General features: G+C 43.1%; 3 protein-coding genes and 1 long non-coding RNA gene across 6 annotated transcripts in view; 2 read left to right on the top strand and 2 right to left on the bottom strand.

Annotated features, from left to right (window-relative positions):
• dlgap1a (discs, large (Drosophila) homolog-associated protein 1a) overlaps positions 1-33,916 on the bottom strand; it is a 102,919-nt gene extending 69,003 nt beyond the window's left edge. The window contains 2 exon segments of the mRNA XM_076981722.1: positions 2,534-2,602; positions 33,596-33,916. The gene's annotated coding sequence lies outside the window, so the exon portion shown is untranslated.
• A 2,750-nt stretch (positions 33,917-36,666) lies between these two features.
• LOC143482574 (uncharacterized) lies at positions 36,667-57,437 on the bottom strand. Of its 2 annotated transcripts, none has more exons than XM_076980948.1 (4): positions 57,122-57,437; positions 54,182-54,243; positions 37,792-40,753; positions 36,667-36,780 (listed from the first exon to the last, which is right to left on the bottom strand). In XM_076980948.1, exons 1-3 carry the CDS (start codon positions 57,188-57,190, stop codon positions 37,948-37,950), a joined length of 2,937 nt encoding a protein of 978 aa, XP_076837063.1. In that variant the 5' UTR covers positions 57,191-57,437; the 3' UTR covers positions 36,667-36,780; positions 37,792-37,947. The 2 variants fall into 2 exon arrangements, with proteins under 2 accessions (XP_076837063.1, XP_076837064.1); XM_076980949.1 differs by having other exon boundaries at positions 57,151-57,437.
• On the top strand, positions 48,173-54,180 carry cahz (carbonic anhydrase). The gene is made up of 7 exons (XM_076980950.1): positions 48,173-48,331; positions 48,934-49,131; positions 50,729-50,847; positions 51,394-51,486; positions 51,586-51,648; positions 51,760-51,915; positions 53,241-54,180. The coding sequence occupies exons 1-7, from the start codon at positions 48,298-48,300 to the stop codon at positions 53,358-53,360; spliced, it is 783 nt and encodes a 260-aa protein (XP_076837065.1). The 5' UTR covers positions 48,173-48,297; the 3' UTR covers positions 53,361-54,180.
• Positions 57,438-57,588: 151 nt separating the features above from the next.
• LOC143482576 (uncharacterized) lies at positions 57,589-69,059 on the top strand. 2 transcript variants are annotated; one of them, XR_013122267.1, is made up of 3 exons: positions 57,589-57,727; positions 65,966-66,012; positions 66,139-69,059. It is a non-coding gene; the product is annotated as an uncharacterized LOC143482576 (long non-coding RNA). The 2 variants fall into 2 exon arrangements; XR_013122266.1 differs by lacking the exon at positions 57,589-57,727 and having other exon boundaries at positions 65,624-66,012.
• Positions 69,060-72,089: the final 3,030 nt, after the last annotated feature.

The following is a 72,089-nucleotide window of genomic DNA, read 5'->3' as shown; positions in this document are numbered from 1 at the left end:
TCTGGCCAAGCAAGAAACGTCAGGCGCACAGAAGCTGAGCACTCCTGCCACGGGGCGCGTACCGACAAGATTTACCATGTAGTTATAAAAACCCTCGATCAATTCATGATCCTTCATACTCAACCATTTCTTTACCTTATGAGGACCGGTCACTACAGGCAGTGAAACATTGCTAGCTTTCACAACGTTGCCACCAGAGGCAACATGGCAGGAAATAGCCCCGTTGTCGAAATGGAAAGGTTAACTAGAACTCTTGGAGAAAGTCGATAGAAGTCCTTTGATCATCGCTGGAAGAGACTACTGTGGTCTTCAAACTGAATACAGAATGCTGCCTAGACTTCGGCTGTATCACACAAGGCACTGCATTTCTTACTTTTACTCCCTGCCCTGTAATTTGGGCCCAAAAAGACCCCAAAAAAGACCCAAGGTCTACTGCTTATCTTAATACAAATTAAGATAACTTCTTTGGTTATTTGTTCCATGCAACAATGACATTTATAAAAGCAATCACAAACACTTCTGACAAACTGCCAGAGTCGATGGTTACATTATAAAGAGATGGATTTACAAATGGCATAAGCTACAGAAATGTGTTGGTAATGGTTTTATGACTTTGGTTTCAGATCTTGAAACCCATTTTGGAAAGTCAAATAACCATAATCAAGTGTACAAATGTAAAAATCCTGTAGAACGTCTAAGCACCAACAAACCCTCAATTTTATTTTATCACTTTCTGCACAGTTATGCAGTCCCATTACACTGAGTCATCTCAGAACGATCAGGATATTAAAAGTTAGCCAATGAAATGTTATTTCCAACATCAGTAATTGTTGTTTCATATTAGTGAGATGGCTAATGGTGTGTCAGGCTTCTCCTCTAGACCCGACCTTTACAGAGTGTCACAACAAGTATGTGGTGCTCTGGGTATCTCAGCTCCTGGGAAGGCAGCTGACTCTTGTCAACCTAAGATGCTCTTACTACGTTACAGCTGTGGAAACTCACCGTAAAAGAACCTCTCGGAAAAGCAGTTTAATGAAAAACATGACAAAGCCCCTTTAGCATTTCAAAACTGAGGTAAAAAATGATCAGATAGAGGCTGTCAAACCAAAGACGTGGTGAAACAGCTATAAGCAAACGCTAGGCTTCTTAAACATGTCATAACTGCCTGGTAACTTAAGATAAAGATGGAGTTATTAATGATTCATGATTTGGTATTACCTTTTCAGTAATGGTTAAGGGAGTGAGCCTTTTAGCTGTGTAGTACAATTTCAATTAGTTCCACATCAGTATTATTTGCTTTGATTATCCTATTGTATGGAAGGGAAGTCCAGCTAAAATGATTTTGTAATTAAATCAATAAAATGAATATGCAAACCCACACTCAACACAGCATGTCATTGCTTGGAGACCTTTCAAGGCAAGCTGTGTGCTAACGCTGGACAGAGCTAAAACGACAGAAGTCATTTGATTGTGGATTTCAGAGCTATCGTAGCAGTGCTGATGCTACATAGCATTTGCTACGCTCACTGCTAATTAACACAATTTACATGCAGCTGGGCTTAAAAAACGTGAGAGGAAAAGCAAAGCCATTGGCTCCGGTGCTCAGCTTCCTTCGCTCTGTCTGTCTTTCTGACTCATAAACTATCACCTTTCTTTATTTATTCACATTTTTTTGTCATGGACAGGAAAAGGCAAAGTAAACATTATGTTTTGATCTTAGTTACTGCCACTTAGTCACATTTACTGTGCAATTAATGAAGAAATAGTGCATTAAAGATTTGATTTGAATTTGTGATGAAAATAAAATCACAAAAAGCTCTTTTGTTTTGTATATTTGTTACCAATACATAATTGGTAATACTGAACATCAGGAGTCTGTATGAGCTGAGCCTTGGTAACATCTTCACACAGAGGCACTTTACTGTGAGTTCATACCAGGAGATCTAGGAGAGTTGGACTCAGACAAAACCAGAATGAATGTGCGGGCCAGCCCTCAAATCTACAGGACTGAGCAAGGTCCCAAGGGGGCGGGTCATCCTTGAACACAGGTGTCCATCATACTCAATTCTCGACTCTGTCTGCTATTGCACCAGTAGGTGATGCTGTACTCAAGACTGAAGGAGCAGGTGACGGAGGTAAATCTGACCCCTGGGGGTGAAGTCAGTAAATCATTTGTTTAGCATTTCCAACTGCAGGAGATAAATGCCCGATGCCACAACGGATATGTGGTTCTACTGCTGTGAGCTTGCCAGTGGTTGAGTGTCAACTTCACCCGGGGGAGTTTTCCTTAACACTGTTGCCCCTGGAATATATCGGTAAAAACTATTCTTAAAGGTAGACTGAACATCCAAGCACAGTCCTGCAGACATATTACAAGCAGGATCACACAGATGGTTATTCCCAAATGTATGGAGCAGCAGCTCCGATCCAGACTGGACCGACACCTGGACTGACACCTGGACCAACACCTGGACCGACACCTGGACCGGTTGCATTGCACTGCATGAATGGAGGGGAATGCGATCATACTGACTCTCAGCAGGTCCTCATTATAGGTGTGTGTGGACTGGTCACTGGATTCCCTCTGACCTCCTCCTTGATCCTTACGAGAGAGAGAGAGAGAGAGAGAGAGAGAGAGAGAGAGAGAGAGAGAGAGAGAGAGAGAGAGAGAGAGAGAGAGAGAGAGATATGAGTGGGGGGGAAGCGCAAACTGAAATAAAGCGAATACATTTTTCTACCAAAAAGGATATGTTCTGCAACCCAAACATACTGCTTCTTAATTTGATGAAGAGCAGTAATCATGACAGAGGTGGTTTATAACCCTCATTAAAAGGAGCAGTGGGTTCATCACACAGAAAACACAGTGAAGACAGGCAAAGATCTCAGTGTACAGACACACCAAAACAGGGAGCAGAGAAATTATTCATGCTGACTATATTCTTCAAATGAAAGCTACAACACACACACACACACACACACACACACACACACACACACACACACACACACACACACACACACACACCTCACCTTATTAGAAACACAGTGACACTATGTCTTCTGGGGGGTGGAAATTGTACAAAGCAGTCTGTAATTGTATTTTCCACAAAATGTTTGTTCTACAGCAGGTGAGCGTGTAGAGAAGTGACCTTGGATGGGCATAACCAGAACTACTGTGAGGGGCGCTTACACGACACGCAATGCCCCCAGCTGTCCAACCATGTTCACTATTAAATGATACATTCAAGAATAACACCCGAGAGTACAGTTTTCAGATGTGTGGGTACAGATTATAGATTTTTTCTCCAAGAAAAAGAATCAAAGTAGTGATCTCTGGGGGATTCCATACAAGAAAAGCAGGCGAACTTTCAAACAACAGCACAAGGCCATCTGTATGATGTCAGTTTCCCTTTGTGCCAAGCAGGGCAGATCGAGAACTATTGTGACTTCTGGATATAACGATAAAAAGCATTATGGGCTGAGAAATGCAATAAGAAAGTAGCTAAATAACGCTACGCGCCCTTGGTCAAAGTCTGGGTGTGGTAAATGAGGTTTTGGTACCACTCTGGTTAGCTCAATATTGCTGACGAATAGGCAGGAATCTGCACCAGCACAACTCTGACTTTATAAAACCATCCCCAAGGGAAATGGGAACGCATTCATACAGCAGGTAAATGTGGCTCAAATCCAGTTTTCCCACCACTTTTGTTGTTGTGTAGTGATTTAAGCACTTTAATAATTCTATCTGATTTACTAGGGCATCACCCTGACTAACAGGAATTTTATTAATTTGTTATTAATTGGTGAATAACTGTTAATTCAGTCTCAACTCATGAAAGTTCGATAACTACGTATTCATCTAGTTAGTATTTCTATTAAAATTTGAATATTACTCTTCATGCACAAGCACTTGATGCACTAAGACCCTACTAATGACCAGACCTTTTATATATTTTAATAATAAGTAAATAGCGTAGCATAATGGGACCAAACTATGTGAACATTTTTCTGTGTACTGAGAAGATGTCTTGGTAAGTTTTAAGTCTGGTGGAATGTAGGGTTATGGTTCTTGAACGTATGAGGAGGATGGTAAGAGGTTCTTGCATTACAGCCTGTAGGATGTATGAGACCTAGAGGTTTTGCACGAGAAGGCAGGAAGTCAGGCCAGTGTGGTGTCATTGGCTAGGCCGTTGATGGTCTTGTTGTTAGGTGTTATGCTGACAGATGGGTCCTGGTTCCTGTCATGGTTTGGGGGTTGAACCAAAGCCCACTGGGACCAAAGTGTCCTGTACCTGTAATGTGTCCTGTACCTGACAAATTTAGAACATGGAGTCATGTTAATCTGACTTGACATTCGTCATAATTTCAAGCTGCTGGTTTGACAACGAACTTCGTAGTTGCCATGGAGACCCTCCGTTAAAAGCTGGTCTTTCGCTCGCTAGCTCTCAGGAGTTTTGTTTTTCTGGATTTTGCAGGCAGCCTTCTCTGCAGATTTGCGTGAGCATGAACTGTATGCTGGTGGCTGTTTGTGTTGACTCCAAGTATTCTGTTTACGTCTGGATGAGTGTGACACGTGAAGCAATAAATATATCGGATTTGTGCCGACAATTGGGTTTGGACTTATCCCAGGGAATACTATACGTCTCCCAGCTAAGGGTTCCTTCCATTTCCAAGGATGGATGCTTGGATGTTTCAAACGCTTTATGCACATGTGCAAGGATTAATTTCAGTAACTAATTCTGGTTTGTACAGTACAGGTACAGTGTGGTTTTTATTCTGAAGCTCAGATAGCAGCTCTGTTTCCTGGCTATGCTTTGTGAGACAGCATCCAGGATTTCCTGGATTAGTTAGCTGGATAATTTAAGCCTAAATGAGCACTGTCCAATAGAGTGAACCTTTCCCTGTCCTCCGGTATTGACGCCTGACTCAAGTTATCTTGGTAACTGGCAAAAATCTTGCTTTGTTAAGTACTTCATTGGATAACTGCCGATATTAGGAACATTGTCTCATGTAGAAGTTGAGGTTTGTGAAGGTCTAACGTGCATGTACTGCTCTGAGTGGTTATTTCATATTAATTGATTTGATAGAATAAGCTTTGAGCCTTGTCTTTTACCTAATTATCCAGCACAATCTTGGAGTTGCTCCTCCAAGACCCCATCAGAGGACAATAAGGGTTGGACTTGACCAGGACTGTTGTGCAGGCAGGCATCCCAGCTCCCGAGCTGGCTGTGTTTTTTTGCAGGAACACTGCAAACAGGGAGACTCCATCTCCGGCTCCATCTCACCTCTGTTCTGACTGCCTGCCACAAATGTTCCCTCAGTGTGTGTAGGACATCAAGCATGCAGCAGAGAGGAAGACCAGCTCTGTTGTTCTGGATGCGACAACAGATGCTTGTGGCTGCTGTGTCCTTGCAATTATTCTGCAACTTGTTGAGAAGCCATCACTGGCAGCAGAGGACGTTTGCCTTGAAAAAGTTCTCTTCACCGCAGTGTCTTAGGAGGTTATACCACACCTTAACAATTACAACATCGACTTTAGTGATGTGTGGGATTTAGTCACAGGCTCGGTTAGCTTTATGAAAAAAAAAAAGTTCAATACCATTCTTCATGGACTATTTCCCAAATCCAAGCACATCACATTGACTTATTCCTGGAGACCTTCCCAGACACCCATGAGGACCTCAACAGGGATGGTGACCTCAAGATGTTTGCAGTCCTGACCAGATGATGTTCATGACTTGAGGCTGTGCAGTAGAGTTCAGAGTGCGTGGCTATTTTATACGACTCGTACCAGAGCCACTGTCCACCAAGAACGGTTCGGGAACTGAGAGAGCTGAGAAACATGATAAAGTGTACAAGATGTGCTTCACACTTAGGTCAGAGATGCTGACCACCCTCACCAAACTGGAAGACATCCGACCCACCTGAGTGAACCAGTCGATCTCCACATGTTGGACCACACTGCAGATGCTGCAGAGATGCATCCCAGGACCAGAGAACAGCCGAGGGCGGTGATCGAGGGGAAGAGCTTTGTCTGCTCTCAGCTCTACCAGCTGGTCATGGCCCACAGCTCTTAAAGGTCGCAGGACGGCTGCCCTGCTCGGAGATCTTCAAAACTCTTTTGGTTATTGATCCATCCAAGGTGGCAGGTGTAAGAAAGAACGTTCTGGACTAATTTCAAGCCAAGCCTGCCCTTAGCCCAGCGTGAGCTGAGGAACAACACCGCTGCATTCACACAAGCCAGAGCAATGGCACCGAGTTGGGCTTGTGGAGTTGTGGAGTCCACCGAGGTGGATTCTTTATGCATCGCTAGCTTGGTACCACCAACCTCCTTCTGTCACACTATGCTGCTTAGACATTAGAGAGGGAGCCTGACTGAAAACAACATTAAAATGTTATTTTACTGTTTACTTCCTACCAAATTTAACTCCAGTCAGCAGGAGTAAATCCCCCCTACCTAACTCAAAACACGTAAAAAAAGGTTCTTTCACAGTCAAAAAGGTTTAAGAAATCTTCAGGCCCAAACATTAAATACTCTATGTTCTTTATAACACAGAAAACTGCAAAGAATAAATATAAATATAGAAAGACACATTCCTCCCTCTCACTTAGCTCAGTGGCCCTTGTTATCATCTTGCCACGCCCCTTGTTATCATCTTGCCCCGCCCCTTGTTGTGTACGCACCTGTGTTGTGTGCGTTTAAATTAACACTGTCTGTATGTGTACCTCGCATCACAGTACATTTGTGTTGAGTAGTCTTCTAAATATTTACTATCAGATTTTATTTTGTGTTGACATTATGTATATATATATATATATATATATATTATATATATATATATATATATATATATATATATATATATATATATATATATATATATATATATATATATATATCATCCTATTAAATCATCCTTCACGGTATATAAAATCATATCCTCCCTCCAGTTGATCACTGTCTATTGTAATTCAAGGGAGACCTCCACCGGGCTTTTACAGTCTTCGCAGAGACGGATGTCACATCAACATTCAGACTTGCCCAACATTTGCATATCAAGCTCCGCATCAGCGACGCCGCGCGAGCGCATATCCACTGCTAGCGCGAGACAAAACTTTTGCTAGGCTCGCGGAATCAAAATGAAAGCGTTTGATTGGGCGGCCTCTTCGCGAGCCTCAGGGCGCGGGCCGGGGACGAGCATTTTTTCCGCGGCATCGTTATTCAAACAGACAAGCATCATTGCCTTTGATCATTAGATCTTATCTTTGATGAGGCTCTATAACCCAAATGGCCAAACTGCCGGCAGCGAGGGTGATGTAATGACTTGAGCTGATTTCCCAGAAGGCCTGAACTGATGGGCTGTTCTGTCTTTATACTCACTATAGTCCCTTAGGACATGGCAAACTGTCATTGTACTCTCTGTAAGAGGAGTCTCTCCCCCAAACCCATTGGAAAGGCCTACCACACTATGCACTGGGAGATAGAAGCTATATAAAAATTCCTAAATGTCTTTCAGTAGCAATTGTCATGGTGTGCCTGGGAGATCTCAATAGCAGGCACTTTGAGTTCTCGCAGTGTTCATGCAGTGTTTAAATGAGAACAGGATCATCTAGCTCTGTGCAGGTAAACACACTCCTCCAGTCACAGGCTTGCACTCCGCTGATATGTTAAGCTGTGAATGTGTGCGTGTAAATGTGTGTGTGGGCTTTGCCGACATTAGATGAGTACATAGATATATTCGGATAAACCACAATTCAGTGAATCACATAGTGTTCATGTACCTGCAAGCAATCCAAAACAAGTATAAATCATAAACAGTATTCCACACACAAAAAACGATAAACACACCCAGCCAACCGTGTGTGTGTGTGTGTGTGTGTGTGTGTGTGGTGTGTGTGTGTGTGTGTGTGTGTGTGTGTGTGTGTGTGTGTGTGTGTGTGTGTGTGTGTGTGTGTGTGTGTACATCCACACACACAAATATTCAGTTATGTAAAGATGAAGCAGGTCAAAATGCACAATCTCAGCTTTGGGTCTGAGATCCTCTAAATGCACATGAATCTTGTCTTGTCATTTTAAAATTCTTTCACATGCACATTTTTTTATCTTGCTAGAAAAAGGAACCTCCCCTTCCTAGCTGTCAATCATTTTCTTGACAGGGTGATAGGAAGCTTAGGCTAATTCAGCAGTTAGATATGCATAGTTCTACCTAGAGATATAGCTTACCTAGAGAGAGAGAGAGAGAGAGAGAGAGAGAGAGAGAGAGAGAGAGAGAGAGAGAGAGAGAGAGAGAGAGAGAGAGTAATTCAAGTTTTAATGTATGCTTGCACATCTGTTATCAGATTGGTGCTGGGTTGCGTATCATGGAGCACAGTAATAAATCAGGTAACAGTGCCTGAAGAGATACAGGAAGTCGTACCATAGTTTCAGTGATGTACGCCACCACCTCAGGCAACCCTGGAAACAATCACAACACAATATGTTCCCTGCCACAGCACAGATCGGCCTCTTCCACAACACGCAGAGGCTTTGTGGGGTTCGACCAGTGTCGTTTCATTACTGAGTAAGAAAATTACTCAGAGGTGTTTTCCACCATTGTCAAACTCAGCCTTATGAAGTGCCAAATCAGAGCCTTGGCATCATTAAGGACGTCGTAAGCCATGAATGTTGCAATACCAGTTTCAATCTCAGGTTTGTTAAGGCAGTATGGTGTACCTCTATCTCCCAGTTACGCTGCAGGAAGCACCCAGCCCATGACCCCAGCCTCATTAAGCAGTAGACTGAAGATAGATGCTATGGATACGCATACTTATTTCCCCATAAAAGTGAGCATGTGTGGAGATTTGACACATTTTACATGATTGAGGGACAAGCAAATCATCTCAATTATAGACATAAAAACACATGAAAACCGTTATAATGTCTTCATGCTTGCAAATGTATCAACCACTCCTCTCTGTGACACAAACCTGGTCCTTTTCTTTATGTTATTATTCTCATTTTTAAGCCAGTGGTGTTTGAATAACTTGGAAAAAATGTTAACCCTTGGCCGTCATTATGGCAAACTATGCTGTTCTAGAGGAAACTAGTTCATGGCCAGGCTCAAACCATTTGGACTCGAGCCCCAAATAAAAGAAGCCTACACCCCTAACACCCTACAAATTCCTAACACCCTACAAATTCCTAACACCCTACACCCCTAACACTCTACACCCCTAACACCCTACACCCCTAACACCCTACACCCATAACACCCTACACCCCTAACACCCTACAAATCCCTAACACCCTACACCCCTAAAACCCTACACCCCTAACACTCTACACCCCTAACACCCTACACCCCTAACACCCTACACCCTTAACACCCTACACCCCTAACACCCTACAAATCCCTAACACCCTACACCCCTAACACTCTACACCCCTAACACCCTACACCCTTAACACCCTACACCCCTAACACCCTACAAATCCCTAACACCCTACACCCCTAACACTCTACACCCCTAACACCCTAAACACATAACACCCTACACCCCTAACATCCTACACCCATAACACCCTACACCCCTAACACCCTACACCCCAACACCCTACACCCCTAACACCCTACAAATCCCTAACACCCTACACCCCTAACACCCTACAAATCCCTAACACCCTCCACCCATAACACTCTACACCCCTAACACACTATACCCATAACACTCTACACCCCTAATACCCTACACCCATAACACCCTACACCCCTAACACCCTACACCCTAAGACTCTACACCCCTAACACTCTACACCCCAACACCCTATAAATCCCTAACACCCTACACCCCTAACACCCTACACCCCTAACACCCTACATCCATAACACCCTACACCCATAACACCTTAACACCCATAACACCCTACACCCCTAACACTCTATACCCCTAACACCCTACACCCCTAACACCCTACACCCTAAGACTCTACACCCCTAACACTCTACACCCCTAACACCCTACAAATCCCTAACACCCTACACCCCTAACACCCTACAAATCCCTAACACCCTACACCCCTAACACCCTACACACCAACACCCATAACACTCTACACCCATAACACCCTACACCCCAACACCCTACACCCATAAAACCCTACACCCCTAACACCCTACACCCCTAACACTCTACATCCATAACACACTACACCCCTAACACTCTACACCTCTAAACCCTATACTCCTAACAACTACTGACGAGGTCACTTATCATAATGAATTTGTCATTTTAAAATAGTCTCATCTTAACATTACATTTAATATAGATCCTCATTTTTAATAGTAGTATTTCTGTAATACCTATGAATATATTTACAATTTATAGCATTTGGCAGACACTTTTTTCCAGAGTGTCATAACACATGTATCAGTGTGACAGTGTGTGTGCTCCCTGTGAGCTGAACCCCATGACCTGTACAGTGCTACCGTGCTGGAGGTACGGGTCCACCCTTATTCAAGTCTGTGATGCAAAGAAACCCGCTCAGAGAGCTCCTCGGGTCAGAGATATTATCGCATGACCAGAGGTGGGCATTCCAGGTTCAGAAAGTAAAAGTCCTTCCCAGGATTTTATTCAAGCTTGGTGGATTTTCTAATTAGTGGCAGGTAAAATTAGTGGAATCAACACAATCCAGGAAGCCTGAGCAAAATCCTGGTGAGGACTTTTACTTTCTGAACCTGGAATGCCCACCTCTGTACATGACAATGAACCAGACCCACCCAGGTCAAAACCCACATTCCCCACACAATATTGCACAGGATACGTTTACATTTAGGCTGCTGAATTTATTCATTAGGCTGTACAGTGTGCTTAAAGGCAAAGCACAGATCTAGCATAAGCTTAATACACTTGCAGTGTGCTTGTAATTTGGCTACAGAGCAGAAGATGTGATGGAACAGACTTGTGAGTGGGGGGCGTCCCCTGCGCTGCACTGGGTACAGGGCACACACAACACCCTATGTGCTGCTGTGCATATACACCCACACACACACCAAGACACACACACACACGCACGCATGCACACACGCACACCCAGACACACACACATGCACGCATGCACACACGCACACACACACACGCATGCACACACGGGTAAGAGAGACGGGTGAGGGGTAAGAGAGAGACAAGAGAGATAAGAGCGCTTACACATCTTGAGAGAAATAGAACGAGACAGAGAATTGACACGAAAAACCAAGAAACTGACACGTTTAAAGGAGCAATGAGAGTCTGAGGCGTTCATTATACTGACCCCTACTGGCCTGGAGGTTTCACAGATCTATTTTAAACATGTCTGCGCCATGTGTGACCTGCTGTATGGAGGATGAACTGGTTCACAAGGGGACTACAAAGCAATTTGATTATTCATCTCATGTGAGCTGCAAAAATAATAATCACTTGTAAATATTGTTTAAATACTATTTTAATAAATACTGCTGAATACTGTGGTTTGAGCAAAAAGTTGCTTGTTGCTCCTTTAAGCTCATTTGTTGCTGATTTTATTAATGAAATAAGGCTATGTTCATATTACCAACCTGACTTAAATCTGATTTTATTAAAGAAATAAGGCTATGTTCATATTACCAACCTGACTTAAATCTGATTTTATTAATGAAATAAGGCTATGTTCATATTACCAACCTGACTTAAATCTGATTTTATTAATGAAATAAGGCTATGTTCATATTACCAACCTGACTTAAATCTGATTTTATTAATGAAATAAGGCTATGTTCATATTACCAACCTGACTTAAATCTGATTTTATTAATGAAATAAGGCTATGTTCATATTACCACCCTGACTTAAATCTGATTTTATTAATGAAATAAGGCTATGTTCATATTACCAACCTGACTTAAATCTGATTTTTATTAATGAAATAAGGCTATGTTCATATTACCAACCTGACTTAAATCTGATTTTATTAATGAAATAAGGCTATGTTCATATTACCAACCTGACTTAAATCTGATTTTATTAATGAAATAAGGCTATGTTCATATTACCAACCTGACTTAAATCTGATTTTATTAATGAAATAAGGCTATGTTCATATTACCAACCTGACTTAAATCTGATTTTATTAATGAAATAAGGCTATGTTCATATTACCAACCTGACTTAAATCTGATTTTATTAATGAAATAAGGCTATGTTCATATTACCAACCTGACTTAAATCTGATTTTATTAATGAAATAAGGCTATGTTCATATTACCAACCTGACTTAAATCTGATTTTATTAATGAAATAAGGCTATGTTCATATTACCAACCTGACTTAAATCTGATTTTATTAATGAAATAAGGCTATGTTCATATTACCACCCTGACTTAAATCTGATTTTATTAATGAAATAAGGCTATGTTCATATTACCAACCTGACTTAAATCTGATTTTATTAATGAAATAAGGCTATGTTCATATTACCAACCTGACTTAAATCTGATTTTATTAATGAAATAAGGCTATGTTCATATTACCAACCTGACTTAAATCTGATTTTATTAATGAAATAAGGCTATGTTCATATTACCAACCTGACTTAAATCTGATTTTATTAATGAAATAAGGCTATGTTCATATTACCAACCTGACTTAAATCTGATTTTATTAATGAAATAAGGCTATGTTCATATTACCAACCTGACTTAAATCTGATTTTATTAATGAAATAAGGCTATGTTCATATTACCAACCTGACTTAAATCTGATTTTTTTCAGAACTGTGTGGACAAAAAAATCCATCCTTTTTGGTTCAAATTGTCACGTAGGGCTACGCCCTCTCTCTAGCTGTCACTCTCGTTCCCTGCTTGTCTGTTACCATGGTTTCCCTCAGTCTGCCACGCCCATGTCGTCAGTGTCTCCACCTGTGTCTTGTTAGTTCTGTGTATTTATAGTCCCAGTATTTCCCTAGTCTGTTATCGGTTGTTTTGTTATTCATGCTCTGTGGTCACTTGTTTGTTTCGCTCATTCATGCTCTTTGTGGATTTTGTGTTTTGTCACCGTCGTGAGTATTGTGCTCGTCGTGAGTATTGTGCTCGTCGTGAGTATTGTGCTCGTCGTGAGTATTGTGCTCGTCGTGAGTATTGTGCTTTCCCGTTCCTAGTTACTCGGTTCTGTTGTTTTTGTGTCTCCATTAGTCCATGCCTGTTTATCTGTCTTGTTCGGACCGCCTGCCTGATACGACCCCTGCCTGTTATCACGACCTCGTATATGGAATTCCCTTTAATAAATCTCGCTCTCCTCTGCGTTTGTGTCCGCCTCCTCGCTCCGCACAGCGCGACGCGTTAAACAAATTTGAGTCACTTTTGCAAATGGTCTGAATTTGGATTCTTATCTGATTTTGTGGAGGTCTCCCTTCAATTAGGATAGTGAGCAAAGAACTGAAGGCAGCTTTGACACCAGTGAACGCAGGAGCAAGACACAAGCGTGGGAGGCGATGGCAGGATTTATCAACAAGCAAAACACATATGGAAGAATGAAAGCAGTTTAGTAAACGAGGGATCTAGCCGGTTTGGGTTTTTGCTTTAGCGCTGTCGCTGTCAAAACAACAGAGGACAGCAACCGCGATGGCAACAGTTACTAGGGAAACAGGCGAAGCTAGCCGTCTGGATGTTCCTCACCTACTCAACTTGATCATGTACAGCTGAAGAACGGTCTGATGTTCTCCACAGCAACATGCCATGAGATTCTCAGGCTACCGCCGCGTCCATGTTGCCTGTTTGAATACCATGAGTCATCTCACAAATATGCCGTTTTTTTTACTGCTGGTGAAGCTGGTGATTTGTGCAAAAACGTATCAGCGTGGGCACGCATACCATTCCGCAGGACAGATACAGGTCACTTGAAATTATTAATGTGAACCATCAAGATCCGGACTGAGGAAATAATGGAAACTGGAAAATGTGGCTTGTAATTTCAACGCAGCCTAAGAGATGTTGATATCTTGCTATTTTAGGAAACTACTTATATGCTACAGTTTGAGCAAACACAACACTGAGACACCGCGTACACAATCATGTTTAGGTATTCTCAGGGTATAGAAAAAAATAACACCAAATGATATATGCAGAGCTGAATTAGGACAGAATCCTCTAATATTAAAGATTCAGTAAAGAGCACAGCATTTTTGGAAACATTATATTTATCAACCCCAAGTGTCCATAATGAAACGCTGGCCTACCACTAGCTGAATATAGAAATACTGAATATAGAAAATAACATCCTTATTTCAGCTGGCCTTGAGGCAGAAACCCGGGCAATACTACAAATACCTGCATTCATCTGCATAAACCTGCATACTCTACCAAAATATCAGACTCAGCCAAACTACAACAAGTGAACAGCAAAAAATATGTTACATATTGGCATGAACCCGCAAAGGCAAGACACATTTATGTGACCCTAAATCAATTAAATTGTCAACATAAACTGACCACAAAGACGAAAAACGAATTAAACTATTAACAATGTTAGCAACTCAATTCTAAACGTACTAATATCGAAACTGGTTGTCCTAAGCTTGCCCAGAGAGGACAGGAAGTGTTGTAGCTACCACCTAAGAGTGGTAGAGAGAGCACAGACTAACTTCCAGGGGGTCCCACGTATGAATCAATTATTGCCATTCTATAAGAACATTTGCAGCAACTAGAGTTTCTAGATTCCATAATAAAGACAAACTGCCCAGTATACTGGGAGAGAAGAGTGGACTGATTATGCAAGCAATAGAATTGCAGTTATATCCTAAGGGGAGAGCAAGTCATTCTTTTTTTCACTTGGTCAGTAATGTTGATGATTAAAGACTGTAAATTATTTATTTTGTTGATATTGTTGTTTTTTTTGTCTTGTTTTTTTCCCCCTACCTGTTTTCCCTTTCTTGTTTATGTTAATTTGCTTTGGCAATAATGCAGTTTGGAACATTCATGCCAAAAAAAGCTTTGTTGGACTGAATTGAGAGGGATGAGAGAGAGAGGGAGCGATAGAGAGACTGAAGGAGAGAGAGAGGGACAGGAAGTGGGCCACTGGGAGGTGTGAAGGCAGCACGCCCAGCAGTTCTCCCGGGGGAAGCGCTCCGATCGATCGCGGGGCACACAGGTCCTCTCAGCCTCTTGACTCCGACCATGAGGACGTGAAAATGGGCCTCTCCCTGCGGAGAGGGGCCCGTGGAGCAGAGAGTGTCCTCTCCTCCAGATGGGCAGGGCAGAGGGGAGGAGAGCTCCGGGTCTCTTTCAGCAGAGACATCAACCTCTGGCCACAGGGTCAAAGGTCAGCTAAAGCGGCTAAAGGCGAGGAAGGGGCGGGATAAGGTCATTGTCTCTTGTGCCTTATCATAGACGGCACTTGGATAATTCAGTCACAGGGCTGCTGAAATCTTCCTGCTGGGTATCAATTGGGGCCAGAAGAGTGCGGCCTGTTCACAAATAGCCGCCATATCGGACACGTCAAGCTAAGCGATGACCACTAGAGTGGAGTGATGTTTAGGTTGTCGTAATGGCCAGACAAAAAAGGGTCCCATGAATAGCTAGTGCCTCTGAATGAGCTTCCTCCTCCCAGTAGTTTGAGATGAGTAAGAGCGAGCGCACACACACACACACACACACACACACACACACACACACACACACACACACACACACACATAGCTGCCCTAACGCTGAGAGATGGCACAGAGTAGGCGGAAAGACTGACACCTTGCTGACGCCAGTCTCCCAGAACATCCTTATCCTCAGAACACACACCACACAAACACACACACACACACACACACACACACACACACACGGCTGGATCATCACCAGAGTGGCCTCTCAGACTGCACAACTGTAACAGACATGAAGCCCAGGGCTGGTGAATTTTGAGACACCGTGACAATCACTGAGAATCAAATGTAATATACAGCGACATCTGTATATGTTGGGACAGTGTGTAAGTATTTGGACAGTTTTGACTTTCACACTGGAATTGAAATGAAGCAATGACAATGAAGTGCTGGGCTGTCAGATTTAATTCAAGGGGACGTGCTCTCATATTGCATGTGTGTAAAAGTGCCAAAAGTAATTGGACACAATAATCTTAATATAATGAAAATGATCGTGTTGATAATTTGGCTGTACATCCTCTGGACTTCATGAATTTGCTGCTCCCTGCGTGTCTGCGTACGTAAACTTTTGAGTCTGCTCCCTGTGTGTATCTGCGTACGTAAACTTTTGAGTCTGCTCCCTGTGTGTATCTGCGTATGTAAACTTTTGAGTCTGCGTACGTAAACTTTTGAGTCTGCTCCCTGTGTGTGTCTGTGTACGTAAACTTTGAGTCTGTTCCATGCGTGTCTGCATACATAAACATTTGAGTCTGCTCCCTGTATGTCTGCGTACGTAAAGTTAAGCGCTATCTTGCTTTCTAAATAAGTGTTGTATTTTTTTGAGTCAACGAATCCCTCTGAATCCCCTCATTACACCATGTGACCTTGAGGATCAAGCACTAGTTTAAGCTAAAAAATAGGAATTTCTGTTTTATTCTCCTGCGACAAACTTGAGATGGGCATTTCCTTTAAAGACATAAATCTAAATGTAGGTGTGAAGACTGGTGTTGTCAACCAATCCAAAATGATATAGAAAACTATATGATATAACTAGATGCAGTACACTGTACGGTATAGAACACTGAATTAATTAAAGACATTATCTGCCTGGAGCCTTAGTAATGTGACGTGGGTGCATTAACCCTAAAGCCAGGGCCTTGCCCCCCCCCCCCCCCCCCCCCCCCCACCCCCCCCACACCCCACCCCCAAACCCAACCCTGGTGCTGTTCGTCCTGCCTGACTGCTGTTGGTATGAGTCAGCTGGGCTTGTTCTGCCTGTATCCCAGATCATTGTAATTACAGCCCCTCATCAAACATAGAAGGGGAAGCCGGAAGAGGTGGGGGGGGGGGGGGGGGGGGGGGTACGTGGGTGGGGGTACGGGTGGTGTAGTGGGGGGACGGGCTTTCTTTAGGTACGCTGTGTGCTGGAAGTCCTGCACGGTGACTCACAGTAGCTGAACAGGATGCTGATATTGGTACGCTCCCAGGACGGGAGGAGGTGAGGGGGGGGGGGGGGGGGGGGGGGGGAGTGCTGGGCCACACCGCTGCTGGGTGTTGGGTACACACTCATTACCACCACACACTGCTGGGTGTTGGGTACACACTCATTACCACCACACACTGCTGGGTGTTGGGTACACACTCATTACCACCACACACTGCTGGGTGTTGGGTACACACTCATTACCACCACACCACTGCTGGGTGTTGGGTACACACTCATTACCACCACACACTGCTGGGTGTTGGGTACACACTCATTACCACCACACGCTGCTGGGTGTTGGGTACACACTCATTACCACCACACGCTGCTGGGTGTTGGGTACACACTCATTACCACCACACGCTGCTGGGTGTTGGGTACACACTCATTACCACCACACGCAGCTGGGTGTTGGGTACACACTCATTACCACCCAACACTGCTGGGTGTTGGGTACACACTCATTACCACCACACACTGCTGGTGTTGGGTACACACTCATTACCACCACACGCTGCTGGGTGTTGGGTACACACTCATTACCACCACACGCTGCTGGGTGTTGGGTACACACTCATTACTCCACACGCTGCTGGGTGTTGGGTACACACTCATTACCACCACACGCTGCTGGGTGTTGGGTACACACTCATTACCACCACACACTGCTGGGTGTTGGGTACACACTCATTACCACCACACACTGCTGGGTGTTGGGTACACACTCATTACCACCACACACTGCTGGGTGTTGGGTACACACTCATTACCACCACACACTGCTGGGTGTTGGGTACACACTCATTACCACCACACACTGCTGGTTCTGCACACACATGCGTATGCACATGCAGGACAAGGTTGGTGCCAAAGCATGAATTTTGGAAAGGAATGTGCCATCCATCCATCCATTCATTCATCCATCCGTCCATCCATCCATCCATCCATCCATTCATCCATCTGTCCATCCATTCGTCCATCCATCCATCCATCCATCCATTCATCCATCTGTCCATCCATCCATCCATTCATTCATCGATCTGATCCATCTGATCCATCTGTCCATCCATCTACCCATCCATCTGTCCATCCATCCATCCAACCATCCAACCATCCATTCATCTGCCCATCCATTCATTCATCCATCCATCCATCCATCCATTCATTCATCCATCCATCCATCCATCCATCCATCCATCCATCCATTCATCCATACATTCATTCATCCATCTGTCCATCCATCCATCCATCTGATCCATCTGTCCATCCATCCATCCATCCATCCATCCATCCATCCATCCATCCATCCATTCATCCTCCGCTTATCCAGGTCTGGGTAACAGGACCAGTAGGTGTTCCTCTCCCCAGCCACCTCTTCCAGCTCTTCTGGGGGGATATTGAGGCGTTCCCAGGAAAGCTGAGATATATAATCTCTCCAGTGTGTCCTGATCTCTCCAGTGTGTCCTGATCTCTCCAGCGTGTCCTGATCTCTCCAGTGTGTCCTGATCTCTCCAGCGTGTCCTGATCTCTCCAGTGTGTTCTGATCTCTCCAGTGTGCCCTGACCTCTCCAGTGTGTCCTGATCTCTCCAGCGTGTCCTGATCTCTCCAGTGTGTCCTGATCTCTCCAGTGTGTCCTGATCTCTCCAGTGTGCCCTGACCTCTCCAGCGTGTCCAGCGTGTCCTGATCTCTCCAGTGTGTCCTGATCTCTCCAGCGTGCCCTGATCTCTCCAGCGTGTCCTGATCTCTCCAGTGTGTCCTGATCTCTCCAGTGTGCCCTGACCTCTCCAGTGTGTCCTGATCTCTCCAGCGTGTCCTGATCTCTCCAGTGTGTCCTGATCTCTCCAGTGTGTCCTGATCTCTCCAGTGTGCCCTGACCTCTCCAGCGTGTCCAGCGTGTCCTGATCTCTCCAGCGTGTCCTGATCTCTCCAGTGTGTCCTGATCTCTCCAGTGTGTCCTGATCTCTCCAGTGTGCCCTGACCTCTCCAGCGTGTCCAGCGTGTCCTGATCTCTCCAGCGTGTCCTGATCTCTCCAGCGTGCCCTGATCTCTCCAGCGTGTCCAGCGTGCCCTGATCTCTCCAGCGTGTCCTGATCTCTCCAGCGTGTCCTGGGCCTTCTCTGGGATCTCCGCCCAGTTGGACACAAACAGAACGCCTCACCCAGCTGGGCATCCGGAACAGACGCCTGAACCACCTCAACTGGCTCCTCTATATATAACGGAAAGTGCTATTAACTCCAGTGTTGTGTAATTAGATAAACATCAGTGCCAATATCTCTCTCTCTCTCTCTCTCTCTCTCTCTCTCTCTCTCTCTCTCTCTCTCTCTCTCTCTCTCTCTCTCTCTCTCTCTCTCTCTCTTTGTGGTCATCATGTGAGACTTGACAAAGTTTCTTTAGTTCCTCTATAACGCCACATCAAGGTCAATATGAGCCTAAGGTCACTCCGCCTTTGATAATCCACGCCGATGTCGCCTGCTGTTGTCGCCGCCGCTGTCTGTCAGCACCTCCGACCTGTCGCTTTATTTAGACGAGCTGAATTTAATGTGAACAATCTGCTGATTTGGCTCCCCTCACAAAAACGCTGTTAGTAAACAGAAAGGCAAACATGCCCCAAAGAACAACGTAAACAGCCTGAGCGGCTAAACGCTTTTTCTGCTCCACAAACGTCCGAGAAGTAGACAATCAATAATCTTCTAAAACTGCATCAACCTCTTTTGAATTTATGCCACTGTGTGCCAGAATACTTAATCCTAAAGCAACCTAGATTTTAGTTAAAAGATATTAGATAAAAATTCTCAAAGCTTTGCTGTCTTAAAACACAGGCAGTTAGGCCAGCATATATATATACACACACACATATATATATATGACTCATTGACTTTTTTAAGCCACTCCCTTCAAAACCCTGTTGGGCTAACAGGTGTCACCGTAGGGTAACGCAGGAAGCAAATTGAAAAAAACAAACCCACTTCATTGCTGAGACGATGAAAAGAGCCCACTTTTCTCAACTTGCAACACATTAGGCAGCCGTGTTGACAACGCACTCCCCCAATGTCCCTAATGTGATGAGAAGCTCACGGCTTCAACTCCTCCTCCATGTCTGACTCCGCCTTCCCTGTGTGCACAAGACAGGGACCTCCCCCCTCTCAGCTCTTCCCGCCTCCTCAAACGCATCACCCCGACTAAAACTGGCCAAATAAATATATAAATAAATCCAGTAGAAGCATTTCCAGGCAGAACGGGCAGAGGAACTAACTGTGCTGCCAGCGTGTGGAAGACTGCGTGTACGAACCGGATGTCACAGCTCCCTGTTACGTAAGTGTGTGTATAATGGTGGTACACAGCAACACCTCCTCTCTCCCCTCCTCACGTCTTTGTGACTGCGTGCGGCTGAAGCCCATGCCAGCCCCCCAACGCCAGCTGCCCTCAACACTCTGAGAGCGTCTACTCCATCTCCAGACATCTGTGGGACGGTGCCCTCCATCTCCACCTGCGTTTGCTACGGCTGAAAGCGCCGTGGACCCGGGAGGCTCAGGGGACGACCCGGTGTTAGAGCTGAGACAGGGAGACCTCATTGATGCGGTGGTGGAGGGTGACTGACCTCTCAGGTGGGACGACCGCCCCAACTACTTCAACACGTCCCAGAGGGCCGCGTGGACCTCCAGTGTGGATATTTGAGAAGGCTTATAATGGTCTGAAAAAATGAAAAACTTCTGCCCTTTATTGATTTTTAGCTCTGTGCCAAATGCCACACTGTAAGTCAAAGAAACAGATCTGACACAGGCAGAAAACACGTCTCTTTTATGCCATGTTAAAATTGCTGAGGGCTTCAGCTGGAATGCGTTGTGGAGAGAGCTCTCACAAGAAAAGAAAAGAAAAAATACATCCAATCCATAAATGGAACATCCTCAAGGCTTTCAACACACACACACACACACACACACACACACACACACACACACACACACACACACACACACACACACACACACACACACACACACACCTATTTCAGCTATAATAACACATAACCCAAAGGTGGTGGCTCAGGATTAGAGGAATCCCTGCAGGTACTGTCTGCACTCTAGATCCTGAGCACCAATAAAAGATGGCTCATAAACATACAGTCAGAATCAGTAAAATGCTAGTTTAGTCTTCTCTGTGCAACCCTTTACCCTGCAGTCGACTCTGACTCCTACCACTGAAGACTTTTTACCAGTAAAGAAAAATAGCAGAACTTCTAATGGATCTTCTAGAGTTGACTTCAAACCTCTAAACCACCTTCGTGGTTATAAAGTCGTCACTTGTAATTTTAGCATTTTGGGGGTGGAATGCCCCAATGATGCTAGTGATTAGTGATGCTTGTGTGAGAACATATTGATTCCAAAACATGCTTCCAATGCTTGAATGCTACGAATCAGTCACAACAAATAACCTGCACTGAGGACAATGTTGTGATGCATCCATTAGATCCAGACCTCATGTTAGGAAAGAGCAATGTTCCCTTTCAACAATGACATGCTGCCGAATCATTAATGACATTACATTAACAACGTGTGTCATTGTGCAACAAGTGTCTCTAATTCCAAAGTGGTGCCACAGTTGCAGCACTTGTGTGGGTGCAAGACTTTTAAAATGTTCTGTGGGGCAGCGAATTGCTCAGTTGGTTTCATTACCATTCTGCAATGAACGGGGGGAGGGGGGGGTCTGTCGTTTCTAATATTGCCGCCCACAACTGAGCTGCATGAGGCAAAGCGTCAAGGCGAAATGGCATGAGGAGTCTTCTTGAGTCCAAGCATAGCGGCCCACGGCTGGCACGGGCGCAAGAATCTGCTCTGTGATTTTTAAAGGGTCTGGGTGGGGTGTCTCTATATGTTTTCTCCAATTTATCTCATGAAGGAATCATTGATGCAGTGTATAGAGGAAAGTGCATTTGACATCGGGATTTAATTCCAGTGAAATCGGTCTTTGCATTGTATTGTGTTGTATGAGAAGACAGGGTTTTGATTAAAGATTTTATATGTCTTAAGAGACAAAAGCTCACTCATACTGACACCGACCTTAAAACATTCCCCCCCATTGTCCTTTAACACAGACGAAATCCGCAGCTATAGCAGAAATAAAAATGTCTCTCACAAGTCCAATTAATGTTTGCAGTTGTATTTAGTATACTTTGTTGTAAATGTTGACGTGATGCGTGTAAATGGAGATCTTATGAATAGCAGTCAGTTCACCAACTATTTACACCATCTTACACTATCCACGTCAGTTAGACACAGAAATGTCCCATGTGTGTTGAAGCTGCCACACAATGCAGTAATTCAGTATTTTAAATTGATCTCTGATGTGTACACAGAAGATATGTGATACTGGATGAGGCAAAGTGCCCAGTTTCATACACCCATGTAAACCATATAATTTCTTCCTAGAATGAAACGCTCTTTTGTCTTTTTTTGGTGAGCTCATGAATAATCGGATGAGTTCTGCTCCCATTGGTTGGTTCACAGTGAGGCAACACAACTACAGCCTGCTACAGCTGTGAGAGGTGAACCATTGAGCGATTCGATTGGCTGTGCTACCTGGGTTGCTCCACTAGGTGCATTAGTTTGGCTAGCTACATGAAACGTTCAATTCAAAATGACTGGGCTCCAACAGGCAGGAAGTGGATAAAATTACATAGCTAGTTTCTTACAGGTTGTGGTTGTGATGCTACTACATTTAGAAATTACCCTTCTGTGTCAAATTCCTACTCAAGCCTGCTTGAAATTCTCCAAGGGTTGAGAAACTGTCTGAAGTGAATTGTGCGGAGCAGATTTACGTATGAACATCAAGCTCCTCGAGAATTCAGCACTGGCTCCTCAGGAATGTTCCGGGCAGTGCGGACGCCCCCTACACAGCCTGGAACGCTACATTCCTGTACACACACACTGCCATGTTCCTTGATGTTCCACAGTAGTTGTTTTGTTCTTCGTGATATCTGCAGAACTGTTGATGCTTTAAGCTTTAGGTGTTAATGTGTTAATTAAGTCCATGTTAATATTGCTTGGTCTAGAATGGCGGCTGGAGTATGCAAATCTTGGGTGCGTACATATTAATGAGTAAAGACTGTTACAAAACAGCTTAGGATGTCTCAATTGGCCCATTTCACTGCTCTCGTTTCCTTATTCATTGCCATTAGCACTTGAAATAGGATACAAGATGTATGTCAGTTCCATGTACTAAGCTTTCCTTATTCAACTATGCCAAGGTAAATACAGGTGCTCTGTCCATGGTGCTGAAACTGCAGGTTCCATCCTGGTGGTGTAATTCTGTGTAATTCTATGGAGTACCATGGTGTGTAGAGATCATGGTGTATCTGACCTAGTCTTATGCGCATGTTTTGCACTTGATATCACTGAATCTATTTTTCAGTCTGCTTGTATGTTTCATATGCTTCTCTGCTACCTGCTGTTTGTTTATTTACAGTTGTTGTTAATCCAGTTTATTATTGCGAGCAGGTTTGTGAACACAGGTGAGCTGAGCTAGGGAGCGGTGTTGCTGTTTTAGGATCAAAGCCGAAGTCTTTATGGAATACTAAAGGGTGTTTAACACTAGTGTTGCTCAGGGGACCCGAGGACAAATGAATAAAAGATGTAGCACCCATTTTTCCAACACATGGCAACCCAGATCCAGAAAGACACCCACGCTCTGGCCAGCGCTTGGGAGGAGCAGACAAAGTAGGTCACTGTAGCGGGTCATTCATCTCACCACGTCTCAGGAGGAACCATGAGGAACGCTGTGGGTGACATCTTTAAGGGATATCGGTACAGGCCCACAACATTAACAACATGGGGTTTAAAAACCATAACAGGTATTGGAGACACGATGGGGAAAGAGCGACAAAAATAGGTCTGGTCTCAATCGCTAACATGGTAAACAGTTATTTTATTCCATGTGGGAAAATGACATTGCCTTGAAATAGTTCATTCCAAGAACTTAGAGTATGAAGACAATTTCTGGTTTGGAGTTATCCTGTCTAGACTGAGGATGCCATATTCAGTTTCTGACAGGTTCACTCAGTAGCGATCACTCAAAACCATAAGCTCTATTAAATAGAATATTTCTTCAGTCCTGCTCGCTTCCTAAATGTCTATATAAGTTTCATTTTAGTGATGTGGCCCACTGACCAGTAATGTTAATTAAAATCATTTCAATTTTCGCATGATAAAAGGATAAAAAGGATAAAAAGGATAAAAAATACATTAAAGCAATAACCCTCCCATGAATGTTTAACACATGCAGTCAGTCTCTGCATATGTCGAACAGAAAACCATTTAATATTCCAGTTACAATTAAATCAAATATGAACATTTTGTGACTCCACTGCAGTTCTGGCCTGAGTGATCATTAACATATAGCCTATCACTAATGTCTTCAAATTAAAATCTTTAAATTAAAATCTAATGTCTTCAAATTGTTAACAATCAAGCTATAGCAAAATGCTATAAAACATACAGATCAAATTTTGTATGGATGAAGTATGAAAACAAAAGTCTGGATGTTTTGATAGGCCTTTGGGTACCACGATTATAGTACAGAATGAAGACAGCTCGCATCAACCAAGTTTCAGATTGTGTACCATTATGGTTTCTATGTCAGTTTGGTATGTGGTCATACTGTACTTTTACTTTACAGTGTACAAAGTGTGGCAAGGATTAGTGACATCACTAGTTGAGATGATGTCACTAATTACATCCCAACGAGAAGCTCGCTGGGATGTCAACTCACTGTTTACAACCATTGTTTTGAAAGGCATGACTTATCGGGAGGAAAAACTGAATAAATAAAAAGAACACAAACTAGTTCTTAAACTTGGTGTAAAACCTTGGAGCTTCATACTGTAATGCTGATACACTCAGGAATAATTAAAGTACTCAAATCAAAGGAGTCTGCAGATCTCTGTGTCCTTCTTCTTATATTGTGCTGTGCGCACTAATTACTGTGAGCCGGGCAGCCCTACGTAAACCCGCTCCGAACCGGAGTGAGCGAACAGCCCAGATCACGACTGACACGCCCAGTTCACCGGCGGCCGGTCGCTGGTGAAGTGTGAAGGGCTGTCTGATCTTCAGGCTGATGGATAGACACGTCATGCTCTTTGTCTTACTGACATCACCAGGAACAACACTGCTGCTTGCCAGTTAAATAATTAAGCCCAGATGCTGCGGTGAAGAAACGGGGTGACTTTGGATTTGACAAGCTGCAACACAATTAATGAAAGTGTGTGTACTAGTGGTTTAATGAGATCCTTACCCTTTAAAAGAGTGGGCCTTGTTATAATAAAGTGTGGGATTTTCTTTTTAATTATTGTTAGTTTCTCGACTTCTGCACGGCGTTCTTTTAAGGACACGGGAGGGAAGGCCCAGGGAGCTGGAGAAAATGTTAATCTGACATTATTGTGCATCTGAAAATAGCCTGAACGCTCAGGCCACTCTGGAAGCGAATGCTAACCATCTCGTGGAGTGGAGAAACAGCAGCGCTCAAAACCCGGAGGACTGACTTCCTCTACAGGACAAAGCAGTCTGTTTTGCTTTTCTATATGCATGTGAAATTGCACTGATCCTTCAAGATACTGAGAGGCAGGAAGTCGCTCTGAGGAAATCTGTTTATGCAGAGAGCGCACGCTCTCTCCTGGTGAAACCGTCGCCCTCGGGCCAGCGTGTTGCCGGGCCTCGCGGTACCATATAGACACGGCAGCTTCGCAAATAAAAGAGTGTGCAAGCTCCGCTCGACCAACAGATCCTGTCAGGCCAGAGAGGACAGACTCTTCCAGAGGGACATAACTTCCAGTGTGCTTTGACACAGATGTCCAACAGCAGAAGTCCATTTCGTATGGGCCAGGATCACTGTCTAACGTCCTGTTCCAAACAAGATGAAAAAGTGACCCAGAGTAACCAAAGATGTGTCTCGAAAAAACGCTCAGAGGCAAAGAAAAATGCCAAAGCACAATCACACATATTTGTAATTCTGTACAAAATACCCCTACCACTGCCACTGAGGACTGGCATGTGTTATTTCATTTGCATATCCTATTATCGACCGTGTTCTGTACACACACAAACGCACCTCGTGTGCAAAAACTTGATGAAGGACTGTCTGAAATGTTCTGTTTCTTTGGAAACCTTGGGTAGAAAACTGAAATTCTTACTACCTGTACATTTTTAACTATAGTACCGAGTTTCCTCCTTAACAAGGCTACAGCTGGCTAACAGCTAACCTCTATCTAGGAAAAAAATGTCCTTTTCAAAATAACAAAAATTGGTTTGATCCAGATTTAACCCATTAATTCAAATACCATTAGCCAGACTGTGAGGAAAAGTGAAAAAAAAACTGAACAGCATTGTAAGAAGATTAAAGCTGCATACATGCCCAAGATACAGAAAGCAACAAAATAATATCCAGGCGTGTTGATATCCCAGTGAGCATTTCTCAGTCAGCTGTGGGGAAATGTAACATACATCACGCCACCCAGGCACAACCTCAACAAGGCAATCCCTCGAAATTCAGAGTGAGAAGAAGTCTTGTGAGAACTGCCACAGAGAGACCAACGTGTCTGAAGCGCCTCTAGAGATCAGTAGCTCAGATTGGAGTTAAGGTGCACTAAACAATATCAAGAGTTCTGCATAACAGTGGTCTGAACGGGAGGGTAGCTAGAAAGAAGCAGTTAATGAAGAAAACACACACCAAAGCTGGAGTTGTCCAGACAGCATGACAGCTCCTGCAGTCAAATAAAAATTAAGTCAAAATTAAGTAAGAATCTGTGTTGATATTGGAAATGAACCTGAAAACCTTGAGCAAATTCCTTCTCAAACCTTGTGCAAAGCTGGTACAAGCATACATACAGACCTAGAGCAAAAGCTCCAGCAAGGACCAGTCTAAAAGGGTGGAATTGTATTGCAAGCAGCATTTTTTCAGCTGCTTTTCATTTTTTCATTAATTTTATAGACTCTGATGGCAAATATTCAATTTTTTGATTTTGAAAATGTACTTTAAGAGCATAATGTTTTTCAATAAAAATAATGTCTGGAACAAACTGTGTGAAAGCATAATGATAATGCTAGCTAACGTTAGCCACACTGAACACTTAATGTTCAATATCAAGCCAGTTGCCATAAATGCATTTATAACACCATATGACGTCAAACCCATTTGTTTGATTAAAATGATTTCAAACAAGAATACTCAATTATCTGAAAATGATACAGATGATGGTTAATTCGTGAACAAATGTAGCATGTGTCTAAAAGACCTGGATCTACGTTGGCCTGTTCACACCTTCTGTTAACATGTGTTTCATGTCTAGATCAAATCTGGCTATATTTGGACTGGATTCCATTTACACTTGCTAAAATGTGTCCTCTGTTTGTCCAGATGAGATTTGACTCTATTCTCCGGAGTAAAAAATGCGTCACCACTTAAAATATTTCCATTTTACTTCCTGCTACACAAGGTGCATTCCAATTGCCCTACCAATGAAGTTTATTATTATATTTACTTATTTATTTATTCTGAAATGTCAGAACTGCTCTAAGACCCATCCAACAGAACAACAAGGTAGTCCTATAGGTCAGGATCCTCACCCCTGCTCTCAGTGAAAAGATAGACAATAAAACACAAGCTTCTTACAAACAGCATCTTTCTGTTACAAAATAACATCCATCCCCATGGAACACTGTCTCTGTGCCACAGCCAATTAAATTAAAGTCACGAGAACAGGGTTCCATCTCCTGAAATAGTCAAAGGTCAAAGGTGGTGGGGTTAAAAGGCCAAAGGTAAAAGGTGGTGGGGCCACGGCTTGACCACAAACACTAATGGCCATTGAAAACTCCCGGTCATTACTACCCTGCTAGTATAATGGTATCAGGTGTCTAGGTTGTAATACTTAAATAATAGTTATCAGCCCTTAGCATTTTTGGTTGTACACAGCATTACGAAATGCATTTTTTCATTTACAACATGTGGTAAGCGTTCTCATTAAGAGCAAAAATATTTACGTACGTAGCATGTGGTAAGTATGAGAAATGAATCTCCCGCCCTGATATTACGGCTACACCACGCTAACAACTGAACTACAGCAGCTCTGTTGCACGGTGCTGTCTGGGCTTTTGTAGAGCTGGTTACTGAGGTTGGTTCAGTATGTGAAGGTATCATGTAGGATTAACTACAGTTTCAGTTACGTTTGTTGGATTTCAAATGTTACATTTACTGCCTGTGACACGTCGGGTGTCATGGAGCCATGAGGCGGGCGCAAACCCAGAGAGGAGGGAGATTTAATGAAGGGCGATCCATACACAGGGTCACATAAGCAGTCCAGGGTCAGATCAGATGAAACGTTAAACAAAGGCATTACCCAACACTTTGAACCACTCACAAACATGGACAAAATGGCTGTGGCACAAATAACAACGAACAGCCCAGACATAACTGAACAAGGTGTTTAAATACACCAAACAAAACAAGGAACACCTGAACATGATAACGAGGGGCGGGGTTACAAAACACAAGGCGGGACCAAGACTGATAGTTAGCACATGGCTACATAAACAGACCTGACAGGTGGGGGTGGGGCTTGACGTGACACTGCCCCAGTTTTGTTTTATTTAGCATCTTTGTGAGTTAGCCCAAATATCACAAAAACAAATTCTTATGTTTAATAAAACTTTTCCAATTATTAATTGTTCTCAATGAAGCACACATGATGATTAGCACACATGACTCCGTAGAGCGGAGGGTGGCGGCCATTAGTTCCGTAACAGGTTGTTTCCAGGCAACAAGCCACTTCCATGACGATGGCCTGACTATGCTGCCACCACACAGCTAAATATGAATAAAATCTATATCGAACAATTTTACAAAAAAAAAAAAAACATGGTGTGCATAAACTTTACAGTATTTAACTATTTATCTTTACAGTATTTAACTATTTATCTTTACAGTGTTTAATCACTCAAAAGATCTTTTGTCATGGACATACACTGCGAGTTATACCTCTTTTGAGTTAGTTTGTCTGAAAGATATTGATATTGATGGCTGCCAGTCAGATAGTGTGTGTGTGTGTGTGTGTGTGTGTGTGTGTGTGTGTGTGTGTGTGTGTGTGTGTGTGTGTGTGTAATTGTGTAATTGAAAAAGATGGCTAAGTTTGGTTCTGTGTACAAGATCCATTACAGAACGCCGGTCTCTTTGGCAAAACATCCTTCCAGTTTGGCACCGAGATGCGTCTGCTTTCAAAGACAGGTTCCCTCGTAAAATAGCGAACCGTAGTATAACGGCAATATTTAGCTAATCTCTGCAGCGTTCAGGCCGGCCTTCAGTTTTCCACAGGGAGAGAAACTGAGAGAGTTGTACTGTTGGTGCCACCCACTGTCGTATCTGCGGTAAGCGTGTGGGCCCGTAGCCGTGGCAACAGGACACCCCCCCCCCCCCCCCCCCCTCTGTCAGTAATAAAAGTGTGGGGTTGTCAAATAAGCCAAGTGCCTCGGTGCGTCGTGCGACGCGGAGCAGACCCAGCGGGGAGAGGATCGCAGCGTCTCACTGCGTGACTTCGCTCGTCCGCAAGAGAGCGGCGCGGGAGACGCGTGCGGAACTCCCGTCGTCTCGGAGGTGTTCCCGCGAGCAGGAACGTCGTCTCCGAGGTGTCCGCCGGTGTGGTTCGGAGTGTGGATGGACGGCAACCCCCTCCCCGGTCGCCCTGCACCGGAGCAGGACGGGGCGTGTGCAGGCGTGTTAGCGGCTACCCACGCACCCGCCTCTGCTCGCAGCGCCGGAGACCTACAGGGGGAGGGGCTCAAACGTGGTGGATGAACACCTCTCTGAATCAAATCAAGCGTAACGCACAGCACTACCAGATACAACCAACCACGCCGAGTTAGAATGTCACCTTTCCCTAAGAACAAACATCTAGTGCAAGTTCTATTTTTGAGACATTTATTTGTCAGATGAAAGAAACACTTTTGTTGAAGCGCTCTGTGGCATCCTTAGACTACATCACTGGCAGCCTTGAGAGGAGAAAACAACCGGGGAGCTGTATAACACAGCAAATACACTTACATCATTCTCACAAGTCTGTGGCTAGAGCCTCGGGAGGTGCATACCTGCTGCTGTCTGCGTGGCACTAGGGTTACAGGTGCACAACTCTCGCTATCATGGGGCCTGGTGGACTACTGCTGATTTGGGAAGCTTAGAGAGCAGATCAATGAACTGTGTGAGCTTGTGTGTGTTTAAGAGAGTGAAAGAGAGACCAGAGAACACCCTGCGGGGGGGCCCTGCTGGAAGCTTCCGCAGTAGAGTGGATATCACTCAGTTGGGGGTCCCCTGTACTGACAGGCCAGACTATTAGCTCAGTTTCATTTTGTCCAGTGTCATTTTGCAACATCCCACTCACTTAGTCCCAGTACCAAATAGACAAAAGCCTCTCAAAACATGTTACTCACTACTCTAAGATCAATACTATATATATATATATATATGTGTATATGGACTTTATAATTCCATCCTTTTCCGTGTATAGTCAGCTCTGACACACAGATCAGTTGAGTTAGCTGGGGTGAATCATGGGTGTTTTCATGACGCAACCACTGCTATACCGAGCTGCATTTTTTTTTTTTTTTTCGTGAATCATCCTCCCACCTTGAATAGCATAAATACCACCTGTTCCCCAGAGACTAGCAGACAGGGCTTCTGCAAAGGCCTGCAAAGATGCGCATACACAGAGACCTTCATTAGCATGCAAGCCCCGCCCCCTCCACCATCCCCCGCTCCAGGTGCGTCTGCCGGAAATACTGGCCCCGACCTTTCGAAGGAAGTTTTTAATGAAACATTTCGGATTATCAGCCAACACGAACTGTGAGAGCATGGCTATTAATGCAATCTTGGCCTTTGACATAACTTGATATTCATTCCGTCACATATTGCTGTGAAGTAGAACTCTTAATTGACGCGTATAATAATCAAGTACAAGGACTGGGCCATTTTGACACTCTTACTGCAAGATGGCCCCCACAGAAATCTGTACTCTTTAAAAACACACCAGTAATGGTGAACGGGGCATTTCAACTGCTCTGAAGCAGTCACAAGTTAGAACACAGAGCGGTCTCTGCAGTCCATGTGACAGTAATGTGCTATGAAATTGTGTCATCTCCGGTGAGTCATGGGAACGGAGCTGACCAAATCGACAGTCAGACGGCATTAAAGTGACTGGCTTAGAGCACCGTGCTGTCACACACACGCTGGCCTCGGTCAGCCCGCCTCTCAAGCCCATCCGTGTATGACCAAATAGCTTTAATAGATTTTTAGCTCAAACTATGAACTTGAAAATAGCTTCATAAAAAGCAGGTCGGACTTTGCGATAGCAAGTGAGGTCAGGATCAGGGGATCCTAGCTGCCCCAAAGGTGTATTTTACTGAACCGGTTATTGTCTTTAATTGAGCTTTACAGAACACTAGTGGCCCCATTTCATTGCTAATGGGATCATTTCATTCCCAGCTCCCCAAAGCAGCGGGTGTGGGACTGCGAGTAGATACAGACCAGCTCGCTAGTTCCTCTACTGGTTTCTCCAGGTTTGCTGTGCCAGAATGGAACAAACATCTATCTGTATCCTGCACAGCTGGTTTGATCCGATACATCACTTTACGTATACACCGCGACCGATATTAGTCTTGGGCTGTGGAATCACGTTACACAGTGTTTAAGTTTATCCATTTTGACAAGGTCCCGTTTGCACAGTTTACACCTGTCCACATTTTAATGGCTCTTATTTAAAACCACAGATTGAGTGGTTTGTGATGCCTTAAGGTCACAGGACACTAGACGGTTCCCTTTGCTCTCTTCCCCTCTCTCTCCTCTCTCCCTCTCTTCTTATTTCTCTTCATTTTGTCTCTCGCTCTTGCCCATTGACTAAGTTCCTTCCCAAAGTAAGTCACTACTAGTTCTTACCCACTAGGTCTTCTGATCGCTACCATCGGTAGAAGGTGTAGCTAAAGCTTCGCCATGACGTGTATATCCAGTACTTCTTTTGACATTGTCCTCTGCACTATACTGCAGGACATCTGAATGTGTCTGGAGGGAAGCATCTCCTGCTGTGTTTCGTATACATGATGTAGCACGTGGTGCGGACCGGCTGGTATTACTGTAGCCGAGAGGAAGTGACCCACCTTTCCCCACTCACAGGACGAGCGCAGTTGTGCTCTACAACGAACACACCGTCTGGTTATTTCCATTATCATAACGTGAGAGCGTTATTCAGACCCACGTCCACCTTCATCAGGACGATGGTTTGTGCTCCTTATGAATCGAACCCATGACTTCAGTGTGACTGCCACCCTGGTGTGATTGCTGCAGGTGCTCAGCTAACATCACTTCTTCTTCATGTTCATCTGAACTGTGATTTGCATATATATCTCAGAATGGCAGCACGAACGGAAACAGAACCATGGATCTCGCTGTTGCGAGCACGTCGCCGTACGTGAGTCCCCAGATGCGTGGTCTCACATCTGGCATGAAGTCGAGAGTGAACACAAAGACGACTTTATACGAAGGAAAATGAATAGAACCCGCAGAACAGAAAGAGAGACCCCGTCAGATCTGATGGGCGGGAGTTTCTCATCCCGTTGTGGGGAGTCCCCAGAGGACATAAATGTCACCAGTTTGCGACCATGGAAACAGGCTGTGATGAGTGATGAAGAGAGATTAAAGTGCGCTGTTGTCACATTCCACCGTGTCTCATCTCAGGATGGACTTGGAGCGCTTTCTTGTTCAACCGGTTCTGACAGATGTAGCAACTCGCGCAATAATACAGACGCGTTTCACGGTAGAAAACGGTACGAGCACGTGTGCGTCTTGCGAGGACGCACGGGAACTTGTAAGGTGTTCTCACTAGGATACACTAATTCAGTCATCGAAGTGAGATGTAGGCTACTGGTTGTCAGCAAAGGCAAATACCTACTTGTAAGCCACATAATTCACTTGAAAATAACCCAATAAATAGGTGGCCAACGCGCTGGGGTAAGGGGCTCCGAGTTTTGAGTCATTGGACTGATTTCTGCCTATTATCACCTGCCTATTCCCATTTCACAGTGTGGCGTACACGGTATGACTCTATTGATTTTGATAAGCTCAATAAGATAAATTTGATTATCGTTTAATGCGCAGGTCTACAGCCCTGGCAGCAGGAAAGTCGATACAAATTGCTAGCAAGCCGGTCTTTGTTATACATCGCGCGTAATGTACTAGTGAGGATGAGGAACGCAATGCCTTAACATTTAAGTCTGGACCAATTCAAGACATCGATCGCTAGACAGTACGGATGCATGTTCTAGTCAATGTGGTCTTCCAGCATCTACAAGAATTCAATGCAATATGAATGACGTGGTTTTGCCTCAACAAATAAAGGTAATTTGCTAGATAGACACAAACGTTCAGTGTTATCGTGGATAAACTACAAAATAATAAAAGACTTACCTCGGGTTCTTTATTAATCACAGTTCATAATCCCCAAATAGTGACCAGTACCGACCAGAGCACGAAAAGGCTGTGGGTAGATGAGGCTGGAGACACCACACCTGACAGCGCGCTCTGTTGCTGCAGCGGACACGCCGATATGGTCTTGGGCTCACGATGGAGTCTTTAAGAAGCGGAGCGGATCGGAGCGGGTCGGAGCGGATCGGAACGGATCGGATCGGAGAGGATCGGAGCGGATCGGGCGTCAAAGTGAATCTATTGGCCGTTTTAAGTACGGCTGCAAAATGCATCGAGACCTCAAAAACCTGAATTTGACCACATATGGTCAAATCTCACGTAGCACCACGGTACTGTTCGTCAGAGCGAACCACACACATGATTAAAAAGGAAATGGACCAGACCGGTATAAACAGTGTGTGAACGTGTGTTCATCTATTTATTACGGTGCAATCACAGAGATACTTGGATCTATGTCGCCCCTCGCGGTCCAACACGGTCCGTTTGTTGAGCGAAGTTTCAGAGATGAACGAAGAGATTCATCTCGTAGTTTCAAAGTGACTAAAGACATCAGGGTCAAATCTCCGTCCCCTCTTCCGTCCACTAATAGAGGATGTGACACACTGATGGTGTGATTCCCTAGTGCAGTGGTTCTCAAACTTTTTACACAAAGTACCACCAACTGTCAAACGAAAAACCTCCACGTACCACCCCCCCCCCCCCCCAAAAAAAAAAGAAAAAGCTGTTTGGCGAGTTTAAGTTGTTGACGGGGGGTTAGCGAACGTAAATTGTTACCGGGAGGATGTAAAATGGACACAAGATAAGTATTATATCGCGGTGGTTGGTGCCAGAGCGAACTAGTAACTCATTGAATCATAGATGTGGATCAGAGGTAAATAAACTAGATTTTTTTTGTCGGCGTGAGAAATCGGATGTGTGGCGTGTGAAGACGGTCAAATGCGTGTGTCTCACGCTCAATGCGTGAAAGTTGGCAACCCTGCTCATTACACACATATGTTATAATGTAGTTCTCCTGTAGTTCGTGTTGGTAGGGGTTTACAGCACAAAAAGTCTTCGTGCGACATGCCCTCATACTCATATCGCACGGAAACGAGCAAGTTGGCTAAATCTGCGACATCTATGGATTCATCTACCTGCAGTGAGAAGCATTTACTCATTTTAATTCTCTCGGTCAATGTTTGTCTGACGTTGTTCGCCATTTCATCAATTCTGCGAGTGACTGTGTCGTTTGAAAGATGCACCAGATCGAGCTGTTTAGCGACTTTTTCTCCGCAAATAATACGAGTCATCCCTTTTAGTTTCTGAATTTCAGGACTTGTCATAATTCTGTTTTAATTAAAAAAATGTGTTGTGTAAAAAAAAAAAAAAAAAAAAAAAAAAAAAACTCAAAGCATCTTTTATTTTCCGAGCTCATCTGGCGTACCACCGCGGGGTGCTCTGCGTACCACCAGTGGTACGCGTACCACAGTTTGAGAACCACTGCCCTAGTGTAATGTGTCTGGATTATATTATTATCTGAATATGTAGATACTAAGTCATACCTCATATTTCCAAGAGACATCTGACTACTTTGAATTTCCCAGAGTGCACAGAATAATCTAGACCATATTTATGGGAAAATATCACCGTGCCAGAAAACACGTGAGTCCAGGAGATAAATGTATTATTAAAGAGGGCTTGTTTGATCCGCGCCAGGTTTTGGACGATGCCATATAGATTAACGTTACACGCTGTACAGAACACAGTAAAATGGTTATGAATGAATTATTTTCATCTATCTATTGATGGCAAATGCACGGGCAGGACAATTTTCACTGTTGCTTTGACAACCGACACCTGTTTTGTGTTATTCCACAGTGAGGACATTATTTGATGTGTCTAGAGGTTTTAGAGTTAGTTTAGGTCTATTCAGGTTCTCTTATCTGGATCAATGCAACCCTCAGTTTTGTATGAAAATCACACCATTCACACCTTTATTAATAAAATTGGAGAATGAAAAGGACAAGATTCCCTTTATTTTTCAGGAGATACATTAGTTACATCATTCTTAAACGTATTTTTCCATAATAAAATGTGTAATGTTTGTTTTTAAAATGAAGAATTAAAAATTGTTAGAAGGATTTTAGAAGAATTTTCATGAATGTGCTTAGAAAATTAATATATTTTCCTATAAGTGTCTTGAACATATCACAGTATTCACTGCAGGCCAAGTTCCACTTTGAAAGCAGTCTGTTTGGAGCTCCGTGCTCTTCAAGGGCATCTGTGGAGTACCAGAGTGTGTGTGAACTCCTTCACTGAGGGCGTTAGTGACACACACCTGGATGGCACTGGACTAGTGTGGGAGGGAAACTGGACTAACTCCTAACCTTATGTGGCGTTATAACTACAGACTCGCCAAGAGAACTTCACCGCAATCGACGGGTGCGCCGGAGCGTTCACCGTGGGACGTCTGCGCTAACGCCACAGTGCAGTGGGGACGCCGCTTTACTTTAGGGACTCTGAGTTCTCCAGTAACGGACCTTCAGTGCGCGACGTATGGCGCCTTGACTACTGCGACAGCAGGTGAGGGTGTGTGCACACTGTGCGCCAGGACGTTTGCAGGTCTGTTAACCCTTAACACATCAGAACTACTGCAATTTGTTTCTGCATTTTATTGAACATATATTATATTATACACGTGCCTTAGAATATATTGGAAACACTGATAGAATGCATATAGTACATTTATCAGAATCAGAATACTTTATTTATTATAGATATTTACAGTATGACTGTATAACTAGTAGAAATTACAGTCTGAAATGTACAGAGTTGCAGAACAGACCATGAAAATAGCAAAACAAATAGGAACGGACAAGCTTTTAAATGCTATTGACCTCCGATTATAGTGAGTATTCATAATCAGACATAACTGAGCAGTGTAACAGATTCAGAAGGACTATGGTCACTGCAGTCTTACTTCCCCAAGCTGTCAAACCCTCATCACTCTCTCAGTCTCAAAATGAGATGGGGGGAGTGGGTAATGACATAGGGGCAGAGGTGCAGGGAGGGGGGGCATGGGGTGTTTGGGGGGTGGGGGGTGTTGTGGGTGGGCGGACGGAGTTGAACATCCGGGATTTTTCTCCTTTTCACTGATCCGGATCCGCAGTGTGGTCGCCCATGGTGAGCTATAATAAGACATGGAGACCAGAACCTGAATTTGTTGCATCAATCGCTTGGAAGTGGCGTTGATACCCTCAGACGGCAGGCAGCTCTCATAGTGACACATGAGACAGGACTTTACAAGACAGGGTTTACAACTGTGGGGATATTATTCCATAAGTAAAATATATATCATGCATTACATGTCAAAAGTTTGGAGTCACCCATAAATGTTACATTTTGCTTGAATTTCATATTTTTATTCATTAACTGAACTGCGATGTGAATAGATTTTATAGCCAAGACATGATTATAGCCAATAAGCTCATGAAAACCATTAATTTCATTAATTCTTTCCATTTTTGGATTTAATGTTCTTCGACAAATATATTTGTTTAATTTTTGCGCTCGTCAAATACAACAAGCTCACATCGTGTTCTGGAAACTACTGGGCGACGTGTGGCTAACAATGACATTTAGATTTTGAACTGCTCGAAATCCCTCAGATAGAGATATGAGTTCATATGACACATAATTGATGTCCTCAGGACAGAATCATCAGGATTTTAACTAGATTGTTAAAGTGTAACAGAATTTGGTTGATTGAGTATTCAGTCTCCTCTCAAACTTCCACTACCCCATCTTTCATTAATTTACGTCACACGAAAGACGTTTCTGGAAAAAAACGTTTTTTGCATTTCGCCTTGAAACATAAATCTGAAGACTTCATTTTTAGTTAATATATGTTGGTTCATACATCATGTCTGCTGATGTTAGTGGGAGAGGTTTGATTTACCAGAAACTTTACTGTAGGCGTACAGGCATTCTGTTGTACAAGTGTGCTGGAGACCAAACCACCACTTGGTCACCTGTTTATTCTTTTCTTTCAATCTCTTGCCTTTTTTAATCGTTCTGTCACACAATGACGTCAATGCACATAAGCACTATTTTTTGCACTTCTTTCAGAAATGGTTTGAAGAGGCTTGAACTTTGTAGTTCAGCAGTGTCTGAGCACATGTCCACATGGTAGGACTTACCTGATGTCAAGAAGAGGAAGAGTTTCATTCTTCAAACGACTTGTTTTACTGTATGCGTCCAGTGACTGTGTTATTTTGCCAGTCTTAATCTTTGCTTTTTTAGCTGTTCTCAAATGTGCAGGTCTCTTTGCCTGCTGGCTTGTTCAATACTTATGATTAGGCTGGTGTTTTCTCTGTTGGTGGTGACACTGGTGTTTTCTCTGTTGATGGTGAGGCTGGTGTTTTCTCTGTTGGTGGTGACACTGGTGTTTTGTTGATGGTGAGACTGGTGTGTTCTCTGTTGATGGTGAGACTGGTGTGTTCTCTGTTGATGATGAGACTGGTGTTTTCAGTGTTAATGGTGAGACTGGTGTTTTTAGTGTTGATGGTGAGACTGGTGTTTTCAGTGTTGATGGTGAGACTGGTGTTTTCAGTGTTGATGCTGAGACTGGTGTTTTCACTGTTGGTGGTGAGACTGGTGTTTTCAGTGTTGATGGTGAGACTGGTGTTTTCAGCGTTGATGGTGAGACTGGTGTTTTCAGTGTTGATGGTGAGACTGGTGTTTTCACTGTTGGTGGTGAGACTGGTGTTTTCAGTGTTGATGGTGAGACTGGTGTTTTCACTGTTGGTGGTGAGACTGGTGTTTTCTCTGTTGATGGTGAGACTGGTGTGTTCTCTGTTGATGATGAGACTGGTGTTTTCAGTGTTAATGGTGAGACTGGTGTTTTTAGTGTTGATGGTGAGACTGGTGTTTTCAGTGTTGATGGTGAGACTGGTGTTTTCACTGTTGGTGGTGAGACTGGTGTTTTCAGTGTTGATGGTGAGACTGGTGTTTTCACTATTGGTGGTGAGACTGGTGTTTTCTCTGTTGATGGTGAGACTGGTGTGTTCTCTGTTGATGATGAGACTGGTGTTTTCAGTGTTAATGGTGAGACTGGTGTTTTTAGTGTTGATGGTGAGACTGGTGTTTTTAGTGTTGATGGTGAGGCTGGTGTTTTCTCTGTTGATGGTGAGACTGGTGTTTTCTCTATTGATGGTGAGGCTGGTGTTTTCACTGTTGATGGTGAGACTGGTGTTTTCTCTGTTGATGGTGAGACTGGTGTTTTCTCTGTTGATGGTGAGACTGGTGTGTTCTCTGTTGATGATGAGACTGGTGTTTTCAGTGTTAATGGTGAGACTGGTGTTTTTAGTGTTGATGGTGAGACTGGTGTTTTCTCTGTTGATGGTGAGACTGGTGTTTTCTCTGTTGATGGTGAGACTGGTGTGTTCTCTGTTGATGATGAGACTGGTGTTTTCAGTGTTAATGGTGAGACTGGTGTTTTTAGTGTTGATGGTGAGACTGGTGTTTTCAGTGTTGATGGTGAGACTGGTGTTTTCACTGTTGGTGGTGAGACTGGTGTTTTCAGTGTTGATGGTGAGACTGGTGTTTTCACTATTGGTGGTGAGACTGGTGTTTTCTCTGTTGATGGTGAGACTGGTGTGTTCTCTGTTGATGATGAGACTGGTGTTTTCAGTGTTAATGGTGAGACTGGTGTTTTTAGTGTTGATGGTGAGACTGGTGTTTTCAGTGTTGATGGTGAGGCTGGTGTTTTCTCTGTTGATGGTGAGACTGGTGTTTTCTCTATTGATGGTGAGGCTGGTGTTTTCTCTGTTGATGGTGAGACTGGTGTTTTCTCTGTTGATGGTGAGACTGGTGTTTTCTCTGTTGATGGTGAGACTGGTGTGTTCTCTGTTGATGATGAGACTGGTGTTTTCAGTGTTAATGGTGAGACTGGTGTTTTTAGTGTTGATGGTGAGACTGGTGTTTTCTCTGTTGATGGTGAGACTGGTGTTTTCTCTGTTGATGGTGAGACTGGTGTGTTCTCTGTTGATGATGAGACTGGTGTTTTCAGTGTTAATGGTGAGACTGGTGTTTTTAGTGTTGATGGTGAGACTGGTGTTTTCAGTGTTGATGGTGAGACTGGTGTTTTCACTGTTGGTGGTGAGACTGGTGTTTTCAGTGTTGATGGTGAGACTGGTGTTTTCACTATTGGTGGTGAGACTGGTGTTTTCTCTGTTGATGGTGAGACTGGTGTGTTCTCTGTTGATGATGAGACTGGTGTTTTCAGTGTTAATGGTGAGACTGGTGTTTTTAGTGTTGATGGTGAGACTGGTGTTTTCAGTGTTGATGGTGAGGCTGGTGTTTTCTCTGTTGATGGTGAGACTGGTGTTTTCTCTATTGATGGTGAGGCGGGTGTTTTCACTGTTGATGGTGAGACTGGTGTTTTCTCTGTTGATGGTGAGACTGGTGTTTTCTCTGTTGATGGTGAGACTGGTGTGTTCTCTGTTGATGATGAGACTGGTGTTTTCAGTGTTAATGGTGAGACTGGTGTTTTTAGTGTTGATGGTGAGACTGGTGTTTTCTCTGTTGATGGTGAGACTGGTGTTTTCTCTGTTGATGGTGAGACTGGTGTGTTCTCTGTTGATGATGAGACTGGTGTTTTCAGTGTTAATGGTGAGACTGGTGTTTTTAGTGTTGATGGTGAGACTGGTGTTTTCAGTGTTGATGGTGAGACTGGTGTTTTCACTGTTGGTGGTGAGACTGGTGTTTTCAGTGTTGATGGTGAGACTGGTGTTTTCACTATTGGTGGTGAGACTGGTGTTTTCTCTGTTGATGGTGAGACTGGTGTGTTCTCTGTTGATGATGAGACTGGTGTTTTCAGTGTTAATGGTGAGACTGGTGTTTTTAGTGTTGATGGTGAGACTGGTGTTTTCAGTGTTGATGGTGAGGCTGGTGTTTTCTCTGTTGATGGTGAGACTGGTGTTTTCTCTATTGATGGTGAGGCTGGTGTTTTCACTGTTGATGGTGAGACTGGTGTTTTCTCTGTTGATGGTGAGACTGGTGTTTTCACTGTTGATGGTGAGACTGGTGTTTTCATTGATGGTGAGAATGTTTTTTTCAGTGTTGATAGTGAGACTGGTGTTTTCATAGTGATGGTTTTCACTGTTGATAGAACAACAGAACAAACAGAATTGAACACACCTGCTAGTTGACCTGTGATGTCTGTTCCTCTGTTTCAGTTTCTTACGCTCAACAGCCCTCCTTTGTTAAAACAAGAATAGTTTTTGCTGTTTCAAAACACATTTCTGTAATCAGCACATTTTTAAACTATGCTAACATAATTGTAAAGATTTTTTTTTCTGTAACGAATAGGTAGTCTATTCACCAAACCTAACTAAGGCAAAGAGCAAACCTCCTCCTATTAATTCAGAAGTGACCTCAAACATTTGACCGGTATGTACAAACATTTTTTGCACAAATTCAAATTTATTCAAAGGCCATGTTTGAGTTGTTTGTTGTTATGTTGCTGTTATCCTCCAGGCACTGTTAATAGAATACAGGTTAAACAACAAGGGTAAATTTGATAAAACTGAGTTCAGCACGTGCATGTTTAATGCATTGTTAACCGAATTTAAAGATATTTTACTGTTTATGTTTTTGAATGTTGTAAAACATTTAGGACAGCTTTCTAGAAACAAACACTTCTTGTTGTTCTTCTGATATCGGTTTTTAAATTTAAGTTTTAAGTTTTATGTGACAGTTTCTTTTAATGAAAGAAAAAGCAGTATTTAATTTTCTCAGCTGGGAATAAATTGTTATTACTATTATTTTCATTTTATATTGTTGCAGTTCCGATGGCAGCGCCCATAATATTGGTTTTGGTCTGCCACCTAGTGGTTCAATGTAGAATTTACAGTAGGCAGTAGATACACTATGTTGCCAAAAATATTCGCTCACCCATCCAAATGATCGTAACCAGGTGTTCCAATAATTTCCATGATCACAGGTGTATAAAATTAAACACCTATGCAGACATTTGTGAAAAATGGGTTGCTCTCAGGAGCTCAGTGAATTCCAGTGAATTCTGTGTGCAATTTCCTCATTCCTAAATATTCCACAGTCAACTATCAGCTGCATTATAAGAAATTGGAAGTGTTTGGGAATGACAGCAACTCAGTAGACCACGTAAACTGATGGAGTGGGGTCAGCGGATGCTGAAGCACATAGTGTGAAGAGGTCGCCAATCACTACAGACATCCAAACTTCATGTGGCCTTCAGATTAGCTCAAGAACAGTGCGCAGAGAGCTTCATGGAATGGGTTTCCATGGTCGAGCAGCTGCATCCAAGTCATACATCACCAAGTGCAATTCAAAGCGTTAGATGCAGTGGTGTAAAGCACGCCACCACTGGACTCAAGAGCAGTGCAGGTGTGTTCTCTGGAGTGATGAATCTCCCTCTAGCAATCTGATGGACAAGTCTGGGTTTGGCGGTTGCCAGGAGAACGGTACTTGTCTGATTGCATTGTGCAAAGTATAAAGTTTGGTGGAGGAGGGATTATGGTGTGGGGTTGTTTTTCAGGAGCTGGGCTTGGCCCCTTAGTTCCAGCGAAAGGAACTCTGAATGTTTTAGCATACCGAGACATTTTGGACAATTTCATGTACCCAACTTTGTGGGAACAGTTTGAAGCTGGCCCCTTCCTCTTCCAACATGACTGTGCACCAAAAACAAGGTCCATAAAGACGTGGATGGCAGAGCATCAGTGTGTGACAAATGTGCATCTGGAAGAATGGTCAAAATCCCCATGAACACACTCCTAAACCTTGTGGACAACTCCACAGCTCCTGGAGGGGCCGGGGTGGGTGGGATTCCCGGGTCTTTCTCTGCCTGCCTCTGGCCTCTGGGGGAATGTTGTTGCAGCTTTCTACCCTCGCTATTAAGGGTAGAACATTTATCCTCTGTTGCACTTACATAAACACACACACTCACACATCACAGTCATTTGTGTAGTTTTCCAAGTGCTGTATGTCTCAGATACACTTTCTACTCTTACATAAACACACACACTCACACATACACACACATCACAGTCATTTGTGTAGTTTTCCAAGTGCTGTATGTCTCAGATACACTTTCTACTCTTACATAAACACACACACTCACACATACACACACATCACAGTCATTTGTGTAGTTTCTCCAAGTGCTGTATGTCTCAGATACACTTTCTACTCTTACATAAACACACACACTCACACATACACACACATCACAGTCATTTGTGTAGTTTTCCAAGTGCTGTATGTCTCAGATACACTTTCTACTCTTACATAAACACACACACTCACACATACACACACATCACAGTCATTTGTGTAGTTTCTCCAAGTGCTGTATGTCTCAGATACACTTTCTACTCTTACATAAACACACACACTCACACATACACACACATCACAGTCATTTGTGTAGTTTTCCAAGTGCTGTATGTCTCAGATACACTTTCTACTCTTACATAAACACACACACTCACACATACACACACATCACAGTCATTTGTGTAGTTTTCCAAGTGCTGTATGTCTCAGATACACTTTCTACTCTTACATAAACACACACACTCACACATACACACACATCACAGTCATTTGTGTAGTTTCTCCAAGTGCTGTATGTCTCAGATACACTTTCTACTCTTACATAAACACACACACTCACACATACACACACATCACAGTCATTTGTGTAGTTTTCCAAGTGCTGTATGTCTCAGATACACTTTCTACTCTTACATAAACACACACACTCACACATACACACACATCACAGTCATTTGTGTAGTTTCTCCAAGTGCTGTATGTCTCAGATACACTTTCTACTCTTACATAAACACACACACTCACACATACACACACATCACAGTCATGTGTGTAGTTTTCCAAGTGCTGTATGTCTCAGATACACTTTCTACTCTTACATAAACACACACACTCACACATACACACACATCACAGTCATGTGTGTAGTTTCTCCAAGTGCTGTATGTCTCAGATACACTTTCTACTCTTACATAAACACACACACTCACACATACACACACATCACAGTCATGTGTGTAGTTTTCCAAGTGCTGTATGTCTCAGATACACTTTCTACTCTTACATAAACACACACACTCACACATACACACACATCACAGTCATGTGTGTAGTTTTCCAAGTGCTGTATGTCTCAGATACACTTTCTACTCTTACATAAACACACACACTCACACATACACACACATCACAGTCATGTGTGTAGTTTCTCCAAGTGCTGTATGTCTCAGATACACTTTCTACTCTTACATAAACACACACACTCACACATACACACACATCACAGTCATGTGTGTAGTTTTCCAAGTGCTGTATGTCTCAGATACACTTTCTACTCTTACATAAACACACACACTCACACATACACACACATCACAGTCATGTGTGTAGTTTCTCCAAGTGCTGTATGTCTCAGATACACTTTCTACTCTTCTTTCAGGAGCAGCAGTTGGTCAACCATTGCAGTGGTCATTTGTGCTGTGTTCTTTCTGCCCTTCTGTCTTTTCCCTTTTTACTTTCTCTCCCCCTCTTTTCTCTCCTCTCCTGTATGGTCCACCTAACCCCAATTATTTTCATCACTATTATACTGTATTATACTGAATTGTTTTAACTTGATTTTTACATAAAAACAAAGTTATCCTCCAAAGATGGGGGGGGGGGGGGGGGTGGAGATGGGCAAAAAAAGAGAGGCCGTTCTAGCTGCAAAGGGTGGACCAACGTCGTATTGAACCCTATGGATTAGGAATGGGACGTCACTTAAACTCATATGTGAGTCAAGGAAGGAGAAAAAATACTTTTGGCAATATAGTGTAAATAGATAGATCCAGTTCAATGTCTTGCAATCAGTCTCCCACATCCAGCAGTGTGTAACTTTATACTACCAAAACTGGTATGTGCAGTGTTGTGTATTTCCAGTCATTGCCATCAAACCTTAACCAATCAGAAAATGTTTACAAATTGCACTGAAATATGACAACATGGAGAATTTTGACCATCATGTTTATAATCAACGACATGTTCACTGATATAAATACTTACTTCTCAGACTTGAAATAGTGATTTTGAGCAAGATACAGGCTTTTGATGACATTCCATTGTGTGGTGCTGTTTGTAGAAATAATTTTATTCAAAATAAATGAGGAATTCATGATGTGCACAAGTGACTAAATTATATGAAAAAAGTTATTTTGAGAAATTCAATTCTGATCTGCAAAATGCACCAAAGTGACAAAGAAAAACTAAAAGAACAGCCGATCCGTACAGCGAACACTCAGAACCTCAAGCTTGGCTCGACTCGATACTCCACGGTTAAAGTCTCATGGAAGACAAAGGTCCAGACTATTCTCCGTCCTGGCTCCAAGATGGTGGAATGATCTTCCATTAGCTGCTAGGACTGCAGAGTCTATTTATTTATTTATTTTTTTTATTTTAACTTTATTTTACCAGGAAATATCCCATTGAGATTGAAAATCTATTTTTCAAGGGAGACCTGGCCAAAAGGGCAGCAAACAAATAACACAGTTGCATTTTACACATAAGACAAAACTATTCAAATTCCTTACGAAAAACAAGTACATGTCATGGAATCGGCCTCAAAAACTCTCAGAATGGATTTAAAAGTATTCGAAGAAATTAACTCAGTTAATTTCCAATCTTTCTGTAACAAGTTCCATGTATAAGGTGCAGAGAAGACAAAAGCCCTTTTACCCAAGTCTGTTCGGGCAAAAGGGACAGAAAGCAACATGTAATCTTGAGAACGGACAGAATATGAATTAACAATTCTCAAAGTGACTAAAGTGGAGAGATACGTAGGCAGAATTCCCAGTATTGCCTTATAAATAAAAGTATACCAATGACACGCCCTCCGAATGGCCAATGCAGACCAACCAGTTCGAGAATATAATTCACAGTGATGAGTGGACATCTTGCAATTAGTGATAAACCTTAAAGCAGCATGATAAACAGAATCAATCCTTTGAAGACAATGAGCAGGAGCATTCATGTACAAAATATCTCCATAATCCAACACAGATAAAAATGCCATCTTCAAGCATAGACTGAAGACCCACCTGTTTGTTGAGTTCTTACCAGAGCACTAACTCAGCTGATACCACTTGCCGTTGTTCTTTAAATTGTATGTCTGTCTATGGTTATTTGTGCTTCTTGGCAAATGTCTAACTTGCAAAACACTAGGTAATGATATTGACTCCTCTAGTTTAGTAGTAGTCTGACTCAATGGTATTTTGAATTCTGGCCTATCCGTACTATTTCCTAGGATGAATTCTGTGATCAGATGTAAAGCACTTTTGTAAGTCGCTCTGGATAAGAGCGTCTGTTAAATGCCGTAAATGTAAATGTAGGTCGTATGCACCACCTGACCACCTTAACTTAGTGGTACACACTACCTGACTACCTTAACTTAGTGGTACGTACTACCTGACCACCTTAATTTAGTAGTACACATGACCTGACCACATTAACTTAGTGGTACGCACTACCTGACCACCGTAATTTAGTAGTACACACTACCTGACCACCTTAACTTAGTGGTACGCACTACCTGACCACCTTAACTTAGTGGTACACACTACCTAACCACCTTAACTTAGTGGTACACACTACCTGACCACCTTAACTTAGTAGTACGCACGACCTGACCACATTAACTTAGTGGTACGCACTACCTGACCACATTAACTTAGTGGTACGCACTACCTGACCACCTTAATTTAGTAGTACACACGACCTGACCACATTAACTTAGTGGTACGCACTACCTGACCACCTTAACTTAGTGGTACGCACTACCTAACCACCTTAACTTTGTGGTACACACTACCTGACCACCTTAACTTAGTGGTACACACTACCTGACCACCTTAACTTAGTAGTACGCACGACCTGACCACATTAACTTAGTGGTACGCACTACCTGACCACCTTAATTTAGTAGTACACACAACCTGACCACATTAACTTAGTAGTACACATGACCTGACCACATTAACTTAGTGGTACGCACTACCTGACCACCTTAACTTAGTGGTACACACTACCTGACCACATTAACTTAGTGGTACGCACTACCTGACCACCTTATCTTAGTGATACGCACTACCTGACCACGTTGCTTAACCTGGATTTCCTGAGATTGAGAGAGACAGAAAATGAGAAAAAAAGAACAAAGACTTTGTAATATATTTAGCTCCCGCCGGTTTTAGTGACGTTCATTCACTCAAAACTGCACTTAGGATACACGAGTAGTTGATTCTCGACCTTTTCTCACTAATTCAAATAAATTATGAAACGTGTACGAAACATAAAACAAATATCTTTGCAAATACATTAGAACACGTGAATTAGGTGCCTGAGAAAATAGCCTTACAGTCTCTCATTACTCCATCGCAATATCTCCGTCCGTTTGGCTAAAATATGGTGGAATACTTTAATCCGTTTTTACCCATTTATACATTTTGTATACATTTCGGCAAAAACGTTGTGCTGCCAAGATATAAAAAAAACGTCACGACAGAAACGGGCTAAAATGGAAATGATATGAAGTTAATCGCAGAATTGGTGTCGTTCCTCCTGGACCATGTAAACCCAATCGGTTTCACGTTAATGCACTGAACTGTTTAACAGACTTATAGAGTTCTTCATCTGTTCAAATAGCCCTCGATTAGATGTGGTTTGTGGTGCCATCTTCTCTTCTGGACTGGGTGCTAGTTACAAGTTAGTCACACGAGGGCAGCAAATGAATTCATACGAGCGCACAAGACATTTTGTACACAGCTCGTTAAGTATTATACGAGACCAGACGTATAGTTGTATAAAGAAAAGCTGCCAACACATATTTTATGTAAATACTAATATGTTATACCAATCTAAATACCACTCGATGTCTCACTGCAGTTTTGCACGCTGTTGTAACATCACTGGCTTTCAAGTCTACTGGTCCCTTTAAAAGCGCACTGGGACCCGGTTACGGGAGCACTACTGTGTGTGTGTCGAGGGTCTACACAGCGGTCCAGGATTATCTACGGTGGATTATAATCTCTCAAAGTGCGGATTACAAAAAGTTCACAGCCAGCAGCCAGCATGAGGGGGTCCTTGTGTTCCGGTCTGCGTTTTCTCGGTGTGGACGTTATAATAATGTATTAGCACACGGAGTAAAATACATGAGGGATCAGCCGTCGTGCCGAAAAAGCGACCCAAAAGTGCCATGCGGTGCCATAGGTGTGTTCGTGTGTGGGACAGCAGTTTCACTCCCACAGCCTTCTTCCATAAAGCACCTTAGAGGCCAGACCGACTGATTTTGATCCGACTGGTTCTGGGACGAGATGAAAAGATGGTACCGATGACCCCCTGTGCGCACTGGTCACACACAGACTCCAGTGCAGGACTCCCGGGGTGTCCCTCCTCTGAGATCATGATGCCAAGCCCACTGATGTGAGATAAGCCTGTTGCGCCAGTCGCACGCACGCACGCGTATATAAGGCTGACACTTGACAGGACGCGCTGGCACTTACCGGCTGGTCTTTAGCATCTGCGGTGCAGGTCCGAAAAGAGAATACAAGAACTTTATTTTCCCGAAAGGTTTAACAGAAACCATGGCACACCATTGGGGATATGGAGCTCATGATGGTAAAAACGTTTATTCTGCGAATACATTAGCTATCAGATGATCTAAATCGATTGTCTTTAATTTTCTGCTTAGTTATTGCTTTCATATTGCATTTAACTCCCGTACAGCTGTTTTTTAATTTTTGTCTAAGATAGAATAGAGAATAATCCTTCTTGTTACATTTATACAGGCTGTAGTTTCTAACAAAACAAATAAACAAAACAAAGCAAACAAACAAACAAAAGCTTTAACGTTCATGTTGGTCAATTGTAAAAATAATTACTTATCAATGCAGATGAGTGTCAAGTTTTTTCTTGGAAGAATATGAAATATTTCTCAGTCACATATAGCTATAACATAACTACATACACTGAAAAAATAAAACATTGGCTCAATGTAATAAAATTGAATTAATCAATCACACGAATTTTTTTTCATCGACTACATGAATTTAGTTTTTTAGATTGAGTCAATGAAAAAAAATTCGTGTGATTGAATAATTCAATTTTATTACATTGAGCCAATGCTTTATTTTTTTTCAGTGTATCAGGAACTGCATGGTGACAAAGAAAAAGTTAATTCCAAATTTTATTTGAATGATTATTATTTATTTATTTTACAGGGCCTGCTCATTGGTGCGAGAGCTTCCCGGTCGCTAATGGACCCAGGCAGTCTCCTATTGATATTATACCAGGCCAAGCACATTATGATCCAGCTCTCAAGCCTCTTAAACTGAAGTATGACCCCTCCACCGCCACTGAAATTATCAACAATGGCCACTCCTTCCAAGTGGGTTTTGCTGACGATGCAGACAAATCAAGTTAGTCCCCTTTTCATTTCATCACCCTGTTCGTTCTTCTTAAATTGTATGCGCACATAAAACTGCCCAAACATCAATAGCAATGATGGGAAATGGGAGAATTGCTTCAAAATGGGTTGTTGTACATAAGTTACCTTTTAAAGAGTTTCGTGGTATGGGTCACAACCAAAAACCACACAGGTAAGATAAGGAACACCCAGAAGTTCACAACGAGATTACAGCACCTCAAGTAAAAGCATCATTAATTAATTTAGTCTCCAGGACACCCCTTCTAACTGTCCATTAAGTTATGAATGGTGAATCACATATTTATCTGCTGTACTACATTATATCAGTGAAGCAATATGCAGGATAGAGATGTGGTAGATGGATTATGGACATTCGTCATGGATGCATAGGTCACTAGGTTTGGCTGCAAAATCAGAGGTAGAGATCTTGTAACTTTTTGATAGAGGTATTTTAATTTTTTAAAAATCTTTTATTCCCTTTATTGTCACAAATAGTGCATATTTCTTTAAATATACCATCCTTGCTATTTTTGTAATTCTTTTTATAAACTCTGTTATCAGTTTGCAGAGAACTTTGCTTAGATGATATTCCCCGAGCTAGCAGACGTGTCCCCCTGCTAGCCAAAACAACATGCTTTGTTTTCAGTCTTGCTTCGTAAATGTGTTTTATGGAGTCGCTTTTAGCCTGTTCGCTCTCGTTTCCTTCCAGCGCTCCTGAAATAAGAACGCCAATAAGAGCGCGCTGTTTCCCAAGGCTTGAGCCATCAACCGCTCCACTGTGCTTTATGTACACATCAGTCCTAATGTATTCTATTATGTGAAGGAGAATAGAGTTAGACACGCCCCCCCCTCATGCTCAGACTGCCGAGGAGAGGCGCGTGCCGGGAATTTCTGCAGGATCTTGAGCGGACCGAACGCGCATTCTACAGTACACAAGCTTGCACGCCGGAGGAGAAACGCTAATGATAAGGGAGGAGTTAAGAGGAAGCAGTCTGCATCCTGCAAATGTAATCACTGGATGTCATTCCTTCCATCTCAACACTTTGGCCCTGTGAACAGATGTTCAGTGTAGTCACGCCATCTATCCAGCCTGATGTAGGACGAGCCATCGTAATGTGAAGAGCCATAACAGCAGATGAAGATTAAGACCTGAGCTGATGTTTATTTAGGAAAGATGTCTGCAGGCTACTACGTGGGGAAACAGACACAGAATTATTAGATACCGTTGTGGCACGTTTCTGCTGTTCAGATTCATGGGTTTTGATCATACTGCTTGTAATTCCTTCTCTTATAACCTCTAAAGAAAATTCCATCCAAAATGCTACTGTGACTGAAAAAATAAATATACAAATGGACCATTTAGCATAATGACAATTAGATCATCCTCAGTAGTTTCCACTATCAGCTACTGCCTGGTTTGAAATCATTGTTGAATAATCTCTTTAACACTCTGTATATGAGTACATGGGAAAGATAGTAAATATGTTTAAAATGAATTATTGACATGAGGTATCATTTAATTATACTGTATAATGCAGTTGACTGACCTGTGTGTGTGTGCGTGTGTGTGTGTGTGTGTGTGTTTGCAGCTCTGACCGGAGGGCCCATCTCTGGCACATACAGGCTGAAGCAGTTTCACTTCCATTGGGGGAGCAAAGATGACCACGGGTCCGAGCACACCGTCGGGGGGCTCAGGTTCCCCAGCGAGGTAGAGTCCTGCATGACACTTCACACAGACTTCACCGTTCCTGTCTGGAGCGTGCTTGTGTTTCACAGAAAACAGAGAGGCACTCCGCACTGGAGGAGAGAGAACCGGCTTGTTCTGAGCTGACAGTCACAAAGTGGTTTGCGCTCAACAGTTCTCCCCTTTCAGCTGCCCAGAACGGACCACATTCTAAGTAAAACGCGGACGGAAACAGATCAGGCTGGCGTACACGACAACAGCACTGCGCCACGGCAGACTGGACTGTGTTTGTCTCCAAACACGCCTGTACACATGGAATCTGTGTGCAGAAAATAATAGTGGAAGCACCATAAATACATAAATAGCAGCTGAAATGCTTCATTTTCCATCATTTGCTTCTACTGGTTCCTGTGCCCCAGGCTAGTGCAGGCAGCCCTGGCTCTGAACGTAAACCCTGATAACGTGACCTTGCCTCCTTGGAGTGACTCTCGGTCCCGCCTCATGCGTATCTGTGCAGTGCACACTGCCACGTGTTTGCGGTCTGATCTCAGTGCTTCCTTTTCTCTGCAGCTCCACCTGGTGCACTGGAACACCAAGTACCAAAACTTCAGCGAGGCCGTGGATAAGCCCGACGGGCTGGCGGTCGTTGGCGTTCTCCTCAAGGTTGGACCAAACGCCACCCCATAAATACTCTCTGTGGGATTCATGGCATGAGATTACTTCAGTGTGTGATGTAATCTTTTTTCTTCTTGACCCCTTTAGCTTGGTAGTGCCAACCCAAGTCTACAGAAGGTTCTAGATAGTCTCAGTGCCATCAGTACAAAGGTGACAGAATCGTTTTTGGATTTTATACAATTTACATAATTATTTCATTATGAATTATTTGTTATCATAATATATAAATGAATAAATGATTCATCTTCACCCCTCACCCAGGGCAAGCAAACCACATTTGTAAACTTCGATCCTAAATCCTTGCTACCTCAACATCTGCACTACTGGACTTATGAAGGTTCTCTGACCACGCCCCCTCTGTATGAAAGTGTCACCTGGATCGTGCTGAAGGACCCAATCAGTGTCAGCCATGCTCAGGTATGTTGTTCATCCTGCAGATGAGGATTACCCCCGAAATATCGGCTACAAGGAAACGTGCAGACCAGTTAGCATAAACTCATTAGCATACAATGCTATACTATCCTTTGGGCTTTTCAAGAACAGAGCACTGAGGATGTAATATAGATTGATTTTTTTTTTCAAGCATGCTCTTGCAATAATGGAACAACCCTGCACATCTAGTAGTGTAATATTTTCCAGGCCCTGCTGTATAATTCTGTGCAATAAAGCTAGGCTACTGTTGTGGAGGTCAAATAAGGGTTACAAATATTGTGAGTATAAGCAGTGAAGTGGATATGCACTGCCTGAGTTCTCTCTCATTGCTTTGCTTTGTGTCTAGATGAACCATGAACTGTTCAGTGACATGAACCCGATTACTTAATATTTATTCAATTCCAACCTGCTGGACACATGGTGCGTAGCCTTGCTGTATTTCAGCAGACGACAAGGCTTGACAAACAGGGTGGGCCTTTTTTATTTTGCCTCGTGTTTAGCCAGATTACATTATCTAGATGTTCCTGGAAGCTGAAAGGAGTGGAGGCGTGGTGGTGTTTACTAGGGTGTAGTCTCTCCCACCCGTTGTTGGTGGGGGATGAAGGATGTTTGCCTCATTCAAGTAGCCAATTCTAGACAATCCTGCTCTGTCATATCAAGATGATCTGGGTATCTCACACGCCCCCACCCTCCCCAACACCAATAAACACCACCCGACCAGCACCGCTGGTTTGGCAACAACATTCCTAAATGCTGGAGAAAGAATTCTTCAGTGTTCTTAAGGCCTCCATCAGGGTTTGAATAATGCTGACGCCTACAGCTTCAAAGAGCATGGGTGGAGGTGCTCCGTCTACTGATTCTGCAAGGTGAAACGATTGGCTGTGATTCGGTACGGTGTGCCGCTCACGCAGCAGGGACTAGATCATCGCGTACCGGTCCATGGCCGAGATGGAGCGGTGGCGGTGCTGACGGAGGAAGTGAACGCTGCTCTCCTACAGGATGGAGGAAGTGGCTACTGACCACACAAAACGGTTTGTGTCATAAATGACACAAATGTCGCAAATGACGCTAAATGTGTAAGAGGACTCGCCCCAACCACTGGAATATAGGAACTGTAGCTGCAGAGCATTGCATATGGTTTTTGACATTTGACAAATAGTCATTTGGTATTGGCTGCTCAGCCTTAAAATGTTCTGAGAAGGGACACACGGACTAGCAAAGGGTGTAGCATCCTCATTTACTCCAACAAACATGAAGCAGACACTAATGAAGTCTTGTCTCTGTCTCTGTCTCTTTCCACTTCCTCCCAGATGTCAAAATTTCGCAGTTTGATGTTCAGCGGAGAAGGAGAACCTCCTCAACACATGGTGGACAACTTCAGGCCCCCCCAGCCTCTCAAAGGACGTAAAGTCCGCTCCAACTTCAAATAAACTCGAGTCTACAGCCTCCTGGCCTCGTATCACATGTGCCACTCCTCTCGTCGAAGGGATCAACTTGTCTTATTTTATTTTACTTAAAAAAACACTTGGTTATCAAGTTGCTCAAATGTCTAATCTCTAATGTATAAATGTCTAAACAGTGCCTACAAGTTCTACGTGCTTGTATCTGACAGCTATTACCTACAGAACAATTGACCAGAGTGCTGTGAGGTCATATGAGTCCACTCTCACTTTAGAAATGTTCACATCTACTTGTCCACCATGCAAGTTCCTTCTAATCCAGTTTAATTTTTCCATTGCAGTCATTTTTTTCCACAGTATCACATTATTAAAGGAAAATATTTGTGCCACTTCAACTATGCAAACCCATTCCATTGTGTCTGAGAAATGCAAATCCCACATACTATCACTTACATTTTTTTCATTGAAATCATGGTTATTCCACATGTACCAATGCTTGGGGGAAGATGTGTGTGTGTGTGTGTGTGAGATAGTGGCACTTATGTATAGAGTGTGTTGTCAGCAATGTGTCATCTAACCAGAACAGAAACTCAGTATGTTTCAGTGAAGCCCTTCCTGCCATGGTATAACTCCCACCCAAGGAGCAAGAAACCAGAGACTTTAGGAAATGTTTTAATAGAAATGTTTGACTATTGTTTGTTCTTTGACTCCTCCCCTATGTACTATTTTTAACCCTGAGGAGTAATATGAATAAATGTCATTAGGATAATGTTTGATAGTTTACAAGATATTTAGAGCAATAGATGATTGAACTTTTATGCACAATAAATGAATATATATTTTAAAATTACCTCAGAGACTGACGTTGCTTCTGTCTGAGAACCAAGTCTTGCCGGACACGGCCGCTGTGATTCTGGGAAGTGAGGATGGCAGTTGATGAACATTATCATTTGATCATAAGAGATCTGAGGTGCTGCACGTTGCCATGGGTCACTCAGGTTTTGTTTGACCCGGTTCCACCTGCTACATGGCGGGTCTCCCTGTGTTATACACACTGCAGTCACCCAGACCTAGACATTCAGGTTTTAATGACATGTTTTAGACTATGTGTTTGTCAGGTGTCCCCACAATTTGAACATGCTATTATTACCTAAAGCTATTCATTAGATGTCTCTCACTTGCATATAGACTTTGGAACAAACCTTCAAGCCACCCTCCAATTACCTGCTAGTGCTTTGCTTGCACAGCTAATGAAGGATATTTGTCTGAAATGTACTTTTACAATCAATCAATCAATCAATCAATCAACTGAAAAGACTGAAACGGTACAGTGCTGCATGCGCTCTTAACACATACGATCACACTAGACACACATCGGCTTTGTTTCCACTGTGAGGAGATGCTCAAACCGTCACCCACTCACTGGTGAAAGAGAGGTTGTCAAAGATGCTTTATCGGGATGTTGGCACGCTGGAGGAGATGAGGACAATTCTGGATGCCAGTCTGGTCCTCGTTGCCACTTTGAGACACGGCTGGTGGTTTTTTTGTGTGTTTTCACGCTTACGTAATCAGCATGTGATTGTGCGTTAGTGCGTTAGTGCGCTAGTGCGCTAGTGCGTTAGTCCTCTCTCCCTTCTCCTGTTCTCCACCAGTCTAACATCCACAGTGACCGCATGCGCCTGGCTGCCATGAAGCACGTCTCCACGCCCTGTTTCCCAGAATTCTCTGGGGATTGCTGGATACCGTGTGCCTGCCTGAGAAACCGTGGCCCGTAATCCCTCATCTGTACCTTACAGAACCAAACCCTTGGGAAGAAAAGACAGTAATTACATTTGGCCTCTTGCAATTAGTCTGATAGTTCACTTGGTTAGTGTGGTGTTGTCGCCGCTGGGGCAGACAGGAGTGGAGATCAGGTTCACATGGACAAGTGGAGGAGAGATGATGATTACTAAAGGAACCTGAGAGAGAGAATACACATGGTAAAACCGTGGGAAGGCTGTAGCTTGTATTTTATCAAGTGCTAGTTGATCACCCCCCTCTTGGTTTAAACCAGCAGCTTCAGGCAGCTTCACATGAACTTCCGGTTCCTTTAGGATTTGACCTTCAGTGCTGTTTCAAAAACAATCGTGCAATTTTGCATTTCTGTTCTTCACAACACAATTCAGTTGAAGTGCTCAGCATCATCAGTGTGTGTTGTATGTACACGTGGACTGGGGTGTCACTGTTCTCACACACTTCCCCAGCAACACAGTCAGGAGCTGCTCTCTGGAATAAAGGCCCTGCTGCACCTGGCAAAATGGATGTGTTTCATTCCGGGGCCCTTCAATGGCTGTAGGAGTTGCTGGAGGATTTGAGCTTTCAAAAACCCCTTTAATACCATAATCACACCATTGGTGCACTGCCAAGGTCTAAGGGCGGATTAGCTGCTAAACAACTGCAAAAGGACAGCAAGTCACTTGCAAAATCGGAATTCCTACGGTTACTTAAACGCGTGTGCATGAGTTGAAGTGTTTTTGAATAGGCAGCCACACCCCACCTTCCCTGCCTGCAAACCGATAGCAAGAAAAACTAGCCATCATCTGCAATAGCAACCAGTCATAAGGCTGAGGGATGTAACACACTTTGATGACTTCATTCACAAGATCTGGCAGAAGCAATGGGTTACCTTGACACTGGAGGTGTTATCGCCTTGAGCCCAAATCCTGATTTTTGCAATAGGTAAAACACAACCATTATGTTGGAAATGCCTGTTTTGGGGGAAGGGTGTAATCGTCTTGGACACGCTTTAAGTTTGGCTGCGGAAGTTCCAGTGGAGAGTCATCATTAATATTAGGCCCAGGAATATGGCAGCCAAATCATGTGTCATGGTGCCATGTTAACCAGGACTATAGATTCATTGCTGGCCATGGTCTAAATGTTGAGTTTCACTGCACCTTTAATCCACGTTTTAGAAAGTCCTACTGTTGGTGCACACTGCTGGTGTTTGCAGAGCAGGGCTTGTTCCACTGGACCTAATGTATGAGTCTTGTGTGAACGGGAGTGCTGTGTGAGCCGGCGTGTGGAGGCAGGGGGGGAGGGAACCTTAGTCCCGAGGCTGGGGCCAGAGATAAGGAAACGAAAGAGGCTGATAAGGACAGGGCAGGGGGCGTGGAGCGGGCAATTATGCAACCACACATCTACAAACGCGCTGCAGACCACATTGTATTGCAATATGCACAATGATTAAAGACTGGGAAGGCCTACGGTGTTGGATAAGCATCAAGGCCAGGATTTTGTAATATTTTTTATTAGTACTGGATTAAGTCAGATTAAAATGCTTACAGTGTGCATGCTAAGTGGAATCAGTTCTATATGTTAGTGGTCATGTGCTCATAATAATACAGTAATAACCCCTGCTTCTCTCCCACCCCATTGGCTGAAACAACAATCACATGTAAAAAAAAATGTGACCTCATTGACTGCAGGAGAAAAGTATATAGAAAGTGTATGAGGCCTGTTGCTCTGCCTATATAAACATTAATATTTTATTTGGATAGCCTTGCTGTGCTGGAGGTGCCTCGGTGAAGACAGAAAGGTGAAGAACACCTCTGAGAGCTCCCATCTCATACATTGTTTGGATTTAGTCTGAACTCTCGTGTGAAATTCTGCACTTACATGTGCCTTTAGCATTTCGTTATTAATGATTCATGTCAGAGTTCCCTAGACAACAGAGTGACAACACCCTAAACTACACTCTCACTTTTACGAGTCACGCCCTGCTTGACAGTCAGCCAAAGATCCACCAATCGCACCTCACCGTCTCTCATCTGCTCACGCTCACCAATTTCACGTTGATCACCTGCACCTGGTCCTCGTCTCATTCCCTATTACCATTCCGCAGGTGCCCTTCACCAGTCCACTGTGAATGATCCCTGCAGTCGCCGGTTCTCTGATCCAAAATGCTCAGAATCTTGACATAATGCATCTTTCATATCTTTCATAAAACCACTGACACAACTAATAACAATTGTTGTGTGTACATCCAAAATGAACGGGTCCTATAAACGCCATGGCGCTAAATGAAACTCTTTTATCATGGCGACCCAGACCTTGCTGTTCGTGCGGGTGTCTCAGACGTGATAAATCCAGCGGGTGTGTGCTGTCATCATTCAACACTCATACCGAAACTGAAGCTGTCAGCCTGGGGTTCCCACCATGCAACAGAGTCACGTTTTCCACAAATATCACAGTCTACCTAACGTGTAGTAACAAACCGAACGCTTTTCTGCGTGTGGCAACATGACAACTCGCCTCTCGCGCTTCGACACCACGTTGCAGGTGGAGTGTGTGGAGACGGCCGAGCGCCCGAGGTCTCGTCACACTGGCGTTCGTTAGCCGAGATTTGTGCTTCCTTCCAGGTAAAGGGTTGGAATTCAGGTTATGCTCTTTTGGACTCGCTATTGACTCATCAGTACGTGCTCAGTTAAGGCGCTAATCTCAGATAATGGTCATTTATTAGTGTCATTTACAGGTGAACCTTAGGTAGGAATTAGGCCATGAATAAGGGAAACTCACACAGCATGAGACAGGCAAGGCTGAGACCCTAGTTCCTTGCTAAAGAGAAACAGAAGAAGGGATTCTTTGCCATTAACCTCCATACTGCCACCTGTTGGTCAGACACACACACACACACACACACTCACTGCTAACATACCCTGTATCTCTGTAGGTCTGTAGTACACTTAAACTGGCGTGAAGCCAGCTCGGCTCTGTTGCTAACACATTATCTGTGCAAACAATGGCATATTCATCTTTTACCTTTCACCTATGGTGAGAAATAATGGATTGCATGTTGCTAAGGAAGTCAGTCAGCACTCCAGTTGACAGTTATGAGACCATCAAAAACGTTCTCCAGGCCAGAAGTGCTGTATGTTCCTATAACTGCTCATCATTAATTAACCAAGTATCATTAACTTTACATGCTCGGACACCTTCACTTTCACTGTAGCATGACATTAAGCTTACTGCTAATTACATTTAATTTCATGAGAAAGCCACCATTGTTATATATGCAACAACATTGTTATATATGCAACGTCTGCTCTAGGCTCTGCCAAAATAGGGCCGTGTTTATTTCAATTACATCTGCTTAAATAATGCAAACACAGCATGCTATGTTTTTAGATATTCATAAGGAGTTAGATGTGCGTGCGATTGATTTCATACAGTTCGTCATGCCATGAGTCACGTCTCATGAATCCAGACCAGGTAGGTGGAGCAACTTTTCAGGTTCAGGTTTTCATGCAAATCATGTCATTTTCAGCCCGACCAGCAGAGACACATAAAATTACATTAATGAGGAACATCAGGTTCTCCTCCAAACTCAGGTGTCCTTACCTCACCTCAAGAGAGGTGGCACCTTCCCGTCTGCAGCACAGGTGTGTGTGTGTGTGTGTGTGTGTGTGTGTGTGTGTGTGTGTGTGTGTGTGTTTTGGGGGGAGTTATATTTGTTAAAGACTTGAACAACTTGTACACTTTCAAACAAACGTCACAGATGTAGCAGTACACAACACATTTGCATAAGGAGGGTTATCACACATTAAACATAAAGGCACAAGGAGAATGAACGAAAGGTCATTTAAGGTCATTTGTTTTTACTTTTACTCCCATAAGCCTAACGTGACCTTGTGATCTTGTATCACCATGGGACACACTAGTGGTCTTCTGCTCACCATATAACCTGCTATTGACGGACCTGTAGCCAATATGTCATTGAGCTGTTTGTCCGTGACTAAACATACTATTAAATCGATTTTCCTCCTTTGGAAAAGCATAATGGTTCAGTCCAAAGCTGCGTTCAGCATCCCTGTTTGTTTAAGCACTGTGTGCCGGGGTGGGTGGGCAGTAATAGTGTTAAACATGACAAGCAGAAATTCTTCTCCTGGTATCTACAGTATACAGACAAGGTCAATTGCTCAGTAAAAAATAATAACAGTCACTCATTTCCCTGGCGCTAGATAATGAATGATTTACTGGGATCTTGTCATAATCTTTAGTTTAGTCGTAATAAATCGGTTTAAAACAGCTCACAGCACACTGAGGTAAATGACAGCGAGCTACGCTGCTCATGTTGGGTTAGAAATGAAAGAAAGAATTAGAGGCAGAGTTCAAGTTCAGGTCTGATTAAGGTTTCTCAAACAGTGGTGTATCCTCAGTGCTTTTCCAGTGATAAATCCCCATTGAAAGCATTTCCGAGCATAGGTGTGTGTGTGTGTGTGTGTGTGTGTGTGTGTGTGTGTGTGTGTGTGTGTGTGTGTGTGTGTGTGTGTGTGTTTGCGGGGTGAAGAGAGGGTGCGACGGTGACCCAGTTGACAGCGCGGCTGAACAGAGTCAGTAGTTCACCGGATGACAGGAGCACAAGGTCGACTGGAGCAGGACGAGGAAGAGTCTCAACACAGAGCTCACTGTGCCCACCTCAAAGAGGAGGTGTGGGGGGGGACCGCAGAGAGCCCACTCAGGCACCGAGGGAGAGTGGCCCTCATTAAAGTCATGTGTGTGTGTGTGTGTGTGTGTGTGTGTGAACAGATAAAAGCTGCATTGATAGTGTGAGCCATTACAGAACTCCAACAAAAGCACAGACTCAGAGAGAGAGAGAGAGAGAGAGAGAGAGAGAGAGAGAGAGAGAGAGAGGGGGGGGGGGGGGCTTGGTGAAGTAATGCTACTCTCTCTCTCTCTCTCACTCTCTCTCTCTTTCTCTCTCACTCTCTCTCTCTCTCTTTCCAATACATGCAGACATACACACACATAATAAAATTGTGTCACATTGTAAAATTATTCATATCATTTATAAAGTTCCTTTCTGTAAGACGTCTGTGCAGCTTTATGTAATTTATATGATAAGAGAGATACAATTATCACCTCAAATGAAAACGTTGAGGTACCAAATCTTATAAACAGTATTTTGAATGTTAGAAGTTTACAAAACTATAAAAGATTTTTTAAAGCAATTTGAAGTTGACATATTTAATGCAATTAAGATATCTGATTTGTAAAAGAAAGCCTACACATAACAATGATTATGTAACACTGTGTCCCCTACACACACACACACACACACACACGCACACACACGCACGCACACGCACGCACACACACACACACACACATTACCATCGTCCTTCCTCTTCATCTCTTTTGTGAAGGCTAGCGGGATGCGGTAACTATAGCAACTGCAGGCTCATGCTCTGACACGAAATGGAAATGACGGTGTGTGTGTGTGTGTGTGTGTGTGTGTGTGCCAAGTTGAATAAGCGACGGTGCGGCAGATTACGACAGATTACACACACGGCTGCGTGCGTCCTCTTTATTTTCATTCTGACATCCTGCACCGGTATGCTGGAATTTATCTTCAGACTACATGTTATTCGTTTTATATACGGAATATTCATCTGTCACCAATCAGCATGCAAACTACATCATAGCAAATTACCTGGATTTTTCTGTAGATTAAATGCATTTCCTATCAGCAGAATGAAAGTATATTATTAAATCACTTCATGCTATGAAAAATTCATGATCGTTCTATATGCTATACATGATTTAAATGTCACATGGCGCTGCTCTTGCCATGAAGTTCTCTTTAATAAGCCTTTGCCTTTTAAGGCAGTGCTGGCTGCGTTTCCTCCCCCCTGTGTTAGGCCACGCCTCCATCCTGCCTCGGACCCAAATCTTGAGATGACCTGGGGAAAAATTAGGCCACGCCTCCGTCCTGTCTACGTCCTGTAGCTTGAGGATGAAAACAAGTAGAATGTTCATTTCAACAGGTTGAATTTAGCTTTAACTAAAAAGAAAAATATGAATTGTGTGTGACAGCTCTCAAATGAACTGGGAGCAAACACACACACACACACACACACACACACACACACACACACACACACACACACACACACACACACACACACACACACGTGCGCACACTGGCACTGTTTTACATTGAGTTAGCACCATTCGAAGAACCGACCAACACATTTGTGTACCACTCCTGAATGAAAATGCGAGACAGGAGGAATGTCCTGTTGCAGTCCTGCGTGACCCCGCACACATCCTGACTCTCAACCGGCACCAGACCACGTTCCTTGACTCATTAACACCTCATGGTTTGCTGAGAATCTGACGTGTTGGACCATCAGAAGACAGATGTGGTCCATCAGAAGACAGATGTGGTCCATCAGAAGACAGATGTGGTCCATCAGAAGACAGATGTGGTCCATCAGAAGACAGATGTGGTCCAACAGAAGACAGATGTGGTCCATCAGAAGACAGATGTGGTCCATCAGAAGACAGATGTGGTCCATCAGAAGACAGATGTGGTCCATCAGAAGACAGATGTGGTCCATCAGAAGACAGATGTGGTCCATCAGAAGACAGATGTGGTCCATCAAATGGATTACGCTACTGATCGCTGTCACCTGTGTGGTCATTGCTACTCCCTCAGCTCTGAACTTCAAACTTCAAACTTCGATGCCGAGTGTTTAGTGTTCACTGCCAGCGTTTTTGTTCTCGCTGGCTTGACACTGTCCTTGATTTGGTGTTTATTCTGATGTAGAATAAAGAACCTGCTACGTACTGGCGTCTTACCCCCTTCCAATCTCTCCACAGTGGGAATCACAGCCAGCAACGCCCATGCCCCTTTATTCTTCACTTGGCCTGAAATGAAGGCGAGTCTCTCAAGAACTCTAAACCGCATCTTTACACTTAAATTACTGTTTGTTTGTATTATTTTGTTTGTCTTTCATAAGACATCGGTGTATTACTGTAATATCCATATACACCAAGGCCCAAGATTTTCCCAGGTTAGTTCACTTGTTTGAAACCGTAACTAAATAAGCATTTAGGAACAAGATAAAAAGTAAACATTTTACACCACTCTGAAAGACATGAAAAATGACCTGATTTATAGAGGGTACTTTGATAAATAAATAATGCAATAAATAATGTGAGACCGAGGGGGTGTTATATATCCTAGCTGTGGCGTCTGCCTGAGACCTGTGTCCCTGAAACATGAAATCAAGGTTATGGTAGCAGAATGCTGCATTGGTTTATGGGTGCTGTTGCACTGTTGATAAGGGCCTTCCAGAATAGTTCACTAGTGATAAGAGTGTAATCAAGGTAAAGGTAGCTCACTAAAATCGACTGCAAATTAGTTTCCAGATTACTAGAGAAAGTATCCTGAACTGGCACAGAGAGTGAACAGTGATCGTTCCCTCAGTGGCTACTGATAAGATTAAGATTATGAGCACTAAACTAATGCAGGATAAGATCTGATTTGCTGGCAGAGAATACTCAGGTCTTTGTGTCATGGATTTCACATGGTGTTAAAAACATTTCTTTGAGATTTTGGTCTATATCGAGATGACTACATCATGTGACATGTCAGGTACACATTCATGCTCTGCTGGATTCAGCTCTGAGAACAGAGGAAGCAACTCACGGTGACTGGGCTCATTGTCAGGGTCATGGAACCAGCCAGTAGGCATTATAATATGTGTACATAATAATGTGATATAATTAAATTGTAAATTGGCCATTAAGGCACAAAATGTTCAGAAATGTAATGCTGTATTGGTCTTGGGGATTGGTCTCACCATCACCAACCTGAACACCATCACCACCAGCCTGAACACCACCACCAATCTGACCACCATCTCCACCAACCTGAACAACATCACTACCAACCTGAACACCATCCCCACCACCCTGAACAACACCAGCCTGAACTGCTGATGCAAGTCCGGTTGGGCCCATAGATTCATGCCGGGTGCATCACATTCTGAACCACCATTTGCTCCTTGCAGCTGAAATTGAAATTCATCAGGCTGAAGTACATATTCTGAGTACATATTCTGAGTACATATTCTGAGTACATATTCGGAGTACATATTCGGAGTACATATTCTGAGTACATATTCGGAGTACATATTCGGAGTACATATTCGGAGTACATATTCTGAGTACATATTCGGAGTACATATTCGGAGTACATATTCTGAGTACATATTCTGAGTACATATTCGGAGTACATATTCGGAGTACATATTCGGAGTACATATTCTGAGTACATATTCTGAGTACATATTCTGAGTACATATTCGGAGTACATATTCTGAGTACATATTCGGAGGTGCTTCACTGCTCACAGCATTGTGTGAGCTGCCATAGCGTTCCAGTCAGCTTGAACTAATATTCCCAACTCTCCCCTGACTTCTCTCATCAACAAGGCACTTCCATTTCCAGAACTGCCATCCACCGGATGTGTTTGAGGGTTTTTTTTGCACAATTCTGTGTAAACCCCACAGACCGTTGGGAAATCTGAAGACATCAGCAGTTTGTAAAACACTTAACCCAGCACTGCTGGCCCAGACAGCCATCCTAGAGTCAGAGGCACTCGGATCAGATTTCTAGCATGTTCTGATGTGACTGAAGCTTTTGACCCAAAACTGCATAACTTGTATTTTCTGCACTGCTGCCACGTGATTAGCTGATTGGTTAGTTACCTAAACGAACAGATGTTTCGGTGTGCCTAATAAAACCACCACCGTGTGAAAGTGCCATCTGCTCATCACTACATCAGTGGCATAGAGGATTCAATCTACAGTGTGCCCATTTAAAAAGTCAGAAATATATAATGAATGGTGATATTAACCCTATTTTTGAGTGTAATGCATTATTTATTGAGAAGTGCTCTTTGTTGTACTTATGTAGCTTATGTAACGTATGTAATTTAAATGTTGTTTATGTAATTTAGGCGTGTGTGGAGTTACATTGGTGGATTGCTGGATTTTAGACATACATAACAGTCAATATTAAATATGAAACATGTGGTCTATACTCTGAATAAAGAGTGCTGTAGTGATGTTAATATATGTTTCTACCAGGCAGATGGTACACAGAAATGCTTTGGCGTTAAATTTGTTCAGGCCACGACAGTGCAGTTCCCTGTGAACTGGACTGACACCAGCATCCTAACGGAACATAAGAGCCCAGCAGCTGTAGCCGCGGGCCCTGTAGTGCGGGGCTGACAGCACTCGCAACACCGCCCACAGAGAGCACTTCTACACCTCCTGTGGTTGTTACAACAGACAAACACGAATACAAGAAACAACAGCAGAGGTCACGTTTGATGAGTTTCCTTTGAGGGGCTTCTCGGCTGGGGAGGGGGGGGGATTCTATTTTGAGTTATCTAACATGAGTTTATAACAGTTTGGTATTCCAGTCCACCCACCGCGTAGTGTACTCTGTGCTAGCGTATGTGCACAGCAGGGTCTGTGTCTGACTTTTGATCATTTTGTTGTTTCATCCTTCAGTAAATCTGTGGAAGGGGGAATGCTGTCCAAACCTGCTTGTGCTCCACAGAGGGTGAACGTGGAGGTGCGGGTGGAGGTGCGGGTGGAGGTGTGGGTGGAGGTGGGGGTGGAGGTGCGGGTGGAGGTGGGGGTGGAGGTGTGGGTGGAGGTGCGGGTGGAGGTGTGGGTGGAGGTGCGGGTGGAGGTGTGGGTGGAGGTGCGGGTGGAGGTGTGGGTGGAGGTGCGGGTGGAGGTGTGGGTGGAGGTGCGGGTGGAGGTGTGGGTGGAGGTGCGGGTGGAGGTGTGGGTGGAGGTGCGGGTGGAGGAGGGTGACCTTCTGCCCTTGAAGCTCTCTCCTTATCAGATCAGGCCCGCGCCCACAGATTCAATCTGGCTGGTTGAACCGGTCTGCATATGGACGCCTTGTAAATGGGTAGATCACACCTTAGAACTTCAGAGTGGTGGGCAGAGGGAGCATCTGTTGTTCTTCTAGAAGGTCTTTATTGGGCTTTTAGAGTGCAGAGTGGGATATTTGTGCATAAGTGGCTTCAGAAGCTCAAAAGGGCTGTAATGCACAAAAAAAGCGTTTACTTCCACCTACTTCCCACTGGATCATTTAACGGGTCATTGAGGAAGTTCTGCAGGAGTGCTGTCTACGATCTGTGAACGGCTCATAATCATAAACGATTTGCAATTATGTGATAGCACTAATTGACCTGCCACTTTAACCCCACTTGGCTTCCTGCACTTGGAAGTGGACTCTCTAAGTCTCAAACTGCAATGTACAATGTTGATCAGGACACAAGAATGTGAGCATTTAAAAATTTAGACCATAAAAGGGGACTTGGCACTTATTAAAAATTATATAGTTAAAAAAACACTAATATTTTATTATTATACACCTTAATATTCAATTCAAATGGAAACTGAAGTCATAGGCATTTCAAATGCTTCTATTTTAAACCCATTAAATGTGATAAACAGCACCTGGGAAAGTAAATATGTTTTCTGTTTGTTTGTTTCACATCTGCAAACGAGAGTGTGCAACCTGACACAGGGTGCCCGTCGCAGACAAGACAAGAAACACAATCTGTGACGCAATTGGTTTGGTGGATCTTGAAACATAATACATCAGGGCATTGTGACAAACACCCCACCCCCCTCCTGTCTGCTGTGCCGTCTGGCTAGTTTTGGTACTGCAAGACCAGGTGGTTGGGTTCTGCAGAAAGGTTCTGAGAGCTCTCTGAGAGAGAGAAACCGTTTGCAGTTTTGTGCGTTGTAGGGTTCTTAAGTCTATTTCTCTCTTGCCAGGACTCCTGTGCTTCTCACGTAGGCAACAAGCATGTGGATGGTTTGGGGTGAGCTTATGGGTCTTCCTATCAACTCTAATCAGTAGTTTTTGGCTAAAACACTGTTTTTTTAAACATTAGCTTAAATTAATCTTAGTTTTTCATTATGTTGTGATTCTCCCTCGTTTGTCACAGTCTTCCTGAGCTGAACATAACACAAGCAGATCAAAATCCAGAAGACATCGATCACGATGTCGATGTGAATTCTGAGACGCACAAGGAAATGAAAACAAGTAGTTCATGTGAATGTGGCACTGGAAATTCACAGTAAAGAAACAGTATAGAAGGAGCAACCATGAAGCACTTTTTACCTTCCAATTCTCAACAGCTCCTTTGCATTACTGAACGACTAAAGGGTCTTAATTAATGAATCACTAGGATCTAAAATTACTCGGCCACTCACAGTGTCCATTCACAACGTCCACCAGCGCGCCTGCTGGCACTGGAAATGGAACCTCTTCAGGTAACAGAACATTGTGCTAATTCATCAGTGCAGATCAACTTTCCCTCTTGATTTCATAGAAGGCTCTGCTCACTGACGCAAGAACTCACAAAAGCTCATATGAAGTTCACTGATGCGTGAGGTAATCTCGATGACAGATTCCCTGCCTTTTTTGCAAGGTATGTGACTCATACCCACTTTCAGACTGAGATAGAGGTTAACCAATAAATAATATACTGGTTATAAATGTTGAATAATCTTCTTGTTCACAAGTGTTGCCTGGAAAGACTTGGAAAACCTGTTTGCTATAAAAAGTTAGCCTCCCCAAAGCACCCCGAAGCCAAATTCCATTGTATGAAAATATTCATACGGATATTTCTAAGTACGTAACCATAAAATGTACATATTGCTTTTGTTTCTCAAACGACACAGGCTGTTAACTCGCTAGTTTGTTGTAGAAAGCTTACCCGGAATGTCCATTAGCTCACCTCAAAGCAACACTCTTCTTCTTCAAACATCAGACTGACAATTACAAATTGTGATCTCATTAAAATGTCAGCGATATTATTTAAATGTTAAACACCACATGCAGTTCCCTGCCAAAGTCAATCAGAATGAAAGAAAAAACACACACAAGAAACAGTAAAGCGCTGCTGGATTGTAAATGCTTAACATAGCAAAAGTTTCTGGAGATGATTCCGGCGACGAGTCTCAACATGTCAAGGCCTTGAAATATAGACAGCTAACCTGTTAGCATATTAGCTGTGGATGAGCCGTGACCTTGAGTGCAGGTTGAGACTTGTCCAGAACTCTCAGGACACAACCTGTATAACAAAACAATTCTTTATCCACCCACATAAATATCTGTATGTTTAGATTTAAACAAGTGTGGGTTATTTCTGCTTACTTTTTTATTTCTGCCATGCAGATAGTTCTTAAAAAAGCACGTCTGTCTTGTATCACATGAGTGCAACACAAGAAGATAAATGCTTACCATTTATTTTACTACTCAAATAAAAGAACGGAGTGTCTATTTGCACCCGGGTACAAGTAGCATTTGCCACACAGCGAGGCTATTTTCACCCCTTAATAAAAAAAAGAAAGCGAACCCATCTGCGCATGTCTACCAATGAATGCGCGGGAGCGAAAAGGCGCAAATTCAAAGGAACCGAAACGGAGACAGTAGGAAACGGTAAGCAGAATTTGGTTAATAGTTATGTATAAAGGTCCATCACTCAATTTAACTCTACATTTTAAGATATATATTTAAGAAATAGTGTGAGAATTATTATCCAACGAACACTGATATATTTTTGAGCTAATAGGAGCATAATAGTGGCGAACGTAAAGTGTTACCGGGTGGGGGGTGTAAAATGGACACAGCGAGAAAAAAAAGACAGATTTCAAGTGTGCAGAAACAGTCTAAATAGTCGTTTGAACTAACCTAGTGAAAACCGGGACATTAAATAATTTTTATTTTTTGCCGCGACCGAATATTAAAAAGAAGGAAAACCGGGACAAACCGGGACAGCGACGTGAAAACCGGGACAGGTGGCAACACTAACTGGCGCTACAGAGCTTGGAGGCGGACACAAACGCTGAGGAGAGCGAGATTTATTAAGAGGAATGATCATGATCAAAGTCGTTCAAACAGGCAGGGGTCATAACGGGCGAGCCATCCAGGTTTGACAAATAAACAGGCATGACGATACTAAGAATTAAACTAAGACACCGAACGAACGCTTTAAACCAAACACGGGGTAAACGCATACAAACTAGAAAATCAGGCTACAGAAAACACAGACGACTCGACTGAGCAACGAAATGAGTAGAACTCACAGACCAGGAAGCGTAGAACACTGAACAAAGAGCATGAATAACAAGAGCACAACACGACCAAAGAGCATGAATAACAAGAGCACAAACTAACCAAATAGAACAAAACAACCAATAACCGATAAGTGAAACACTGGGACTATAAATACACAGAACTAAACTAGACACACACAGAACTAAACTAGACACACAGGTGAAGACACTGATGACACGGGCGTGTCAGACGAGGGGAAACCATGGAGACAGACACGCAGGGAACAACACAGACACAAGGACAGGAACAAGTGACAGAGAGGGGGGTGTAGCCCTACGTGACAGTCGCATTGCTATCTTACAAAAACAATTTTGTCCAGTCTATTTTTTGAGTTTTGTGTAAAATTATATAATTTTGTCTTTTTGTTCTCTATTTTTGTGTTGTTTCAGTACACACAAAGGACATGAATGTGTATAACAAAAGATGTACAGTCCTTTTGAATTAAGGTTTTTGCATGACAGAGTCAATATGCCAGACTTATAATGTAATGACTATTTTATATAAGCTAATATTTGTGTTTTCTCCCAAGAAGGAAGAAAAGCTAAAGAACATTTGTGAAGGATACTCCTTCGACAGTTGTGAGGAATTCCAGAGAGCACTGAGATTATGGAGTGAAGAGGGCTACCATCCAATGCACAAAATTAAAATTTATTTAAACATGATGTAAATAATAAAAACCCCAATTTATTTCTTTAAAAAATGTACAAACCATCCAGAAAAAATGAATTAAAAAATCAAATCTGTCTTCTGCATTCTGTGAAATTAAATAAAATGAAAGAGGCTGATAATGTACTGGCAGGAAGAATATTTGTATACATCATACTGTAACGCTGGCGACTGGGTGAAGGACGAGACACAGAATCCTGTTCGCTACAGACGTTACTTTATTTGTCTTTACACATATAGCGCAGACAGTGCACGTTTAACACTCATATAGAGCATGGGTTAAAGTTCTCCGTCACTACGACGGATTTCCGTCATTTGATTTTTTTGGGGAAAAAATCCGTCAAATCATAATAAACAACACACGCGCGTGCTATCTGTTTTGTGGCCGAAATATGATTCTCACTGGCGCTCATTAGCGCTGGATGGATGACGGCGGTGTCATTTGATTGACTTGCGGTTCATTCCGCCTTCAGATTTGCGGACATTACGTAGAAAGGTTTTTTACCCCCCTCCTGCCTAGCGTGACCGTAGCGCGCGACTCCGTACACCTGCGCGAACGGCGGAGGCTACTTGCTGCGTCACATTCTTTTTGCAGTGTTGTCCGAAACGATATGTGGTAGTATAAAGAAACACCCCTCAAAAACAGGGGAATGAACATTTACCTGACCAATTGTTGCATTAGTGCTAGAATTTGTGCTAAAGTACTTTAAAATGCTTGAAAATGTAACTACTTCGTTTCACAACAAATAGCTATCTGACTGAACAATTCTCTTGTATTACGTTAACAAATACAAGCCTCTTGTAATTCCAGGACGAAACATGAGAGAACGTGAAGACGTTAAGATTGGGCGTTTTGAAAATAATGATAAAAAGCGAATTATTTCGAATCATTTCGAGTATATGTATAAATATTTAACTTAATTAAATTTAACGTTGAAAACGTGTTGAAATGGACCTTGAAGGTGACGTACAAGTGCTTTAATTCCACCTTGTAAAGGTGTATGAACCCGGCAAACATGACTGCGCTGAAGCGCTGAAGCGCGAAGCCTGGTTGCGTGCGACCGTAGCGCGCGACTCCGCCCACCTCGCGCGACCCTGTAGCGTTTATATACTTTCGCGAACGTCGCTGCAGTGGTCTCCGAAACGATAGGTGGCGATAGGTGGCAGTGGAGAATAAAAAACCTCTGCAAAACCGGGGAAAGAACATTTTTACCTGACCAGAGACCGTATATATACATTAGGTATCAAACATAAATATGGCTTTGCAATGTTGTCCGAAACGATATGTGGTAGTATAAAGAAACACCCCTCAAAAAAAGGGGAATGAACATTTACCTGACGCATTTTGATGTTGCTTTGTGTTTCAGGTTTGAAAAGTGCTGGAATTTAGGCTAAAGTACATTAAAATGTTGAAATTACGTTAACTTGTAATTCCAGGACGAAACATGAGAGAACGTGAAGACGTTAAGATTGAGCGTTTTGAAAATAAACAACCATTAAATAATGTGATAAAAAGCGAATTATTTCGACTATATGTATTAATATTTAACTTAATTATGTTTATCGTGCTGTAAAATATTGAAATGGACCTTGAAAGTTCCGTACAAGTGCTTTAATTCCACCTTGTTTAGGTGTATGAACCCTGCAAACATGACTTTGTCGATCGCGCTGAAGCGCGGCGCGCGCGCGAAGTTACAAAATTCGAGAGGTGCACGACCTCGCGCCGCGACAGCGCGCGAGGCCCTCGCGCACGGGCGGAGCCACAGCGATTACGTCATTTTCGCCGCGCGGACCCTCGCGCCGCTCGCGGCGCGTCGAGTATAAACCAGGCTTAAACCAGGCTTTAGTTACTAAATTCGAGAGGTGCACGACTGCGAGGCTCTCGCGCACGGGTGGAGCCAGCTCGATTACGTCATTTTCGGCGTGCGGACCCTCGCGCTGCTCACGCCACTCGTGCTGCGTCATGTATAAAGGATTAAACCAGGCTTAACATGGATGGTGTTGTTCTGTTTGTATTTAAAAGCTCTATCCAGTGGTGTGATTTAATTTGCCATTTTTGGACATTACATTTTTTTGTAACATACCTACTTAAAGCAGGTAATCTTACGGCTTATGTTTTTGCGATAGTGAATCTGATAAAAACAAGAGAGCTTCATACCTTTTAAAACTCACCAGGATTCACTAAATTTGACTTGATCTTTAAATAATTTTCTGGAAGAGGACCCCCAGATAACTCCCATTAAATACACATTTAATACATTTATTGCTCAGGTGTTCATTCTCTCTTCTGTCCTTACACAGGCTGTTTAGATAAATATACTTTATAAATGTGTTTATTGTGTAGAATTAGGCAAAAGAGGCCGTGTCCCAACTACACCACATTTTCAGTAATTGCTGGCATTGTCTTTTGCCAGGAAAAATTTTCAGTCAAATGAAAATTTCTTGCTTTAACCCATGATATAGAGACACGTAGACGCAATCAACGATGAGCACAAGACACTGCGCGAACGCACATTAAATAGACAAACTACATAAACCCCACGTGATGACGAGACGAGCCACAGGTGAGACGAATTATCACAGGACGCAACCGCACCCACGGAGATCCACTGACGCAGACGACGTAAACACACGCCCAAAGGGAGGGGTCGGGGACCGTAACGTGACACATACAATGTGGTGTACATATCAGGGTGCTACAGACAGATATTAACTTGTGTTACATTTTGTTTTAACATTATCACTGGCAGTGTATATTACATGTAGTATTTACCATGTGATTACTGCCATTAGCGGTAAGCGACTTAGGATAATTAAATTGCTATTTAAATTCTAAGCATGGTAAAGAAAAAGACTCACAAGTGAAAAACAAAATTCAAACAGGTCTACCCCATAACCCCAAATAAAAGTATCTTCACTTCTTGTAAAATAATTTGTAAGTAAAATGGAACACAAAAGAATAGTACTAATCTTTGATAAATCAAAATGTTGGGTGCAAATAGCACACACTGCTGCATATACCCGGGTGCAAATAGCACACACTGCTATGTACACCCGGGTGCAAATAGCACACATTGCTGCATATACCCGGGTGCAAATAGCACACAC

This window comes from Brachyhypopomus gauderio, chromosome 19 (genome assembly GCF_052324685.1).
Source record: "Brachyhypopomus gauderio isolate BG-103 chromosome 19, BGAUD_0.2, whole genome shotgun sequence".
NCBI classification, from domain to species: domain Eukaryota; kingdom Metazoa; phylum Chordata; class Actinopteri; order Gymnotiformes; family Hypopomidae; genus Brachyhypopomus; species Brachyhypopomus gauderio.
Note: the sequence above shows the minus strand (reverse complement) of the source record. Positions and strands in the feature narration are given on the sequence as shown.

Excerpts from the sequence above, each read along its gene's own strand:
- LOC143482574 (XM_076980948.1), bottom strand. The coding sequence starts at position 57,190 with ATGAGACGAGGACCAGGTGCAGGTGATCAACGTGAAATTGGTGAGCGT. Across the intron at positions 54,244-57,121 it reads AGCAGATGAGAGACGGTGAG|AATCACAGCGGCCGTGTCCG; the intron begins GTGCGATTGGTG and ends CTCACTTCCCAG. Across the intron at positions 40,754-54,181 it reads AAGCAACGTCAGTCTCTGAG|TGAAAACCATCACTATGAAA; the intron begins GTAATTTTAAAA and ends TTCTATCAACAG.
- cahz (XM_076980950.1), top strand. The coding sequence starts at position 48,298 with ATGGCACACCATTGGGGATATGGAGCTCATGATG. Across the intron at positions 51,487-51,585 it reads TCGTTGGCGTTCTCCTCAAG|CTTGGTAGTGCCAACCCAAG; the intron begins GTTGGACCAAAC and ends TGACCCCTTTAG. Across the intron at positions 51,649-51,759 it reads TCAGTGCCATCAGTACAAAG|GGCAAGCAAACCACATTTGT; the intron begins GTGACAGAATCG and ends CCCCTCACCCAG.